Raw genomic sequence first — 72,089 nt, 5'->3', positions numbered from 1 at the left:
CCTTGTTTCTCTTAACAGCTTTAATGTAAAAGTAAGGTTATTAAATATATTGTGTTAAGAACACTCAAAAGCTTAAAAACTAGACACCTTAAAATACTATCTACTTAGAAATACCTTCAATTTCAATCTCTTCCAATGTTTTGCCTTGGAGATTTCCAAGGGTCCCTTTCTCCATGGCAAGTAGTAGTTTTGATATTTTTGCCAGCTGGGTTGTAGCCTCTGGAAGTCTGTAAAATTCTCTGTGGACACGGATATCATGGCCTAGAAAGTCAGCAACTTGGTCAAGCTCGTGATTTTTTAGGTTCAAGACGTGTGACAAAGTTGCAACATGCTTGCGTAGCTGTGTTGACCTAAGGAGTTCAGGACTTTGTGCACCACAGTCATTTGCATAAATCCTGAGACAGTCCTGTCCTCTGTAAGGAGTCAAACAGTTGGGTCTTGCAAAGAGGAAGGGGTTTTCTTCCGGGACTCCACACTCTAGTCTTCTGCTTATGAGCTGCGTTAGGGCTTCAACCATGTCTGGTGATAACAGTACAGCAACCTGCTCATCAACTTCAAAGGAGGACGATGCCATGGGCACAGCAGCTTGAGAACGGTCAGGGTGCTCTGAAACCTTGTGCAAGCAAACACAAAAGTACATTAACATCCATTCAACACAGATATGTTGAGACTATACAATACAGTTATGAAGGTACACTGGTTATTGACATAAATGAGGTAAATGTAATGAAGTAATATTGAGTGAAAATTAATTCTCCAGTGTGAACCAACATGACTCTCGGCAGTATCCACACACAGTCCTCATAATAATGTACCTGAAAGCTTCATACACTGCAGGGTCTCTGTTACACACAGACTTGAGAGCCCATCTTTCAATAGACTTACGCATCCAAAACACACACAGTCCTCATAATGTAGGTATCTTACATTAACCAACACTATAGGACTTGTGTCTAACACCCTCACTATCAACATCCAAACAACTCGGCTGTGTTCTTGTTGCAATAATAACACCACCAGAAAATTAGTCACCTGCTCATCAACTTCAAAGGAGGACGATGCCATGGGCACAGCAGCTTGAGAACGGTCAGGGTGCTCTGAAACCTTGTGCAAGCAAACACAAAAGTACATTAACATCCATTCAACACAGATACGTTGAGACTATACAATACAATTATGAAGGTACACTGGTTATTGACATAAATGAGGTATATGTAATGAAGTAATATTGAGTGAAAATTAATTCTCCAGTGTGAACCAACATGACTCTCGGCAGTATCCACACACAGTCCTCATAATAATGTACCTGAAAGCTTCATACACTGCAGGGTCTCTGTTACACACAGACTTGAGAGCCCATCTTTCAATAGACTTATGCATCCAAAACACACACAGTCCTCATAATGTAGGTATCTTACATTAACCAACACTATAGGACTTGTGTCTAACACCCTCACTATCAACATCCACACAACTCGGCTGTGTTCTTGTTGCAATAATAACAACACCAGAAAATTAGTCACCTGCTCATCAACTTCAAAGGAGGACGATGCCATGGGCACAGCAGCTTGAGAACGGTCAGGGTGCTCTGAAACCTTGTGCAAGCAAACACAAAAGTACATTAACATCCATTCAACACAGATACGTTGAGACTATACAATACAGTTATGAAGGTACACTGGTTATTGACATAAATGAGGTATATGTAATGAAGTAATATTGAGTGAAAATTAATTCTCCAGTGTGAACCAACATGACACTCGGCAGTATCCACACACAGTCCTCATAATGTAGGTATCTTACATTAACCAACACTATAGGACTTGTGTCTAACACCCTCACTATCAACATCCACAAAACTCGGCTGTGTTCTTGTTGCAATAATAACAACACCAGAAAATTAGTCACCTGCTCATCAACTTCAAAGGAGGACGATGCCATGGGCACAGCAGCTTGAGGACGGCCAGGGTGCTCTGAAACCTTGTGCAAGCAAACACAAAAGTACATTAACATCCATTCAACACAGATACGTTGAGACTATACAGTACAGTTATGAAGGTACACTGGTTATTGACATAAATGAGGTAAATGTAATGAATTAATATTGAGTGAAAATTAATTCTCCAGTGTGAACCAACATGACACTCGGCAGTATCCACACACAGTCCTCATAATGTAGGTATCTTACATTAACCAACACTATAGGACTTGTGTCTAACACCCTCACTATCAACATCCAAACAACTCGGCTGTGTTCTTGTTGCAATAATAACAACACCAGAAAATTAGTCACCTGCTCATCAACTTCAAAGGAGGACGATGCCATGGGCACAGCAGCTTGAGAACGGTCAGGGTGCTCTGAAACCTTGTGCAAGCAAACACAAAAGTACATTAACATCCATTCAACACAGATACGTTGAGACTATACAATACAGTTATGAAGGTACACTGGTTATTGACATAAATGAGGTAAATGTAATGAAGTAATATTGAGTGAAAATTAATTCTCCAGTGTGAACCAACATGACTCTCGGCAGTATCCACACACAGTCCTCATAATAATGTACCTGAAAGCTTCATACACTGCAGGGTCTCTGTTACACACAGACTTGAGAGCCCATCTTTCAATAGACTTACGCATCCAAAACACACACAGTCCTCATAATGTAGGTATCTTACATTAACCAACACTATAGGACTTGTGTCTAACACCCTCACTATCAACATCCAAACAACTCGGCTGTGTTCTTGTTGCAATAATAACACCACCAGAAAATTAGTCACCTGCTCATCAACTTCAAAGGAGGACGATGCCATGGGCACAGCAGCTTGAGGACGGCCAGGGTGCTCTGAAACCTTGTGCAAGCAAACACAAAAGTACATTAACATCCATTCAACACAGATACGTTGAGACTATACAGTACAGTTATGAAGGTACACTGGTTATTGACATAAATGAGGTAAATGTAATGAATTAATATTGAGTGAAAATTAATTCTCCAGTGTGAACCAACATGACACTCGGCAGTATCCACACACAGTCCTCATAATGTAGGTATCTTACATTAACCAACACTATAGGACTTGTGTCTAACACCCTCACTATCAACATCCAAACAACTCGGCTGTGTTCTTGTTGCAATAATAACACCACCAGAAAATTAGTCACCTGCTCATCAACTTCAAAGGAGGACGATGCCATGGGCACAGCAGCTTGAGAACGGTCAGGGTGCTCTGAAACCTTGTGCAAGCAAACACAAAAGTACATTAACATCCATTCAACACAGATACGTTGAGACTATACAATACAATTATGAAGGTACACTGGTTATTGACATAAATGAGGTAAATGTAATGAAGTAATATTGAGTGAAAATTAATTCTCCAGTGTGAACCAACATGACTCTCGGCAGTATCCACACACAGTCCTCATAATAATGTACCTGAAAGCTTCATACACTGCAGGGTCTCTGTTACACACAGACTTGAGAGCCCATCTTTCAATAGACTTACGCATCCAAAACACACACAGTCCTCATAATGTAGGTATCTTACATTAACCAACACTATAGGACTTGTGTCTAACACCCTCACTATCAACATCCAAACAACTCGGCTGTGTTCTTGTTGCAATAATAACAACACCAGAAAATTAGTCACCTGCTCATCAACTTCAAAGGAGGACGATGCCATGGGCACAGCAGCTTGAGAACGGTCAGGGTGCTCTGAAACCTTGTGCAAGCAAACACAAAAGTACATTAACATCCATTCAACACAGATACGTTGAGACTATACAATACAGTTATGAAGGTACACTGGTTATTGACATAAATGAGGTAAATGTAATGAAGTTATATTGAGTGAAAATTAATTCTCCAGTGTGAACCAACATGACTCTCGGCAGTATCCACACACAGTCCTCATAATAATGTACCTGAAAGCTTCATACACTGCAGGGTCTCTGTTACACACAGACTTGAGAGCCCATCTTTCAATAGACTTACGCATCCAAAACACACACAGTCCTCATAATGTAGGTATCTTACATTAACCAACACTATAGGACTTGTGTCTAACACCCTCACTATCAACATCCAAACAACTCGGCTGTGTTCTTGTTGCAATAATAACAACACCAGAAAATTAGTCACCTGCTCATCAACTTCAAAGGAGGACGATGCCATGGGCACAGCAGCTTGAGGACGGCCAGGGTGCTCTGAAACCTTGTGCAAGCAAACACAAAAGTACATTAACATCCATTCAACACAGATACGTTGAGACTATACAGTACAGTTATGAAGGTACACTGGTTATTGACATAAATGAGGTAAATGTAATGAATTAATATTGAGTGAAAATTAATTCTCCAGTGTGAACCAACATGACACTCGGCAGTATCCACACACAGTCCTCATAATGTAGGTATCTTACATTAACCAACACTATAGGACTTGTGTCTAACACCCTCACTATCAACATCCAAACAACTCGGCTGTGTTCTTGTTGCAATAATAACACCACCAGAAAATTAGTCACCTGCTCATCAACTTCAAAGGAGGACGATGCCATGGGCACAGCAGCTTGAGAACGGTCAGGGTGCTCTGAAACCTTGTGCAAGCAAACACAAAAGTACATTAACATCCATTCAACACAGATACGTTGAGACTATACAATACAATTATGAAGGTACACTGGTTATTGACATAAATGAGGTAAATGTAATGAAGTAATATTGAGTGAAAATTAATTCTCCAGTGTGAACCAACATGACTCTCGGCAGTATCCACACACAGTCCTCATAATAATGTACCTGAAAGCTTCATACACTGCAGGGTCTCTGTTACACACAGACTTGAGAGCCCATCTTTCAATAGACTTATGCATCCAAAACACACACAGTCCTCATAATGTAGGTATCTTACATTAACCAACACTATAGGACTTGTGTCTAACACCCTCACTATCAACATCCACACAACTCGGCTGTGTTCTTGTTGCAATAATAACAACACCAGAAAATTAGTCACCTGCTCATCAACTTCAAAGGAGGACGATGCCATGGGCACAGCAGCTTGAGGACGGCCAGGGTGCTCTGAAACCTTGTGCAAGCAAACACAAAAGTACATTAACATCCATTCAACACAGATACGTTGAGACTATACAGTACAGTTATGAAGGTACACTGGTTATTGACATAAATGAGGTAAATGTAATGAAGTAATATTGAGTGAAAATTAATTCTCCAGTGTGAACCAACATGACTCTCGGCAGTATCCACACACAGTCCTCATAATAATGTACCTGAAAGCTTCATACACTGCAGGGTCTCTGTTACACACAGACTTGAGAGCCCATCTTTCAATAGACTTACGCATCCAAAACACACACAGTCCTCATAATGTAGGTATCTTACATTAACCAACACTATAGGACTTGTGTCTAACACCCTCACTATCAACATCCAAACAACTCGGCTGTGTTCTTGTTGCAATAATAACACCACCAGAAAATTAGTCACCTGCTCATCAACTTCAAAGGAGGACGATGCCATGGGCACAGCAGCTTGAGAACGGTCAGGGTGCTCTGAAACCTTGTGCAAGCAAACACAAAAGTACATTAACATCCATTCAACACAGATACGTTGAGACTATACAATACAATTATGAAGGTACACTGGTTATTGACATAAATGAGGTAAATGTAATGAAGTAATATTGAGTGAAAATTAATTCTCCAGTGTGAACCAACATGACTCTCGGCAGTATCCACACACAGTCCTCATAATAATGTACCTGAAAGCTTCATACACTGCAGGGTCTCTGTTACACACAGACTTGAGAGCCCATCTTTCAATAGACTTATGCATCCAAAACACACACAGTCCTCATAATGTAGGTATCTTACATTAACCAACACTATAGGACTTGTGTCTAACACCCTCACTATCAACATCCACACAACTCGGCTGTGTTCTTGTTGCAATAATAACAACACCAGAAAATTAGTCACCTGCTCATCAACTTCAAAGGAGGACGATGCCATGGGCACAGCAGCTTGAGGACGGCCAGGGTGCTCTGAAACCTTGTGCAAGCAAACACAAAAGTACATTAACATCCATTCAACACAGATACGTTGAGACTATACAATACAGTTATGAAGGTACACTGGTTATTGACATAAATGAGGTAAATGTAATGAATTAATATTGAGTGAAAATTAATTCTCCAGTGTGAACCAACATGACACTCGGCAGTATCCACACACAGTCCTCATAATGTAGGTATCTTACATTAACCAACACTATAGGACTTGTGTCTAACACCCTCACTATCAACATCCAAACAACTCGGCTGTGTTCTTGTTGCAATAATAACACCACCAGAAAATTAGTCACCTGCTCATCAACTTCAAAGGAGGACGATGCCATGGGCACAGCAGCTTGAGAACGGTCAGGGTGCTCTGAAACCTTGTGCAAGCAAACACAAAAGTACATTAACATCCATTCAACACAGATACGTTGAGACTATACAATACAATTATGAAGGTACACTGGTTATTGACATAAATGAGGTAAATGTAATGAAGTAATATTGAGTGAAAATTAATTCTCCAGTGTGAACCAACATGACTCTCGGCAGTATCCACACACAGTCCTCATAATAATGTACCTGAAAGCTTCATACACTGCAGGGTCTCTGTTACACACAGACTTGAGAGCCCATCTTTCAATAGACTTACGCATCCAAAACACACACAGTCCTCATAATGTAGGTATCTTACATTAACCAACACTATAGGACTTGTGTCTAACACCCTCACTATCAACATCCAAACAACTCGGCTGTGTTCTTGTTGCAATAATAACAACACCAGAAAATTAGTCACCTGCTCATCAACTTCAAAGGAGGACGATGCCATGGGCACAGCAGCTTGAGAACGGTCAGGGTGCTCTGAAACCTTGTGCAAGCAAACACAAAAGTACATTAACATCCATTCAACACAGATACGTTGAGACTATACAATACAGTTATGAAGGTACACTGGTTATTGACATAAATGAGGTAAATGTAATGAAGTTATATTGAGTGAAAATTAATTCTCCAGTGTGAACCAACATGACTCTCGGCAGTATCCACACACAGTCCTCATAATAATGTACCTGAAAGCTTCATACACTGCAGGGTCTCTGTTACACACAGACTTGAGAGCCCATCTTTCAATAGACTTACGCATCCAAAACACACACAGTCCTCATAATGTAGGTATCTTACATTAACCAACACTATAGGACTTGTGTCTAACACCCTCACTATCAACATCCAAACAACTCGGCTGTGTTCTTGTTGCAATAATAACAACACCAGAAAATTAGTCACCTGCTCATCAACTTCAAAGGAGGACGATGCCATGGGCACAGCAGCTTGAGGACGGCCAGGGTGCTCTGAAACCTTGTGCAAGCAAACACAAAAGTACATTAACATCCATTCAACACAGATACGTTGAGACTATACAGTACAGTTATGAAGGTACACTGGTTATTGACATAAATGAGGTAAATGTAATGAATTAATATTGAGTGAAAATTAATTCTCCAGTGTGAACCAACATGACACTCGGCAGTATCCACACACAGTCCTCATAATGTAGGTATCTTACATTAACCAACACTATAGGACTTGTGTCTAACACCCTCACTATCAACATCCAAACAACTCGGCTGTGTTCTTGTTGCAATAATAACACCACCAGAAAATTAGTCACCTGCTCATCAACTTCAAAGGAGGACGATGCCATGGGCACAGCAGCTTGAGAACGGTCAGGGTGCTCTGAAACCTTGTGCAAGCAAACACAAAAGTACATTAACATCCATTCAACACAGATACGTTGAGACTATACAATACAATTATGAAGGTACACTGGTTATTGACATAAATGAGGTAAATGTAATGAAGTAATATTGAGTGAAAATTAATTCTCCAGTGTGAACCAACATGACTCTCGGCAGTATCCACACACAGTCCTCATAATAATGTACCTGAAAGCTTCATACACTGCAGGGTCTCTGTTACACACAGACTTGAGAGCCCATCTTTCAATAGACTTATGCATCCAAAACACACACAGTCCTCATAATGTAGGTATCTTACATTAACCAACACTATAGGACTTGTGTCTAACACCCTCACTATCAACATCCACACAACTCGGCTGTGTTCTTGTTGCAATAATAACAACACCAGAAAATTAGTCACCTGCTCATCAACTTCAAAGGAGGACGATGCCATGGGCACAGCAGCTTGAGGACGGCCAGGGTGCTCTGAAACCTTGTGCAAGCAAACACAAAAGTACATTAACATCCATTCAACACAGATACGTTGAGACTATACAGTACAGTTATGAAGGTACACTGGTTATTGACATAAATGAGGTAAATGTAATGAAGTAATATTGAGTGAAAATTAATTCTCCAGTGTGAACCAACATGACTCTCGGCAGTATCCACACACAGTCCTCATAATAATGTACCTGAAAGCTTCATACACTGCAGGGTCTCTGTTACACACAGACTTGAGAGCCCATCTTTCAATAGACTTACGCATCCAAAACACACACAGTCCTCATAATGTAGGTATCTTACATTAACCAACACTATAGGACTTGTGTCTAACACCCTCACTATCAACATCCAAACAACTCGGCTGTGTTCTTGTTGCAATAATAACACCACCAGAAAATTAGTCACCTGCTCATCAACTTCAAAGGAGGACGATGCCATGGGCACAGCAGCTTGAGAACGGTCAGGGTGCTCCGAAACCTTGTGCAAGCAAACACAAAAGTACATTAACATTCATTCAACACAGATACGTTGAGACTATACAATACAATTATGAAGGTACACTGGTTATTGACATAAATGAGGTAAATGTAATGAATTAATATTGAGTGAAAATTAATTCTCCAGTGTGAACCAACATGACACTCGGCAGTATCCACACACAGTCCTCATAATGTAGGTATCTTACATTAACCAACACTATAGGACTTGTGTCTAACACCCTCACTATCAACATCCAAACAACTCGGCTGTGTTCTTGTTGCAATAATAACAACACCAGAAAATTAGTCACCTGCTCATCAACTTCAAAGGAGGACGATGCCATGGGCACAGCAGCTTGAGGACGGCCAGGGTGCTCTGAAACCTTGTGCAAGCAAACACAAAAGTACATTAACATCCATTCAACACAGATACGTTGAGACTATACAGTACAGTTATGAAGGTACACTGGTTATTGACATAAATGAGGTAAATGTAATGAATTAATATTGAGTGAAAATTAATTCTCCAGTGTGAACCAACATGACACTCGGCAGTATCCACACACAGTCCTCATAATGTAGGTATCTTACATTAACCAACACTATAGGACTTGTGTCTAACACCCTCACTATCAACATCCAAACAACTCGGCTGTGTTCTTGTTGCAATAATAACACCACCAGAAAATTAGTCACCTGCTCATCAACTTCAAAGGAGGACGATGCCATGGGCACAGCAGCTTGAGAACGGTCAGGGTGCTCTGAAACCTTGTGCAAGCAAACACAAAAGTACATTAACATCCATTCAACACAGATACGTTGAGACTATACAATACAATTATGAAGGTACACTGGTTATTGACATAAATGAGGTAAATGTAATGAAGTAATATTGAGTGAAAATTAATTCTCCAGTGTGAACCAACATGACTCTCGGCAGTATCCACACACAGTCCTCATAATAATGTACCTGAAAGCTTCATACACTGCAGGGTCTCTGTTACACACAGACTTGAGAGCCCATCTTTCAATAGACTTATGCATCCAAAACACACACAGTCCTCATAATGTAGGTATCTTACATTAACCAACACTATAGGACTTGTGTCTAACACCCTCACTATCAACATCCACACAACTCGGCTGTGTTCTTGTTGCAATAATAACAACACCAGAAAATTAGTCACCTGCTCATCAACTTCAAAGGAGGACGATGCCATGGGCACAGCAGCTTGAGGACGGCCAGGGTGCTCTGAAACCTTGTGCAAGCAAACACAAAAGTACATTAACATCCATTCAACACAGATACGTTGAGACTATACAATACAGTTATGAAGGTACACTGGTTATTGACATAAATGAGGTAAATGTAATGAATTAATATTGAGTGAAAATTAATTCTCCAGTGTGAACCAACATGACACTCGGCAGTATCCACACACAGTCCTCATAATGTAGGTATCTTACATTAACCAACACTATAGGACTTGTGTCTAACACCCTCACTATCAACATCCAAACAACTCGGCTGTGTTCTTGTTGCAATAATAACAACACCAGAAAATTAGTCACCTGCTCATCAACTTCAAAGGAGGACGATGCCATGGGCACAGCAGCTTGAGAACGGTCAGGGTGCTCCGAAACCTTGTGCAAGCAAACACAAAAGTACATTAACATCCATTCAACACAGATAAGTTGAGACTATACAATACTACACTACACTACGGTAAATGTAAATATAATATGTACCTTTACTCTCCATGGCCAGTCAGAGTCACCGTAGTTGTATGTTATTGCTTCCCCCGGCTTGATGTCTTTTATGGCAAATAAACAGAGATGAGGCTTTCCATTTACTGTGATTGTCCTCATTTTGCTGTTTGGGCTCACGTGATCGTCATTCACCAGTCTGCCCAAGGAGCCATCCTCTCTGGCTGCATCAATGCTGAGATAACAAAAAATGTAACACACAAAATTACACAAGGTTTATAAAAAGGCTGAACAATTTGATTACATTTTTAATTATATGGATTTGTAACAAGCTAGCAGTTTGTCTTAATGTGGTCGACACAACTTTTGCAAAAAGTAGGCTGAAAAATGAATTATTTTAATTTACATACCACAATTGTTGTCCATTGTACCTGAATTCAAAAAGAAAAACCTTTAAGGCGTCATGGTACAATCTTGTTCTGTTTTCATATTCCTTCTTGGTTACAACGTCTCCGCGATATTCCAGAAGGAAGTCTCCTTTGTTATAGTTGCACCTACTAAACACTCCTCGACCTTACAAAGAAAATAGAAAATGTCAACATGGGTCTACTACAATGATTAAACTTATGACTGTGCCAAAAATCCTCAACAAGTATCCTAGTACCTCACCTTTTACTGAATTTATGAATTTCACTTCAAATCCATCTTTGTTCTGCCCCAAAGATGAAAATTTTACTGCTTCATCTTTTGGTTTAATTTTTGCTCTCGGGGGCCTCATTGCAATACACTGTCTCAGAAAAAGAAAAAAAAATAGTACAATTTATTTAATATTTCAGGAAAATAGTTGATAATGAAAACTGATCTTTCACAGGAGGTGTCTTTAACCCTCTGGAGTCAATGGTATAATCGGCTGTTTTTGACTACTTTTGATTTAATTGTTTTATCGGCTCATGTTCATTTATCCACCACAATAGGAAATGAGATTGTTGGGTTTTTCTCTGTATCTATGAAGCGCCTTGAGGCGACTTTTGTTGTGATTTGGCGCTATATAAATAAAATTGAATTGAGAGGCAATAATGTATCTATGTTTTGTTTTTTAAGAAAATACCGTTTTTATATTTTCCTGCACTAAACTTGACGACAGTTTTCAGGAAAAAGCGTAAATTGTGTATCATAACTCTGGTTTTACTTGGCCTATCAACACATTTTTAAAAACTGTTATATACGCATGTTGCTGATACACCGTAAATTGGTCATATAATCTGCACTCCAGAGAGTTAAATGTTAGCTACCTCGGTTATCTGAAATGTCTCATTAATAGCGTGTCACCTATATTTCAGCGTTGCTTAAAATCTGGAGACAGTGGGATGGATGAATAAATAATAACATCTCAGTAATTTCAAATGTTACAGTTTAACTAAAAAGGTGTGTGTTAGACTAGGTATTTAACCTTGACTAATTAAATACACAACTGCGTGTCATCAAAAAAGCTAGCTTTAGCATGAGAATTACATTGAAATACAAAACTCAATCAAGGAATATACACCAAAGAAAAATCTCAACAAAACTAAATCTGACCAGTTGCTGGGCTACAAAGCTGGCAAAATTCGAAAGTTTAAAGTTTAAAGTTACCTGTTGGCTTCTCCACACCAGCGTCGGTGTCGGTACTCCTCAACTCGAAGTCACGAAGTGAGGGAGAGGGGTGAAAAACAGCTCATTGGCTAAAAAGTGGTCAGGTGATGAGAGTTCTGACTTTTTTATGGAATTTCAGTGAAACATTTACAGTGACGAAGGACTGAGTTTTATTGCATTTGTTTGTTTATAGGAAATTCCTCTTTTAAAAAGTATTTAGTTATTTATTTGAGGCAAAGGTACACTACAAGGGAATACATGTTTCATCACACACCACCAGCCGAGGTCCACCACTGAAGCAATGGTTTTACACTTGCATCTGCATATGTTAAACAAATCTGAGATTCAACCAACAACATAGTGTGACATATTTTAGATCCTTATGTTAAACCAGCATGTATCAAGATGTGGCTTTCTTCTGAAAAATGTATTTAATTATTATATTTTTGTTCTGATCTTTTGTTTGAAGATACAGAAGGTGCATCCTGAAACCAATGAATTTATCACTAGCAATTATGGACAGTTTGAGAAACCAAACATTGTTTTGTTTAGCAGTACAGAATAAATGAGATCATATGATATGACTAAAAAAATCTGAAACTAATAAATCCTATGGAAATTATACAGTGTAAAATTGGCTCTGTTTACAATATAGAACAAGCAGAACAAAACCTTAAAGAAACATGCCATTTTCCTGCATTAGTTATTAGTTATAACAACAAACTTGACAGATTAAATGCAAAACATGTATGTTAGGTTGAATAGATATGATAATTTGATAGTAGTTATTGAGTGAGTAGTTGTTTGGCTGTGTGTTATAGACAGGGGTGCACATAACTGGTACGCAGGTACGAATGCGTGACAAAAATTAGGAATGCGTAGTGACACTTTGCGTACTTGACTGTCTCATTTAATCTTACATGTGTTGCTTGTCACCAGCTAAATGTCCAAAAAAACAACAGACATTAAGCAGCTTCTTTGGTGTGCCACCACTAGCTAAGAAACACCAACCAGAGCCAGAGAAAAGACTTTTTTCAGAAAAGTGGCTCCAAGATGTGCCGTGGCTTGAAGCTAACAATCACATCCACATCTAGCAGACAAATCAGGTGTGTTTTTTAAAGGCTCAAAGAATTTTAACCATCCTTTATTTGACAAACATGAAAAAAAGCAAGGTGTCACGGTTCTGGGTCATTTTGACCCAGCATTTTGAGTTCTTGTGTTTTGGTTTAATTTTGGATTGTATTCTGATTCTTGTGCTTTGTTGATTATTAGTAGAATTCTATGTTTTTGTTTATTCTTGTTAAGGGATTAGTTCTTAGGTTTTGTGTCTCATGTTTAGTGTAGATTTGTTCTGGTGCCCTCCTGTAGGTTTAGTTTAGTGTCTAGTCTGCATCTTTGTGTAGTTGTTTCTTGTTTCCTGTTTTATTGTGAAGGTCCGTGTCTTATGTGAGTGTATTCAGTTTAGCTTCCCTTGTCTCGTCTCGTCAATTACTTCCAGTTGTGTTCCCCACCTGTGTGTATTTAAGTCGTGTCTTCTCGTGTGCTGGTCGCTGGTCTGTCTGTGTTTCAACCGTGTTCACCCTGCTGTCCAACTTCAGGTTCAACTGCTCACCTTCCTTCATGTTCGTGTTCATGTTTGCTGTTCAGTAGTTTAGTTTGTCCCAGTATAGATTAGTTTTGTTTCCGTTTTGCCATTTCCACCTTGTGCTTTATTTTTTCAATAAATCTCCTTCGCATCTACGAGTACCTGCGCTTGGATCCTCATTTAATTCCTCCACATGTCTCATCCCGTTCGCTGTGACATTACTGACCAGCCACATTATGGATCCATCGGCATTTGCCCCACCCAAGGAACTTCAGGAGGTCATAATCGACTCTGCTTCCAGGTTGGTCAACCTATGGCTAGAGCATGAGGGAGAGTGAGCTGCTCTGCGCTGTGGAAGCCAGGCTACAGCAGCTCATTTCCGGCCACCCCTGGCTATTGGACTAACTGCACCCGCTCATTCAGGATTTCATTCTCCACAAACTTCATCTTCACCCTCCCCCACTCAGTCTGCAGCCCCGCCTGCAGCTCAAGTCTGCAGCCCCGCTGCCTGCAGCTCGGTCTGCAGCCCTGCTGCCTTTAGCTCAGTTGCCAACTCCACCACCATTATCATCTCAACCATTACTTCAGTCGCCCTCAGTTCAGTCTGCTGCCCAGCTGCCCTGAGTTCAGTCTGCCATTCAGTCTCCTGTGTTGCCGCTAGCTCAGCCAGTAGCACGGCTGGGGGTTCTGGAGAGCCCCGCCAGTGTCACGTCTCGTCAGCTGGGGGTTCAGGAGAGCCTAGTCAGCGTCACGCCTCGTCAGCTGCACGGTCCGAGGAGCCCGTCCGGCATCACGTCTCGTTAGCTGGGGGTCCCGGAGGACCCAGCCAGCATATCCTCGTGTCCGCTGACGGCTCTAGGGAGTCCGTTCAGCCACCACCTGCAACTTACACACCATCGCCTGCAGCGTCACCACCTGCAGCTGCCACGCTGCCGTCTGGTTCCGTGGCTGCCACGCTGCCGTCTGGTCCCTCCTCGTCTGGTCCCTCCTCGTCTGGTCCCTCCTCGTCTGGTGCTGCGATTGCTACACTGCCGTTGGCCTCCGGACCTGCTCTGTTGCCGCCACTGCCTTCCTCCTGACTTGTTTCGCCTGCGTTGCCGCCGCCGCTGCTGTCCACACGGCCGCCCCCCTGAACTGTTCTGGATTTGGCTCATGTGCTGTCGACCCCCCTGAACTTTTTTGTGGACTCATGTTTGATCTGGTTTAGCTTTGTTTTGAATCGTTTTCATGTGTTTCTGGACTTATGCTCCTTGTCTTTTTTTTTTTTTTTTTTTGTTTCTGTCCCTTGTCTCGTCTCGTCAATTACTTCTAGCTATGTTCCCCACCTGTGTGTAATCTCCCGATGTTCTTCTGTGTATATTTAAGTCGTGTCTTCTCGTGTGCTGGTCGCTGGTCTGTCTGCGTTTCAACCATGTTCACCCTGCTGTGTAAGGCCGGGTGGACAATAGATGATAACAAGTAAGACTGGTTTCTGAGTTTCACAGCTGGGGTGGACAATGTTAAGCATCAGGCTTTCAAATGAATTAAAAGTCTGTCTTGGTCTTTCATTAATTAATAGACTGGTGTGAAAAATTGCTGCCACACCGCCCCCTCAACCTGTGCTTCGAGATTTCTGGTAGTTAGAATGACTCGGGGGTGTTGATTCATTTAAATTAACATAATCATCCTGCTGCAATCAGGTTTCTGTAAGGCAGAGTAAATCAATTTGTTGATCAATTATTAAGTCATGTACTAACAGAGACTTGGAGGAGAGAGACCTAATATTTAATAATCCACATTTCACTGTTTTACTCTTTGGTTCAGATGTGGATACTGTATTGTTCTTTCTTTGTAATTGTTTATGTTTAAGTTGTTTGTTGCTGGTTTTTAGTTTGTTTTTTTTCTTTTTGGAAGCAGACACAGTCTTTATGAAGATGGGTTTTTGGGGGGGTAGCAGGAGGAGAGAAGCTGCAGAGAGGCGTGTAAGACTGCAACTCTGCTTCCTGGTCCCAACTCTGGATAGTCATATTTTGAGGGGTTTAATAAATTTGTCCATATTTCTAGAAATGAGAGCTGCTCCATCCAAAGTGGGATGGATGCCGTCTCTCCTAACAAGACCAGGTTTCCTCCAGAAGGTTTGCCAATTATCTATGAAGCCCACATCGTTTCTGGGACACCACTCAGACAGCCAGCAATTTAAGGAGAACATGCGGCTAAATATGTCACTCCTGGTCTGATTGGGGAGGGGACCAGAGAAAACTACAGAGTCCGACATTGTTTTGGCAAAGTTGCACACCGATTCAATATTGATTTTAGTGACCTCCGATTGGCGTAACCGGGTGTCATTACTGCCGACGTGAATTATGATTTTACTGAATTTACGTTTACCCTTAGCCAGCAGTTTTAAATTTCCTTCAATGTCGCCTGCTCTGGCCCCTGGAAGACAATTGACTATGGTTGCCGGTGTCTCTAGCTTCACATGTCTGAGAACAGAATCACCAATTACCAGAGTTTGACCCCCAGCGGGTGTGTCGCAGAGTGGGGAAAAACGGTTAGACACATGAACGGGTTGGTGGTGTACCTGGGGCTTCTGTTTAGGACTATGCTTCCTCCTCACCGTCACCCAGCCGCCCTCTTTCCCCAGCTGCTTGGGATCTGCTGGGGAACAGCTAGCGGGGCCTACGCTATCTTCGGCTGCACCAGCTACAGGGGCCTGGCTAGCTAAGGGTGAATGAAGGGTGCGATGCCGAGTCTCCAATTCAGTAATCCTGGCCTCCAGAGCTGCAAATATGCTACATTTGTTACAGATATCATTACTGCTAAAGGAGGCCGAGGAGTAACTAAACATCTGACACAATGAAAGAAAGTGCAGGAGGGACAGGTGAAGTAGCCATGGTGCTAACGAGTCGGCTACGAGCTAAGCTAAGCTAGCAAAACAGTACAGAGACAGTGAGTGAAAACTTTGGCTATAAATTAGGTAGTGAGTACACAGAAAGTGTGCTTCGGATGAAGCACGTGAAGATTATACTCTGAAAAAAGAATGTATTTAAAAGTTGTTAATTAAACTGCTAAGCAAATAAGCTACTCAGAAACACCACTGTGTTTGAGCAGGAACAGGAAGTGATACTCTACTACAGAGCGAGCGAACACCAAGTGACAGGGTAGGTAGCAGTAGGTTGTTTTCCTGACACCATGTCAGGGCTCTCACCTCTGCTCTGTAAGCAGACTCGTCTCCATCTGAAATGCAACGAATGATGGTAGTGTCACCTGCCCATCCAAAACCTTTATTTTGGTTTCCTTTTGAGGGTTTTTAACCAGTCAAAGGTGGACTTACTGATGTGTTTCAGATCATTGTCCTTTTGTATAACCCAAGTACCCAACTTCATGAGTTCATGTTCAGTTCATGTCCACTTCAGGACATGAACTGATTGCCGGCCATTCTCCTTCAGGATTTTCTGGTAGAGAGCAGAAGTCATGGTTCCATCAATTACAGAAAGGTGTCATGAAGCAAAGCAGTTCCAGACCATCACATAACACCACCATGTGTGACTGTTGCTATATGTTCTTTTTATGAAATGTTGTGTTAGTTTGATAAAAGATGTAACGGGATTCAAAGCTTCCAAAATGTTCATCTTTTGTCTTGTCAGTCAACAGAATATTTTCCCAAAAGTCTTCAGGATCATTAAGATGTTTTTTGGCACATATGAGAGGAGCCCTTGTGTTCTTTTTGGTCAATGGTAGTTTTTTCCTTGGACCTCTCCCATGGATGCCATTTTTGCCCAGACTTTTTCTTATTGTTGAATAATGAACTCTGATCTTAACTGAGACAAGTGAGGTCTGCAGTTATTTAGATGCTGTTCTGGCTGTTCTCTTGTGACCTCCTTGATGAGTCGGCAGTGCGCTCTTAGAGTAATTTTGGTAGGCAGGCTGCTCCTGGGAAGGTTCAGCACTGTTTTAAGTCTTCTCCATTTGTGGATAATGACTCTCTGCAGTGCCAAAGCGATGGAAATGTCTTTGTAACCCTTCCCAGATGGATAGATGTCAATGACTTTGTTTCTCATATTGTTTTTGTAGATTGTGAAGCTCTTTGGCTTTTTGAGATCTTTTAGCCTTCTTCACTTTGTCAGACAGGTTCTCTTTAAGTGATTTCTTCATTCAGCAGGTCTGTAATAATCAGGTATGGGTGTGGCCAGTGAAACTGAACTCAGCTTTACAAAAACTGTTAATTGATGATTTAACAAGAGGGGGCAGTTACTATTTCACACTGGACCGGGTAGGTATGGATAGCTTATTTCCCTTAGTAAATTTTGTATTTACTCATATTATCTTTGTGTAATATGAAAACGTGTTTGATGATCTGAAACATGTGAGTGTGATAAATATGCAAAAAAATTAAATAAAAAAAACTAAGAAATTAGGAAGGGGGCAAATACTTTTTCACACCACTGCATGTGTTTTATGATCCAGGTGGGAGAGGGCAATATGCTGAGCTAATGCTATTGCATCATCTGTGGATCTTTCTGGCCTGTAGGTAAACTGAAACTGGTCGAGCAGGCATTGAAGATGTGATGTGAACTTTGACTATATGCTCAAAGCACTTCATAACAATGGGCGTAAGTGCTCTTGGGTGACAGTCACTGAGTCAGCTCACATTAGGTTTCTTCAGGACGGTGGTCCTCTTGAAGCATGAGGGGACTATAAACAAGAGAAAAGTCATCACTTTACCCAGCTGACTTATCTAATTATAGGCTAATCTCAAACCTTACTTTTACATTCTTTAAAGAGTACCAGAATGCTGAATCTGTTCATCTGGACATACTATTTTTAGTGATTTTTAGAAATGTTTCATCCCCAACTGGTGAATTCTTCAGTCTCAGCCTACTGCAGGTTTCCCCAACCTTATAAACAGTACATTTACATAATGACAGAAACTAGCATCAACAATGGGCTGTGAGGTCAGTTCCATGATCATTAGTATCCAATTTGTCATGACCATTGATCAGTGGCCATGAGAACTGATGAGGCCAGGGTGTATGTTTAAGAACAATTGTTTGGATGATCAATTTGGTCACCTATAACATCTCAACATTTCTGTCTTCTGTCCACAACCCATTTATATGCAGCTCCAAACACCACATCCAGAACCCTTTGGATTTTGTTGAGAAGGTGAGAGATCATATATGGCAGGCATCTTTGCACAGACTGGATCTAGGGTCCTGCCTGGTGTGGTAAACACCAGCCTCTACTGGTCTTGCACTTGGAGCCCTGATTAGTGCTTCATCCTACAAGGGTTTGTCCTTCCATGATGCTTCCTGCTCCACCTCCTCCTCCTGAGGTTTCAGCTGCTTGAACTATTTACTAAGCACCTAATCACTTGTGTTTATCTTCCTGATGCACTGATGATTAGGGATGGGTATCGTTTAGGTTTTATCCGATACCAGTACCAAACCGGTACTTTTGAAACGGTGCCGGTGCTTAAACGGTGCTTGAACCGGTGCTTAAAGAATGGAGAACACACACTTTGTCCAAAAACCTCTCATGTTTAGCTGTTTTTTTGTAAAAAGATAAGAATGTTAGCCGTTTCTGCAGCTATAGGGGATTTATGGCATTACTCTTGGCTGGAAGCAGTGCTTAAACAATGGAAAAAAACACAAACTTTATCCAAAAACCTCTCATGTTTAGCTGTTTCCCTCTTTTTCTTTGGTCATTTTAGCCTTTGGCCAGGGTGAAGGGAGTATCTGCCATCAAACAAGAAGACAGCCGCATGTAAATATGACGGTGTTTGCTAGTTCACCTTACGTGCATTAATTTTATAACGTGGTTAGCGTACTCAACGTAAATTACACACGAACAACAACAAGGCAACGAGTGTTGCCCAGCCATGACAGATGGTGTCATAAAGCAGCTGATTTCATGCAGGATAGGACCCAAACGCAAACTCACTAGGGTGAAATGTGAACTTAAAATACAGCTTTATTACTGAGCACAAAAAAGTCATACAAAACCGAAACTGGGAAAAATAACATGAACTATAATGGGAGCCCTAAATACATGAGGAAGGACACAGGGACACGCACATAGTAAGGAGGGAGGAAGCAACACAGGACTGAGGGAGACACTGACCTAAATACACAGAAGGATAAGAAGGAAGTGAGAACACACAAGGAACACAGTAACACGAATAACCATAACGAGACAGGGGGAGCAAAACTGAACAGAATGAACATGGAAACACAGGACCTTCACAATAAAATAGGAAAACTGCTCTTGACGAAGGCGGTCGCACTTTTCTCCTCTCCTCTATTATAATATATAATAATACATATAATATATATAATATAAAGGATTCCTAGAGCAAAATATGAAAAAAGAAATGCTTAAAAAATTAACCATCACACAGTCAAGAGTTAATAAAGCATAACTACAGTATATATTAAGTGCTAGATTAAGTAGTTTAGTCATCTCAGTATCACTGAAAGTGGAGTTTTAAATTTAACAGAGTTTCAAGGATTTATCTATGGTCATGTTTTGAAACACTATTTTTAATAAAAACTACAACAATGGGTACCTTCCAACTGTCAGCCAGTCAGAATACAGAACTTTGTTATGTAACACACAATCTTTTTAAAAAAAAAAAACGTAATTATAAGGACCTTCTGCCTGCCAGCCAATCAGAACACAGAATTGTTTTATGTAACACACACTATCTGACAAAAACCGTAATTATAGGGACCTTCCGGCTGTTAGCCAATCAGAAGCCTTAAAAAATACACGTTGTGTGAATATTCATGACCAGGTGCAGTACCCAAACCGGTCTACAGGGGAGCTGTGTTGATACACAGATTATACACAAAAGTTGGGTAATTGTGAATAGTAAGGACTTTTTTTCGATTTCGCTGAAATTTTGAATTTAGGCTTTTGACACCTATTTAAGCACCCTCACATCGAGTTTTCATTCCATGAATTGTGAGGACATCGGCCCTGTCCTCATAATTCCAAATGTCCGGACAGTGTGGCGTGTATTCTTGTGAAATGTCCTCATAAACCACCTTTGCGCACACACACACACACACACACACACACACACACACACACACATCAGAAATAATCTTTGTTGATAAAAATGAAGCACACGTTTCCAGAAACAGCCTCTGTGTTATTTGGAGTGTCTTTGCTCACAGCCAGTTTGGTGGACGTCTGCAGCTATTTCAGTCTAGAAATGCTGCTGAATTATTTAATTCTCTTTTTTCAGTGCTTCGAACACTCCAGAGGAAATTCAATCTTCCTTCCTCTCACAGAGGTGGAAACTTCACAGACAAATATCTCATATCCTGAATTGTCCAAACAGCAGCCAGCATGGTTATTATTCTATTACAGCTACATCCACCTGCAACAAGGGCATCTACAGCAGTGATCTGATGTGCTGCTAAGATGCTGTCTGTCCTCAGAGATCACCACATTCACCCACACACATGGTAGCTCCGCCTCCTCCTTTCAGACTGCTCTATTATGACAGTTGGTTTGGAGGAATTCAAAACAAGAATGACTCCAGTCCTCTCAGTAACAAACACACATGCATGTAAGGGTGATAGTGGTGTGCACACACATGCAGCAGCCCCCACCTCCTGTGTTTTCATAACTTGGGATAAAGGTCGCATCCCGCTCTGCTTGTTTAACATGTACACACTCTCAGGCTTCAGCGCTGAAGACGACAAAAACAAAAATTCAGAATGCCTACTTTAACCCCGGCAGGATTAACGAGGGGCTGTGGGTGGATGTATGGGTGAAGGGGGGTGATTGGCCCTCGGGCGGGGGGCATATAGGACCTGGACATAAAGGTTAGAATGTCTGTTCGCTCCTCCACCTCACAGCTGCACCACTGCTCATTCACAGTCAGTCTTTTGTCTTTCTTTAGTGAACATAATTTTAAATAGCCTCACCCACATGTTTCTCTATTCCACACTATAATATATGTAGAGGTGGAGGAGACCCTGGAGAGGTGGAGGGATGCTCTGGAGAGAAGGGGATTGAAAGTCAACAGAAACAAGACAGAATAAGTGTGTGAATGAAAGAGAGGCAAGTGGAGGTAGTAAAGGTGGATGTTTAAATACCTGAGGTCACCCATCCAAAGAGTGGCGGAAAAGAGAATGCAGGCATGGTGGAGTGGGTGGAGGCCGAGCTGAAGATGTTCGTCGGAAGTGAGCAGGATGAACAGGATCAGACATGAGTCCATCACAGGGACATCTCAGAGAGGCTGAGGGCGTCTGAGCATGTGCAGAGGAGTAAGGGTGGAGGATGAAGATAGAGCAACAGGCAGGAGGAGAAGAGGAACAGCTCAGAGGAGGTTCATAGATGTAGTGAAGGAAGACATGCAGAGGGGTGGTGTGACAGAAAAGGATGTTGGGATAGGATGGACCCCTAAAGAGGAGGAAGAAGAGCAATCCACACAGTCATGAGGAAGACTGTACAGTCATGGAGCACAGAACCCAACTGAACCCACAATTTACCCACAAGCTGCAGCAGCAAACACCAAGAGCACGAACACGCCAGCTTTAGCTGCTGTTTCTGTAACGTCGATGAATAAAAATCCAACAGAGCAGAGCCCAAGTGCCCGATAGGAGGCTGCTCTGTATGCTGCTCTGTATGCTGCTGACATTTGTTTGTGGTTTAAGCACCACGTGTGTGTGTGTGTGTATTTGTCTGAATAAGTGGAAGCAAATTTCAGTGTCACTGTGTGAGTTATGTGTGTGAAGGTCACTGTGTGTGTGTGTGTGTGTGTGTGTGTGTGTGTGTGTGTGTCATTGTGCTCATATGATACATTCTGTAAATAGCAGAGGGTCTCAAAACAGAACGGACACCAGCCGCTGCTCCCTGTGGTATGATAGAAATACAACACACACACATGCACACACTATCATTATTCCTCAGCTGTGGATTGGGGGGGGGGGGGGATAGAGTAAAAGGTGAAGAATAAAAGAAAAGAGGGGAAGATGGAGGATGATGGAGACTTTGTGTTCCCCCAGGTGGAGCAGGGTGGAGGATGAGAATATATCTGCTCCTTGAATCATTTATCAGTCATATTAGAGCAAGCGACCTCTGTCAGTTTACAGCAGGCCTGAAACGCCGCACACCCTCAGCAGCTTGGCGTCACTCTCACAGATCTCACCGGTCTGGCTGCTGTGGGCCTCCCTGTGACCGCTGTTCTTACCACACATTTAAGTGGATTCTGCCTCAGCTGTGTCAGTCCGCCCGCTGACATCTAAATGGGCTGCTCTGTCACACATCAGCCTGATTATATGGATGTCGGGAGGATCTCTGAGCTGGCTTTGCACTGCTGGAAACTTTTAGGATATTTCTTGGACTACTTTTGGTGTTTTAAGTGTGTTTGACCAACAGAAGACCCCCCAGTGTCCCCCCCAGAGGAGCAGTTGGATGGATAGATAGGTGGATGGAAGAACAGATAGACGGATGGCCCTCACTGATCTTCAAGACCTTCAAGTACAACACACACACAAGCACCCACTGACAGTAAATTCCTGGTCATGTGCCCACGGCTCTGAACTCTTCTTCTCTGGTTTTGTAAAGGTTGTGTCAGTTTTCTGCACAGTCACGGCGTCAGGTTTTACAGGTTCTTCATCTGAATACAATCCAGCCTTTTTATAACAGCAGTAAGAGTTACCTGTTGCATAGTGGATGGTAAATTGCACCACCGCTCTTTGATGTTTGTCCACTGATGATGTCAGCAAAAACATACAAAATCAGACAGCAGGTGGAGTATGAACCTCCACGGAGGCAGCTCACTCGCTCACCAGCATTTCCTTTTAAGGGAATAGTTTTGTATTTTCTTTATATTCATTTTGTTTTCTTTGTTCTTTTTAAAAAAGTAACAACTATAATAAGTCATTCATATAAACTCACATTATATATTAAATATCTTTTGTACCAATATTATATATAATACAGTATGTTTTACCAATAATATCACCTTGTACATGTTTTCCATTCACTTCACTGTGAGTTTGATTTGTTAACTGTTTAGTGATCTGTGAATACCTTCTCAGTATATTATTATTTAATATTCTATTACAGCCTATTTCTAACAGCTCATTCTCTTACTTTAAAGTTATAATACATGTGGTGTAAACTGGAAAGAAAGGCACATGTGACATGTAAAAGTGAGGTCAGAGGTCAAATGTGACATGATATCTTTATTTGGTACCTTGTATGTGCTGACAGCACAGCACACCTGTAAGAGTCATAGTTCCTTTTTTCCCCCACCTTGATGACGTCGGTGGACAGAAGCCAAATTTTAAATACTGTTAACATGAGTTCATTCAAACGTTTCCAGCTGTCACGTTTGCACACAGAGCGACACGCTAATGCTGCTTGGTGGAGGTAATAATGCAATGCGGTGAAGAGGTTGGAGGGGTTTGGCTGAAGGTGTAGCTCCTCCATCACCCATCCAGACTTCAGCTGCTGGTTTAAATGTGAAAGGAGTAAAAACGCTTTTAGCTGAATTTCCAACAAAAAGATCTTAATGAAAATAAACGAGGGTGCATGATGTCAGACTCCAGCCGCCCACAGGTCATGGAGTGACCTGTGGGCGGCTGATTATAGAGGAGATTTGAAATCAGCAAGGCTGTACTCAGGAGAATCACACACAGCTTCACGGTAACATGCTGCTAAAGTTTGTTCTGTGCAGCAGAGTCAGCGTAGCTGCCATTTATTCCGTTTCTAATGAGTCACTTGTTTACATGTGTCATCATAATCATAGAGTTTAAAAGTGAAACGGAGCGATCGCTCCTGCAAACATAAACAAATGTTTCATTGTTAACGGTGAGCCACGTTTGTGAGTCTGTGTGCATGGTTGATGGAGACAGCTGTGCCCGTGTTACAGCGCACACACACACACACAGACAGTAGAAGATGTGTGTAAGGGGTCAGACCGGATTCACGCTCAAGTAGAAACTGCATCACTTTTGATTTTATTATATTTATTTCTGTTCATTTAAATGGTTTCAGATGCTCTAAAACCTTTTTGTTGTTGTCCCTGCAGCTTTTCCTCGTCCCAGGAGAAAGTATATGTGTGCCAGCTGGGGGCGCAAAGTATGTACGGGCCTGCCGGGCTGATCTGTGGAGGGTAACACTGGTGGCTGTAGCTGCTAACTGTCTGCTAGCTTCACCTGAGCTGGTCCTCTGACATGGGGGGATGTCCAAATTCATGGGCTGCATCCTCCTGAGGCCGCATTTGTAGGCTGATTACGTCACAGCGACGTGACAAATGCATCCTCCTTTTCCCCGAATTTGAAGGATGGGTTTGGGTGTATCCTTCGTGGCCCACCATATCCCAGAATTCATAGCGCGGCCCAGCCAGTTCCAGTTTCCAACAATGGCGGAAGCTACTACGTTTTAATATTACTCTTATTAATCTTTCTGGGTCACAAAATAAACTTTTAATAAACATTCTATTTTTAGGTGAGAATGTAGCTGTGTAAACTTCAAATATCTGCTCGATTATCAAGACATCACATATTTGCAAAAGTGTGCCGACATTTTCAGAGACGTCTGTTACCCACCAGCTCGATAGCTAGCCGTGAGCTCGAGGGTCACGGCACATCATTTTCAGATCTTTCGCTACTCAGGTTAAACGTGATATATAATTCACTTAGACAACCTAAAAATGTTATTGTTTGGCTTTTTCAGAGTCTTATTTGTTGGTGAGTAAATCGGTTTGGCTGAGATTAAAGTTATTAGATTAGATTAGATAAAATAAAACTTTATTAATCCCTCGGGTGGGTTCCTCCTTGGTTTTCACACAGCTCAATGAACGTCAAACAGAAAACTGATTAAACAAAAGTGTGAGATGGTTGAGAATTTACACCAGTGTCCTGTTATATTTTAGACAGCACGGAGCAGATGGCTGAGTTTATTAAACTCCACCAAGACAGCGGTGACGCAAATCTGAAGGCTAGACCGTCCAATTTCACAGCCGCTCACTTCCTACATAGACTGCGAAGGACAGGTCCTCAGGAGGATGCAGCCTATGAATTTGGACACCTCATGTGACCAATAACATGGCTGCTGTGAGGTCACTGTACTAACAGAGCGTCCAGGAAGGCAGAGCTCCAGTTTAAACTTGTAGTTCCAAAAACTATGATGGTCAAGTCGAACATTTAAAAAGGTGATCTTAAATACAAAGGAGGATCTGCCTTAGCGATAAGGTGAGTTTTGCTTTAAAATGTCAGCACATTCTACCTGCCGCTCACACTTACCCCCCTTTTACCTGTTTCTGCTCCCTGGGGCATCTTTTTTATTCTTTTTTTTTTCTTTGTGTCCCGTTTGGATCTTTAGCCATCAGAATTGTTGTCTTAAGGCCAAGAAAGATGCCAAGCGGATTTATTTTACCAAGTGGATCATATTGGCCTTGCCATATTGGTCCATTTGATTGACCTTTATTATTATTATGTATTTATTTTATTTTCGGTTGCTACAAACGGGACAGACATGACTGGGGGATAGGACAGGGAGAAAGAACGAAAGAAAGAGAGGGAGAGAAAGAAAACCAGAGGGGAGAAGAGACGGTGAGAAAGGGGGGAAGAAAGAAAGAAAAACAAACAAAACACCTGGATCACCTGTATGGAGAAAAAAAAAACAGAAGAGAAAGCAAACAAAAAAAGAGCAACATAATAAAAACAGCACCATCACAATAAACTAGCTAGCAGTAGATAACAGTAGATACTAAATATTAAACGATATTGTGCAGCACACAAGATAGACAGCGCACAATGTGCTTTGAGGCAGCAGCCAAGACAGGTGAGGTGTAGTCCACGTCTGTGAATACCCGTGTGTACACCTGTGTGCATACCTGTGTGGATCAGCATGCTTGTATTCCAAAGGTTTCTCCATGTAACCATCTGCTAGGGAGTGTGGGGAGCCATAGCCCCGTCCCCCAGGGTATGAAGCAGGTATGGAGGAGATCCAGGCCACAGATATCCAGAGGCCCCAGAGTACAAGGACCCGAGGAGGACCACCAAAAGGGGGGGAACCGTGCCACCCTCCTGGGAAGAGCTGAGTAGAGCCCCAAACGAGAGGTCACCCAGCAGTTACGGAGCAGAGGCCAGAGGGGGTTGCAGTGGCGTGCCCGCGGGCTCTGCCGGCAGCCAGCTGTGTCAGAGAGGACCGAGCTTCAGGCCCAGAGGCCAGAGGCCTGAGGGCATCCCATCCCCCGGAAGGGGCCCAGCCGGGCCACAGGCGCCAGGCCCCGCCAATCGGCCACCAGGAGTGAGCCGGTACATACATGAGCGACCAGCCCCAGTCGACTTGGACCACCAACACACCAACGTCTGAGGGCATCAGCCACCGGCAGGGAGTGTGGTGAAGGGAGATAGGCCTCCATACTTTGGAGGGCCTGAGATGTACCCAGAGAGGTTGAGTCTAAGACCCAACCTGACATATAGACACAGACGAACAGGCGCACGCGGACACAAACGTGCATTCCCACCCCATAAACAACCAAATACTCGGCACTCACCCAACGTGTAGACAGACACAAATAGACACTGCACAGACAGTTGCACTCCCCAAACATATTCTATATCCCAGGTCCAGGTACCCCCGCCCCCAGAGGGGCAAGCCGCACCTAAACCCAGGAGATGTAACCCTTCTCTCTGGGGTGGAGGCAAGCGGACCACCTCCTTATCTGCAGTAGCAGGGAGGCCCCGCATCTCAGACCCTAATCTGACGGCCAGCACCTCCTCCCAGCCCCCCAGCCCTGACGGCTAACAGAACCGGGGTGAGTGAAGACCCCAAACCTCCCTACGCCCGCTCATATGTAGTGTTGCTGTGTGCTGTTCTAAAGTGCATTTAAAACACAGGAGAGCATGGTTCCTGCTTCCTCTCAGAGAGCAGCACGGCTCCTCCCGAAAACCCTTAGTGTCTATATGCATTAAAAAATTGAGGGTAGGGCACCAGCGCCAGAGGTGGGTTGGAATACACCGACCATCCTCTGGATGCTGTAAAACGTGCCCACCCCCAAGGCCCTATATGTATGTGTTATGTGAGAGTGTGAGTAATGTGGATGTCTAGGTTGCAGAATAAAATTGAGGCACAGGCGGCCAGAAGGGGACAGAGGGGGAGTGCCTCCCCTGCACCCTGGTGACATACCTGCACCCCAAGCCCTGCGTGTGTGGGTGGGTGTGGTAGAGCGGGAATAGGGAGGCAGCTGAGGATGGGGAGGGAAGAAAGGGAGGGGTAAGCGGCCCCTCCCTGGGGCCAGCTCCCCTGCTGACCCCAGTAGGCACCCCCACACTCTGGAACCCACCAGGGCAAGGGGGCCCAGGCCCATCCGGACCGGGGCCCGCAGCAGCAGGACTGCCCAGCCCCACAGAGTCCGGGGCAGCCCACCTGACTCCACCCCAGAGAAAACTGCACCCACCCCATCATCCAATCATCTCCCAAACTACACAAGACAATAGACAGCCAGGTTGAGTTTATTCTCTACCTCTCCTATATCTCTCCCCCACCTGCAGAGTGAGCTCCTGTAGAGAGGAGACCACCTGCAAAGATATAACAATCTCCCCACCAGTCAGAGAGCCCCCTAGTTGGGCCGATGCACCAGAGGTCCCCTGCACTGGGGCTGAGCTCCCCTGCACCCACCCACCCACAGCTCCAGCGACACAACAGCCAGGACCCAAGCCCCCAAGGCCCAGCCAGCACCCCAGACTGGGGGGCGGAGCACCCCCAGACCCCCAAGCCTCCACGCCCGTCCCGGACCCACCCAGGGGCAGCCAGGCTACCAGGCCAGTAACCAACATCCGCCAGCACAGACCCTCCCCCATCTCCGCTGTACGCAGCCACAAGGAAAACACCATCTAAGAGCCCCCAGAGCCCTTAACCAGGTCATGGCCACATCCCCCGGGTTAGGCCCTCCAGGGAAACGTCCCTAGGGACTCCCCAGACGCCCTAAGGCCGTCCCTACCCCCATATCAACCACAATAGCGAAGGCAGGACCAAACCATGACCCCCCACCCCCACTAGGTGATGAAGCCGATCAAAGGAGCCCAAAGGGATTGATCAAATGTGATGACAGAGGCTGTATTAAGACTAATGTGATATATTAGATGGTTTTTATATTGGTTAGAATTAAGATAATTTTTATTTTTCCAGTTAATGAGGACCATTTTCTTGGCAATGCATAGGGCCGTAAAAACAACGTGGGCTGTATTTATTTCTGCAGTGACCACATCCAAGTTGCCCAGCAAGCATAATAAAGGGGAGGCTGGAATGTTACATTTCAGACACTTTGATAAGTCTTCACATATCTCACGCCACAATTTCTGAACTGGTGGACAGAACCAAAGAGTGTGGATGTAATTGTCCGGTGTATTTGCTGTGCAGTGTGAGCAGTTGTTGGAAGGCGTATAGCCCATCTTGAATATCCTATGACCAGTATAGTGCACTCTGTGTAATATTTTGTATTGTATTAATTGCAAACTGGGATTTCTGATCCATTGAAAGGTTTTTAAGCATAGCTGAGACCCCTGGGGCATCTTAACACCTCTGGCTGATCTCCCCTCCTGCACACCTGCACACACACTGCGGATGCTGCACAAAACACAGGTCAGTTAAACACACATTCACATACATATCACACATTGCTCACATACAGCAATAACTCTGTCATTTTCTTTCACACACACACACACACACACACACACACACACACACACACACTAATGCACAATTTTCCCCATAAGAGCATTCCCATCTATTATTGAGCAGTCAGCCATCATTTCAGGGCCTGAAGGTCACTGACATCAATAACTCTGCGGGTAGCCGTGAGACAGTGACACACACACACACACACACACACACACACACACACACACACACACACACACACACACACACACACACACACACACACACACACACACACAGCTGGTCACATGATGGAAAATCCAGCACCAGCAACATCCCCAAAGAGGAATCACAGCTCCAACCTGCAGCTTTTCAGAGTTTCGGCATGGATGGATGGTTTGTGTATGGAAAAAATCCTTTTCCCGTTTTACATGGAAGAATTTCACTGACATGTAGAGCAACTTCACCTCAGCACCAACCACCTTTGACCCAACACACCGTCTTGTTGCCTAACATCCGTAGTGGCTTGTTGCAAAAGCCAATGAAACACACGTGTGTTAAACACCAGGACAATTGACAGACACGGGAATCCACAGTCGACAAAGCGTTGGTTTTCTTCTACACATAATCTACATTTAATTTAGAAAGATTTGAGGTTCATAAAATAATTCCCAAAAGCTACACAGATGTTGGTGACCCTGGTACTCTGAGTACTTGAGGTTTCATGACGATTAACTAACGTGTGGGGAGGGACAGACAACCTACGATGATTCTGTTCCTTTTCTGAGTGGACACATCCCAAGTTCTCTGAGCTCTGCTTCATTTTTGTTTCAATACCCATCCAGGAGCAGACGGAAGGAGGTGCTGAGAGCAGGAGGTGATGACTTGGAAAACAGACAGCGAAATGAGACGAAGGAGACGACAGTAGTTGGTGTGTATTTGTGTGAAAACCAACATTAAACGTGATTTTATCACTGCTCCATCAACGACTGTAAGTCAAGATGTAATTTCACAGTGCTAACTCCACCCCTTTCATGCGAATGCACGGGTCAAGTCCGGGTTAACTCAGCCAGTTAATGACCAGCTTATCACTGATGCATGAAGGTCAGTGCTGACCGTCTCAGCCACACTGATGTGGAAACTGATTCATTTTCAGTGAGAGAAGAATGAAAACTTGCACAGCGCTGACTTTGATGGTCTCCGGTGTCATGTGTGTGCTGGCAGCAGTGCTGAATCATGCTATTTATGTTTCACTTTGGGGGGATCATTAATCTTGTGAACAGTCTTGTGCATGCAGCATGGAGTGTGTGTCTGAGCCCAGTGTGTCACAGTGTGTTGTGTACAGTTGTCTCTGTCAGGTCCAGCGTGCAGTCCACACCATAAGATTGAGGGGGCGTGTCCTCATGTGCAGAAGGCTGTGCTGACAGGGTGAAGATCACCTGATCACCTGCCACTCTTCACTGTGCAGGCTACATCTGTGTTAATGTTCTGTCCAGCTTCAAACGCTGTTTGATGGATGCGTACACCACGTGTTGTGAATGTGATGTCTTTTAATTAAACATGAATTTTAATGATTTCTAAATATTTCCCTCTGTTGTTTTTCACAGAGATCTTTCGGACAGACATGCAGACGGCTGGATGCGCTGCGGCATGCGTACATGTGAAAAACAAGAATGATGTGACGAAATATCAACTCTGATTTTGTGTCTTTCACCTGCATTTACCTGTAAAATGATTTGGAAGGTTTCTCACTTTTACCCATCACTGTGTGATGCCTCGCTGCTTTCAGGCAATCAGCACACACACAGAGAGAGAAAGCTGCTCTTGTACCAGGACAGCAGCACAGGTATGGAAGGGTTCTGATTCTGGAGAACGTGTGACCAGGTTAGAAGCAGTGAGCTGGCCTTTTTGTGTCTGTATGAAACTAAACTTACACTAAAACTTTTGGTCCCGTCTGCTGTTCTGATTGTTACCATAGAGACTGGTAGACGCCCCCCCCCCCGATGTCACTGACACATCTGGAGTTACTGACTCAGGGAGACTTCCTTCATCCTCCTCTTCATCGCTCTCACACCAGCAGAGCGCTGCTGATCTGACATCCTGCCACTCGCCTGTCCACTCGTATCCCCTGCTCGTCCATCATGGCTGCCAGGCTGGAGGCTGCATGCACTCCTGGCCCGAGCTTTCAGACGCCGTCACCTTTGACCTGAACGTGTCACCCATTGTCGAGTTTTTGTGGAGTCTTTTTATCGATGAGTAACACAACAGGACGTGGCTTTCCCACCTTTTCTCCTCTGCTGTCATTTTGTTTCCTGTCTTTAGTCGTGACTTCATCAGCTTTGTCCTCACTGCTCTTTCCGTCAGTGGGTGATCCTCCTTCTCTCATACTCACGTGCTCTGCTTGTTGTGGGTCTGCTTGCTGCTGCGTCTGAACACTGAGGTGCATCACAGATAGAATGAATTGACTGGCATATATGCAGCACTGTTACTGATGCCTGAACGCTCTCTAACACACTCACACCCTGGTGGATGCATCAGCAGCAGCTTGGAGTTTAGCGTCTTACAACAGGACTGCAGGGGTCAGGGAGCAGGGGGGTGAGGCTGTAGTCTGACATGGTGCTTCAGTTAGTCTTGTTAGCTGAGAATGATCTTGGGTGTGACAGAAAAAGTCAGAGAACACACTCATCACCACTAATGCTCCTCTTAGGTTGACTTGTGAAGGGTTGCAGGAAGACGTGCATCACCCCCACAGCGCCACCTACAGGAGTACGAGGGAGGAAACAGGATCCAGCTTTACTGGATTTAAACATGAGGCTGAGGATTTACTCTCCTCTCAGAGCTGTTTGACGTTGAGCTTTAAACCTGCAGCAGCAGCAGATGAAACTGCAGCCACAGTGACATCAGCAAACTGATGTCAGCACTGCAGCACTGATGTCACAGAGATCATCACTTCCTCATTAAAGCAGTGTTTCTATGGCAACTCTCTCTCACCTGTCAGGATGTGACAGGTGAGACTAAGCCGACACACCACAACATGAAAACCATCATTTATCTGCACAACGCAAAGACACACACACATAAGATGGAGTCATACATAGATCCATGCATACTGAACCACAGGTCACCACGCTGTCAGTCCAGTTTCCACCGCATCAGAGGCACATCAGACAGCATGTTTCTCACTCAGAGCAGGTATGATACATGTATGATAAACTGATAAAAATAATAAAAATCTTTTCGTGATGTTTTCATTCCCCCCACTCGGATCCTCTGATCGCCTCCTGGTTCAGATGTTTCTCTGGAAAAGCTGCTTTCACTGATTTTTCTGCTAGTATCAAGTAGTTTGAGTCTGCTGATGTGTTCAGGTAAATGAAGTCTGCCGCACCTGGAAAAGCGGGCCGATGTGTTGTGTGGAGCAGATAAAGCTCATGTGACTGCAGAGCAAACAGGGAGCAGTGAGCAGCTCTCCTCCTCGGAGGTGGGGAGTGAAATCTGTGTCTGAAAATAATTTTTCACTCCTCTGAACTCAGAATCACCTCATCACCAAACGCAGCATGCCAGACGGACGCCGACCTCCACGTTTATGACCGACACAGATGCTAATATTCGACCACAGCAAAGTAGAAGCAGCGAGGATGTGAGAAGGTGGTGCTGACAATGAGTGTCTCAAAATATTTACAGGATTAATGAGTCAGCAGCAGACTGAGGCCTGATGATCCCAGGATCTGCACGCAGCCTCTTCCTGTTCCACAGAAACACAAATCATCTCCACTGCTACGACTCTGTGAGCCGGGCATGCTCAATTTCTCTTCTGAACTTTCCATTGTTGTTTTGGTGTATTGTTAAATTGCAGCTGTTCTGCAAAGGAACCAGAGCACAGGAGAGTGCAGAGCTCTTCAGTGAAAGTGATGGATCTAGAATAAAGTCAAAGGATGAAGACGGTAAATCCACTCATCTGAGCTCAAACATGACTCTTTGACCATAAACTGAAACAAACGACTTCAGCGACTGAACACAGCTGACAGTTGCATCCCACTACCTGCTTACCGCTGAGACAGCAGCCTGACCCGAGGCCAAGCCTCCAAGTGTCGATGGCGCAGCCACAAATATCTGGATTATATCCAGTTGGAGACTTCCTATTCTGCAGGCTGTCGTCATTTACAGTTTGACTGAGTTCACATTCACACGTACATCCAGTGGGAGGTAGCTGTTATGAAGGGTTTGGTCTGCAGAGACCAAACCAGTTTGGTCTGTATCAGGCTGTAAACATGTTTATTTTAACATGGAAGTCTATGGGGCCTGACTCACTGCTGCCTCTGCTGGACACCAGAGAAGCTGCAGGGTCAGAGGTTCCTCTGGAACACCAGCCTCAGTTTCTTCAGTGTGGGAAGCTGAAATTCACGGAAACCACTGAATCACGTGGTATTTGAGGTGTGTCGAATGCTTCGTGATGTGAATGCATGCCCTGAGCAACATGCAAGAAAATATTCCGAAATCGTAAATATTCATAAACCAGGAAGTTACTGTCTCACCTGTTCACTAACCTTAACCTGGTGTGAGGAAGACGTGGAGGCTGATAATGTCAAACTGCTCCCGCCTGTTGGGCTCAGAATATAAATCAGAGGGCCGACCCGCTGATGGACCACATGATGCATCATCAGCTGGAAAACATCTGTTTGTTTCTCCCAACCAGAGATGGGCAGTAACGCGTTACTGTAATCCGATTATTTTTTTCAAGTAACGAGTAAAGTAAGGGATTACTACTGCAAAAATGGTAATTAGATTACCGTTACTTTCCCGTAGGAACGCTGCGTTACTGCGTTACTGCGTTACTAAAAACGTGATTTTTTTGCGAGAATGTCTCATGACAGTGACGTAAGCGAGTGCGACGTTGGTGACAACAGCTGTGTGCAGATCAACAATGGATAATATATTGAGTGCGGAGAGAGTATGAGCGTGCAGCGTTTAAAGTGTGGAAGTACTGACCTTACTTTGAGTTTGATTCCATAAAAAGTGACAAAAACATTAGTGTCCGTTGTGCGTGGGAAGAAAACTTCTTTTTACAGCGAAGAAAACCCCTAAACATCCAAGCAAGCACCGAGTGCGCAACGACGTAATGGGAAACTCACAGAGAAACTCGCGGATTCTTCCACTGACCGCTGCGCACACCTGCACCAGGGTAAACCTCCGCCCACCCACTCCTGCTTTACAGGTGAAAATAGAGCAAAAGGACCGCTAGTCTTTGATGTTATTTATTTTCTGCTGTGTTTTACTTGCATCTATTTGAAAGAGTGAGTGTAAACACAAAACATATTTTATTTTATGTGCTGGAATGTGCAGAAAATAGGTTTAAATGTTAAACAAATTTCTTCCAGTCAGAGAATGTTGCATATAATTAAATTTTTGCTTGATGCATAAAGTTAAAAGATTTAAACTAATAAAACAAGTTTTAAAAAGAGACTTTTCCATTTGATTACATTTTGTATTATGGATTATGTAGAAAAAGTAGAATTGGGCTGAAGATCTATCGCTTTATCACCTATTCAGGTTGTAAATCGTGTTGTTAAAAAGTAACTAAGTAACTAAGTAATTAATTACTTTCAAAAATAAGTAATCAGTAAAGTAACGGGATTACTTTTTTGGGGAAGTAATCAGTAATTAGTTACTGATTACTTTTTTTCAAGTAACTTGACCAACACTGCTCCCAACACACCTCCAGTGACCTCTGACCTCAGCAGCACACTCTTCATCCTCACAGCTTCCTAAAATTCCATCTGTGTTCTGTGTGTGTGTGTGTGTGTGTGAGTGACACTGAGTCAACCTGCTGAGGATGCCTTCTCAACTACCCTGGTGGGGAGGGCCAAGCACAGCAGCTGGTGTAAAAACAAACACATGATGTCCCCCATGTCATCACAGCCCGACCTATGTGGGGGCACACACACACACACACACACACACACACACACACACACGTCTTGTGCACTTTTCTGTTGCACTGTTGTGTCTGTATTGTTCTGTTCTGTCTTTGTTTTGTTTTCTTGCTCTTAATGCAAAAAAAAAGTGTGTTGATTGTGTGTCACATGCAGCACCATGGTCTTGGAGGAACGCTGTGTTGTTTGTTTCACTGTGTACTGTACCGCTGGACATGGTTGGAATGACTATATAGCCACTTGACTTGAACATTCCAGATTCCTGATCAGGAATGCTGACCTTCTGGTTTCTTGCTTTAGGACAAAATCAAATTTTGGAAAATAAGCGTACCTGTAAGATTTCAGGTGCGTGAGCGATGCCGTCATGGTTCAGCTATGATGGTGCATAGCTGCTGCAATCAGCCTGTTTACTGCACCAAATACCAGCTTATTAATAATAATAATAGTCCTAACTATTGGTTATGCTCACGTATAATGACTCTTGTGCAACACGTCAGGCCAGCTAACAGCTACACCCTCTAAGGTGGTGGAACTCGCTGCTTGGCAGGTAGGCTAGCTTCTGTATGCTAATAAATGTAATCGTGATTTAAACTTGGGGTGGCTGTAGCTCAGGTAGTAGGGCAGGTCACCTACTCACCAGAAGGTTGGTGGTTCGATCCCAGGCTCCTCCAGTTTACATGCCAAATAACCTTGGGCAAGATACTAACCCCATGTTGCCGTCTGATGCATCCATCCGAGTGAATGTTAGATAGAAACACTAAAAACTTTAGATAAAGTGAATGGATATGATTGGGTGAATGCACAAGCTGTATAAAACGCTTTGAGTGCTCAGTGAGAGTAGAAAAGCGTTATATAAGAATCAGTCCAATTGGTATTTACTCACATGATCTTGGACTAAGAAACATTTGTTTGATGACCTCCAACATGCCAGTGCCACGTTTGGTGCTTTCTACTTACAGCAGAGCGGCAGATAGGTGTCTGCTCACGACAGGTGAGAGCATATCCAAATATGCGTTTTATACTTACATGTAAAGGTCCTGCAGAAATCCAGAGAAAAACCAAAAATGATTGCCTAAGAGCAGCACCTGGAAACAGTGGCAAGAAAGAACTCCCTTTTAACAGGTAGGGACCGTGACTGGTTGGGGGTAGGGGTTAAAGAGAAGAGAGCAGAGGGTAAAAAGAAAAGGAAGTAGGTCAGGACCCAGAAATCAAACACAGAAATTGTACCTCCGAGCTAGCAGCATGTTCATGAGCTAGCTATAACTTCTTCAGGTTTTCCTGTAAAACAGCAGGAACGCCGTTAAGTATGAGCGGGCTGTCAGTTCAGGTTAGCCGACACAGAAGATGTGGGCCCGCCAGGTCGGTCTGTTCTGCGTGAACAAAACTGAGTAAAAGCACTTATATTGGTGTGCACAAACATCCAGATCTGACTGATAAATGTAAAAAAAATGAGATGGACAGAAATCTATCACAGCGTCAGCTAGGCCCCGCCTCTTTCTCTTTTACAGACGTGTGATTAGCAGGTGGAGAATTCTTGATGGAAGGCTGCAGCTGCAGGTGTGGTGAAGCACACAGGTATGCAACCAATTAAACAATTCCCTCGTTGTTCTTGAAACACACGTGTAATATGAAGCGTGGCCACGCTGCAGGTGCAGCATCACATGCTCGATCTTTCCTCTCGCTGAACATCGCTGCTTCCCATGGCTCTGATTAGATGGCATCTCCACCACAGGCTCAGCTCTGTTTGGGTTCCACTGGGAAAGCTTTCTGCTGGCTGCTTACACTGAAACACTCGGCTGTTTAGGGACAGAGCCGAGTCAGCGGCGCCGTTGACATGTAATCCTTGTCATAACAGACTGAAGAATGCGTGTCATCACGTCCACGGGAAGGTGAACGCACTCCAAGGAATGAGGTGGCACTGGGGGCATGTCAGCTGACTTCCTGCGTTAGTTTGAATGACAGCTTTAACGTGCGGCAGCTGCATGTTTTATACTCGGACTCTACCCTGATTTGTTCTTTATCAACTTTATCAAGCCCTAACCCTAACCCACCTCCAACTGGAGGCGGGGCCCAAACCTTCATCCTAACCCTAACCCATTGGGAGACTCTCCAAATACTACAATAATAGGACGACACCCCCTAGCGGTGCTATGCCATAATAAAGGTTGTTACACACTGCAGCTACAAGCAGCACTGTCATGGAAAAGAAAACCTCTCGTTCAGGTCTCAGAGTCTGTCTCACATCTGCTGTATCTGTATGAAGGAGACGACACAGGGGCTGCTGACTGACAGGTGGACTCACAGGACCAATAGTCACAAAGGAAGCAAGACTGCATCCCATTGCAAGTTTCGTAGAGGGGATGGATTTTGTAGTTTTACAGCTTTTCCTGCCGATAGTAGAAAGTACATACGAGACAGCAGCTCTTGTTTCTAATACTCTGATATCTTGGAGATTAAATGAACAGTTAAACTTCTTTCGCCGGTCTGTCCCACTCGATATTAAACCATGCTGTACATCAGGTGTGTCTGTATTACTGCTCTGAGTTGTTTCAATCGGCCATATTTGTGTTGTTTCTGCTCCGCACACACTCGGGTCAGAGTGGATCTGCGTCTGAGCTTCAGACTGAGTGTGTGTGATCCTGCAGGCGTGTTGAAGCTGCTGCTCACATTTTCCTCAGGCCTGGCTTTGTCTGCTCTCTGCTTAAGAATAAAGTTTTATGATTGTGCGCTGGAACATTACAGCGGGCTCTTTACAGCCGGGCTGGAGACTTCACGTGACGTTCAAGGGCACCTCGACAATACGTTATGAGGCAGTAAGGAAGTGCTGCTGACCTTGGTATTTGAGCCAACAATCTTACAGTCAGAGAGCGTTCCCATGAAGACGAGCCTGCTGCTGTTTGCTGATAAAGAACGATATCTCAGAGTGCTGCGGCGTGTCAGCAGATCTCTGCGGCTCCATGATGAGGACGTTTGTTATCAGGTCACCGGGACGCACAGAGGCAGCATAAACACCACACCGGGAGAAGCCTTAACCCCAGCGGGGGGGGGGGGGGTCAGTCAGTTTCTGGCAGATCTGTAAACACAACAGCAGAGAAAAGCACAGCCTGTGTGCTGTGACACACTCATCTTTACAGGTGTGTGAGGAAAGCCTGTGCCTGGCTGCAGCATGTGACTGAGCCCACCTACACAAATGTCAGCCTGATGTCTGCAGCTGGACAGATGTGGTAGTATAAGTACTCAGATAGGGGGAGGGGAGGTTTGTGATGGCTCAGTGCATTAATCCAGCATGCTGCAGACTGTCTGCGTCATCACACACATGCACACACACTTTAACCTTCACTCACAAGCCTCCGAGTACTGAACACACACAAATCAGTCATCGCGATAAAACCTCCTGCTCACCCGTCCTGGGGGTCGAGGGTGTGGCCTCTGTGATTCACGCTGAGGTCCTGCACATGCTCAGTCACACCGGGAGTTAAAAGGTCTGGTCATGCCTCTTATCAACACCTGCAACCTGTGTCAGCTTTTTATGTTCAGCTCCATTGCTGTAACCAGTACCCAAACAGGAAGCAACAAAAACACAGTGAAATCAGTGAGGGCGGGACAATCACAAAGGTGGGGAAGAAAAGCAGGAAGTAAAATGCATGACAAGAACAACCTTCAAAGTAAAACAGGAAGTAACCAAAATAGAAAAAAATGGACTCATGAAGAATAAGCTTACTGACGGAAACAGAAAGAAGAAAACACTAACAACGTTGAGAAGTAATGTGAGTAATTAAGGCCAGAGCATTACTACGATCTGCTTTATTGCCACTATAACATCTCACATGTGCAGCCAAACAGTTCAGCAGTGATCAGGGTGAGGAGGATGCTATATGATATGATCAGCATTCCTGAGGTACAGTAGGGAGGGAGCATCCAGTAACTCTCTGGGCTGTGCTGATGACCCTCCACACACAGGAGTAATATGTTAAAATGGAGTAGTGGTAGGAGGACACCAACACCATCTCTGGGTGGTGTTGTTCTCCGTGATGAGACAGTTTCAGCTGTACCTTCTTGTGTACCTGACTGTGCTGGATGTAATGTGTATACAGTGGTCCCTCGTTTATCGTGGAAGTTACGTTCTAAAAATAACCCACGATAGGTGAAATCCGCAAAGTAGCCAACTTTATTTTTTACAATTCTTATAGATATTTTAAGGCTGTAAAACCCTCACTACACACTTTATACACGTTTCTTAGACAGGCAAGAAGATTTTCACACTTTTGTCTCTTGTTTAAACACCCTCAAAGTTCAAACCTTTGTAGAAAAAATAAGTCCAGCATTATATTATAATCTGAAAAATCTTCCTTTAGCATGTCCAGAAGTCCAACTTTTTGTGCGATGGTTAGCATCTTCCTCTGCCTTTTGGGTGCTACCGCAGGTGCCTCTGACAGTGTGAAACGTTTTGTCGACATTGTTGTGTTTGTTGAGGAGAAAACAGAGTCACACTGCTAGCGATCGAAGATGTATGTAAATTTGATAAACTGAACGCATTCTGTACTGTACAGGAGACACGGCACGGAAGAGATTGTTTGACGATGGTCTACAGCCACAGAACACAATGCGCTGTAATAAATAAAAAGCATGCAAAATTGCCCAAAATATCAGCGAAAGGTGAACCATCTTATAGCGAGGGACCACTGTAGTCACATTCCATTACTGCCTTACGTTTATGTGGTCAATGTGATACGGAGGCCCTTCAGTAATCTGCATGAATAGAAATGGGAAAAAAAAAAAAAAAACTGATTATTTTTTTCTTCCTACAGTCAGTTTAGTTCAGTCTGTGTGCGCGAGGGAATGATGGAGCAGTGTGCGGCTAGAGAAGCGCAGATATGAAGATGACTTTTTATCCATTTTAAAGGACAAAAACTCCAGAAACGTCTGCACAGATGGCATGCTAACCAATCTGCACAGATAGCATGCTAACCAATCTGCACAGACTACATGCTAACACATCCGCACAGACGGCATGCTAACCAATCTGCACAGACTACATGCTAACACATCCGCACAGAGGGCATGCTAACCAATCTGCACAGACTACATGCTAACACATCCGCACAGAGGGCATGCTAACACATCTGCACAGACAGCATGCTAACACATCAGGTAACAGCAGCAGTGCTGAGCAGGCAGGGTTGAAGCTCCATGTCTCTGCAGTAGCATCAGGGAGCTTCATCTTTATATCAGCAGGGTTTTTACGGATTTAGTGATCAATGTGAGCTGTTCTTCTTGTTCTTCTCCTTTGTGGTCTTCTCTCCAGCTTCTGCCTCTATTCCCGCACAATTTCTGTCTTCCAGTCCTTTCTATATAGACCTTAAGCTCCCGCCTCCTAATAAAACACAAACTAACAGAACAATGTCGAGCTGTAGGCTCTAAGACCAACGAGCACACGACCACGAGGGAGGATGGCTGAACTCGACCAAGAAAAACAGACAAAGGAAGTAAAAATAAATACAAAGCACAAAAGACTACCAAAATAAAACAGGAAGTAACAGAAAAGGGGAACAGTAATGCAGACATTACGCAGAGAGCAGAGGAAACCGAACTCCAAGAGGCAGAACTGAAACTGAGAATAAAATCATGCAGAGAAATAAACTAAAGTACTAGAGCTCAGAACATGCTGGTCAGAAAAGGCGAAAACCAAAAACAAAGTGAACACTCCGATGACCTCGACGGGGCCCCGGCACCAGACGGAGGCTGTGTGCAGCTCCAGCATCGTCCTGTAGGTGGCAGAGTGAGCTGAGGATCTATTTTAAGCTCAGCTGAGCTGAAGGAAAAGATATTTATAGCTCCTGATCTGTTTACTGTTAGCTGCTGAGGCTTTCACACACAGAGCTAAATATAGCCAGCATCCACCCTCTGCAGCGTGCCCTCCTTCCATGCGTCTCCACACAGAGGAAGTGCCCCACACACACACACACACACACACAGAGCTGGGCTTACGTGATGCTCTTACAGACAGAAACATGATTCTGATGGAGTTTCTTAATAAAGGCAGAGATCATAAAGAAATGCATCTGTATATATATATTTGTCAGACATGTAGTGAAGCAGCTCTCTTCATCTTTATCATTTCACCTCCTCCTCGGAGCTCTCTGGTTGAAGCAGCCATCATCAGCTCGGGTAAAACTCCTTTGATGATGTTGGTGAAGCAGGCTGAACGCTGCAGCAGCTCGCCGCCTCGTTTCTGCTGAACGCCTGACTCACAGAGTTCATCGGGATACAGAGTGTGTTACAGTGAGCTGCACTGATGTCTCACATCAAAAGCAGCGTGGAAAGGCTCACCCTGTCGGCGAAACATGTGACCCCCTGCTGTTTTTATTCAGTTCATCTGAAGTCTTTGGTGTCAGATAAGAAAGAAAAGCACTGCACTCCTTTTATATCACCGCTCTTTACTTTAGCTGCTGAACCTGGAAACGATGCTCTGCATCAGCTCATACTCAGCGTGAAAGCAGGAAGTCCCCGACGGAGAGCTGCCGACGCTCCGGGGCGTCCACATGATGATTGTTTCACTCTCACTGGCTGATTTCAGTTCAACTGTCAGAAAATAAACAACAACACAATAAACTCAACACTGAGACAGAAAGAGGCACACACACACACACACAAATATATACAATAATACACACACACACACACACACACAAATATATACAATAATACACACACACACACACACACACACACACACACACAGTGGTGTGAGATGAATACTTTACTTGTAAACAGGCAGGGTGCACAGGCAAGTACACACATTCTTAACTAGCAGTACACAGACTTGTGTTAGTTGAAGTACTGATTCAAGTAACAGTCAAAGTACAGGTAGTGCAAAGCTAACTGAAACTCCTGCTAAAGTAATATTACAACATGGGAGTTTTTTCTTTTGCTTTGCCTCCACCATAAACAGAAATCAGCTGTTACAGCACGGTGTAAGAAGGTGGAGGAGCTCTCAGTGGCTGTAGTGGCACAGTGTGAAGCCGCGACCAGCTGACCTGTTCAACAACACAGAGTTACAATCAGCACGGTCCTTATGTTTAAATCCAACTTTCTTTTTCCTCCCTGTGCTCCTTCTTCCCTCTCTCTCCATCTCTGAGTGAGCTTTTCTCATGCTGTGATCCAGCAGCTGGACCTTCAGGTCACACACACTGAGACAAACACACACACCAACAGTTTGTGATAGAAACTACTCCCTTTATGTTTGCTCCTTTTCTGTAGCGATAGTTAGATCCTGAATTACCGCGAACACAACTTTATTAACATCAGGACCATGAACGCCATCAACCCCTGAGTAAAGCGTTTCAAATGATGTATAAATTACAGCTTTCATCGCTATGTGGCACACCTGAAGTATAAGTACCTGGGTGTTCACCGTCTTTACAGGAAGGCTGAGAGCAGACTCAACCTGCTGAGGAGACAGAGATCTTTTGAGTGCAGGAGGTGCTTCTGAAGGTGGCGTCGGCCATATTGTCTGTCGGAACAACAGCCTATCAGTTGCATAAGCTCATCAGGAAGGCCGGCTCTGTCCCAGTGCAGGGAGTCATGTTCTTTGGAGACTGAAGTGACTCCGAGGGTGTGCTAAGGTATCAGCTGCACCACCTAATCAGTAACATCCAATCAAAATCCTAGAATTTTCCCCTGCACCAAATCTGGAGCTCACCCTTCCTGCACAGTCTGTTAGTAGTGACCTCACAGCAGCCATGCTCCTGGTCACATGATGTCATTAAAATGCTCCAAAAGGCTCCAACAGCACAAACAAGGTCCAGAGGTCCAGTTCAGGTGTAGCTAGCTGACAGCTAGCAGCTACAGCCACCTGTCTCACCATCCTTCTGTCAGTCAGAGAGACCACGCCCCTAATAATGCAAACCTTTAGCCTTAATATAATTTAAACAGGTGAGTTACAGACACATCCTCCCCTGAACAGTTGTTACAGTGGGGCAAAAAAGTATTTAGTCAGCCACCGATTGTGCAAGTTCCCCCACTTAAAATGATGACAGAGGTCAGTAATTTGCACCAGAGGTACACTTCAACTGTGAGAGACAGAATGTGAAAAAAAAATCCATGAATTCACATGGTAGGATTTGTAAAGAATTTATTCGTAAATCAGGGTGGAAAATAAGTATTTGGTCACCTCAAACAAGGAAAATCCCTGGCTCTCACAGACCTGTAACGTCTTCTGTAAGAAGCTTTTCTGTCCCCCACTCGTTACCTGTATGAATGGCACCTGTTTGACCTCATCATCTGTATAAAAGACACCTGTCCACAGCCTCAACCAATCAGACTCCAAACTCCGCCATGGCCAAGACCAAAGAGCTTTCGAAGGACACCAGGAAAAGAATTGTAGACCTGCACCAGACTGGGAAGAGTGAATCTACAATAGGCAAGCAGCTTGGTGTGAAAAAATCAACTGTGGGAGCAATCATCAGAAAATGGAAGACATACAAGACCACTGATAATCTCCCTCGATCTGGGGCTCCACGCAAGATCTCATCCCGTGGGGTCAAAATGATCATGAGAACGGTGAGCAAAGATCCCAGAACCACACGGGGGGACCTGGTGAATGACCTGCAGAGAGCTGGGACCAAAGTAACAAAGGTCACCATCAGTAACACACTACAACGGCAGGGAATCAAATCCCGCAGTGCCAGACGTGTTCCGCTGCTGAAGCCAGTGCATGTCCAGGCCCGTCTGAAGTTTGCCAGAGAGCACATGGATGATACAGCAGAGGATTGGGAGAATGTCATGTGGTCAGATGAAACCAAAGTAGAACTTTTTGGTATAAACTCAACTCGTCGTGTTTGGAGGAAGAAGAATACTGAGTTGCATCCCAAGAACACCATACCTACTGTGAAGCATGGGGGTGGAAACATCATGCTATGGGGCTGTTTTTCTGCCAAGGGGACAGGACGACTGATCCGTGTTAAGGACAGAATGAATGGGGCCAAGTATCGTGAGATTTTGAGCCAAAACCTCCTTCCATCAGTGAGAACTTTGAAGATGAAACGAGGCTGGGTCTTCCAACATGACAATGATCCAAAACACACCGCCCGGGCAACAAAGGAGTGGCTCCGTAAGAAGCATTTGAAAGTCCTGGAGTGGCCTAGCCAGTCTCCAGACCTCAACCCCATAGAAAATCTGTGGCGGGAGTTGAAAGTCCGTGTTGCTCGGCGACAGCCCCAAAACATCACTGCTCTTGAGAAGATCTGCATGGAGGAATGGGCCAAAATACCAGCTACTGTGTGTGCAAACCTGGTAAAGACCTATAGTAAACATTTGACCTCTGTTATTGCCAACAAAGGTTATGTTACAAAGTATTGAGTTGTATTTTTGTTATTGACCAAATACTTATTTTCCACCCTGATTTACGAATAAATTCTTTACAAATCCTACCATGTGAATTCATGGATTTTTTTTTTTTTTTCACATTCTGTCTTTCACAGTTGAAGTGTACCTCTGGTGCAAATTACTGACCTCTGTCATCATTTTAAGTGGGGGAACTTGCACAATCGGTGGCTGACTAAATACTTTTTTGCCCCACTGTATATTTCTCTCTGAATTCAGTGTTTCTGTTTCAGGCTGTAAATGTGTTTATTTTAACACTGGAGTGTATGGGGACTGACTCACTGCTGCCTCTGCTGGATGCAAGAGGAGCTGCAGCTTCATGTTTTAGCTTGTTATTCAGTAGAAGGTGAAAACATGTGCACACTGATGATGATGCATGAAGAAGAACAACAGTGTCTCCAGATGTTGAACTGTAAAAGAGGCTGAGTTGGTGTGGGCCTCAGCTTTGTAACTCATCACAAATATTCAGGTGCTTCTTCTCACGACTAACATCTGATTATGAAATGATGCAATGCTACAAAAAAGGTTTGAGTTTAGTTTTATTGAAGCCACACTGCTGCCGCTGCTGCTCAGATCTCCCACCTGCTGTGTGAAGACTGAGTTCAACATCACAACTCTGGCTGCGCTTCATGCTCGGCTGAGGTCACGCAGCCCTGCAGCATCGAGGAAAACATCAGAATGACTCAGCAGGACCGGCTGAGCAGCAGTTTCATGAAACCACATAGAAACAAAACAGGAAGTACAAACTGTGGCCTTGATTACCAAACACACACACACACACACAGTTAATCTGATCATGCAAACATGCTCCAAGTCTCTGCCTCCCTCTGGTGGTGAAAATGCAAACAGCATGCGAGGAAGATGTTGACCTGTTTTCTGATCAGACAGAAAAAGCCAGAAATGTTCACTCTGTGGTTTCTGTGTGTGTATGGGTTCAAATATCTACTTCATCCACAAGAAGAAACGCTGCAGCTTCATCTGCATGTCTGTTTGGATTACAACTTCCCAAAAGAACTGAGGCTGCATTTAAGGAATGAACCGCTCCCCTCATCCTAAACCGGCCTTTGAGGAGGGGAAATCAGGTAAATGTTATCAGGCTGAGATTTCTGAGTCCATCTGACTAACCCTGAGGACATATGGTATTTTAGGAGAGAAGCATCCCCCTTCCCCTCCTCCTCCTCCTGACATTCAGCCTGATGGGAACAGCTGAGCAGCTCAGACTCCCGGCCTCCCTCCCTCTGCTCCATGCTCACAGCAGCTGAGGCTGCTCAACCTCACAGAAGGAGGCCAGGACAGAGTATGTGGTGCTCAAAGGTTAAAACCGCTGTTATCTGCAAAACTACTGGAGCTCAGGTTCATTTTATGTCCAGAGAGCCAATCAGCATGCACTCAGAGATGCTTTCCAATGATTCTGAGCCAAAAATGTTTGGTGCTGGAATCAAGAAATGCTGCTGCAGCTGAGCAAACTCCACAGACGTGGCCTGCACTGCCTGAGCCGTATCCATAGCAACAAGCATCGTCGGGTGAATGTGACTGCAAGAGGACCTTATTCTTTTCTGACTGACCCATTTCACTCTTCCTACGTAAAATTCGGGAATCAAAGTGCAACAAAATTTAAATCAGCTCGTAGGTAGGGCGGGAAACTGGCGCTCCCCTTCACCCCTCTCCCTGTTCCTCCTCCTCCTCCTGCTGAGTCTTGTTCTTCCTCGGCCCCGGAGACCTTTCACATTTACATCACATTACACAGTCTGAGATGATGAGAGCGCCATGTACCTGTCAGCTCTGCTCCAGGTGAGGACACACACACACACACACACACACACACACACACACACACACACACACACACACGTTACAGTTAACTTGATAGCACTCAGACCCTGTAATGAGAACATGCAGCATGCCTTTGAGGATCATGGGAAATGAGCGCTTCATCGTACAGCAGCCATGAAAATCGTCCTTCATCTTAAAACCGCTAATCAAACATCATCTACACGTTCAGAGCTTCATGACGTTACAGACGCCATCTTTGAAAAGTGTTCTTGGAATATTATGCATTTATGTTTGTGCACAGATCACTGCAGACCAGTAGGAAGGAAACATCACAAGAAGAAACTTTACACTTCCAGTCGTAAACAGGTTACAGTGGAAGGATTAACACTGAGACTGTAAGCAACCGATCCCGGGAGGCTCTTCCATCCATCCTCTCATCTGCACCAGCTGCAGTTTCCACCCCCTAAATGAAGAAGCCAGTGCCCGAGGGCAGCCCCGCTGCCACGGGCATGATTGCCAGGTTGTTGGAGGGCATGTAGCCTCTCTGACCTCCTCTGACCTCCATCAGGCTCCACTTGGGGCTCCCTCGTTTGTTGTGAGGCTCCAGGACATGAACGGGTTCTCTGGCCCAGAAGGAAACTTTGTGTTTGGATCTGGCTGTGAAGTTGTTGTCAAGGGTTGCTGAGTGGAGGCGAGGAAGTGACCCAAACGCAGGACTCGTGGATAGTGATTCAGTGAACAAACAGAACAGAGGTGTCGTCTGCAGACGACACAGCTTCAGCACGAGGACGAGCAGTGCACGCCTCTACAGCACACACCAGAGATGCTGAGGAGTTGAAGGCACAGACTGCTTCTGCAGTACAGACTACAGCTCAGCTCTTATTCTGCACTGAATTAAGCTCAGAGAAGTTCAATGCATCAACACGAAGTCAAGAAGAACTACTCCAAGCACACATGTCGTCACGTATGAGACAAGAGTAGGAAAAAACACGTCTTCTTCTACCGTTTAAGAAACAGTCAGCTGATGATGGTATAAAAACTAGGTTTGAGAGGCTGGTGTGGACTGTCTCTCTGAGGTACTGAAGGACAGTGTATGAGGACAGGCAGACACAGGCCTTCTGCTGCTGCACGTGACCGAGTCAGAGCCACATGAAGGCTGTTACAGGGTGGTCTAAACACTGTAAACACTGACAGCTTAAACAGTATCCAGCATCAACAACAAGCTGAGAGTACATCCTGTCGGTCTTTAAATCACCTGCTCCGGCAGAGCCGCTCCATTTCACATTACTGTTCAGGAGAAGGCCATTGGTGCTCCATCAAGCAGTGTATCAACGGTTACGAGGATGTGACAACGTCACAGCTGGTGTGCACAACAACAAATTCAGTCTTACTGTTGTGGCCAGGGCCATCCTCTGTGCTGTTGCATGCTGGGATGGCCAGTAACGGACAGAGCTGAACTCTGTTAAGCTGGAGAGGTGGATGTTGTCCAGGATAAGGACAACACCTCCCACCCACGCCACGACGTGCTGGCCAGTCACAGAAGCACACTTAGTCAGAGACTGAGATTACCCACAATACACCACTGAACGACACAGGAAGTCATTTCTGTTCGTGGACATCTCTGTGCGATTCCATATCAGAGCGAACTTTGTAAATGTTGTATTATTTAATAGGTTCACTCTGTTCTTATTGTCTTGGAGCGACTGTCAGCACATAATGTCCTCAGGGATTTAAGAAAGAGTAGTCTGTTAGTAGCTGGATAATCGTTAGTGAACACCTGCAGTCCTGCTCTGGTGGACAGCACGCAGTCTCCTTCTCCTGGACAGTCTAATCGAGAGGAATTCAATTACCTGGAAGCAGCTCATGGGCAATGGGGCATGGCCTGCTGGGCTGTAGGAGTGTCTTTTGCCTGCGGTCACACCTTCTGTCAGGGTCAGGTGTGGTGAAGTGGGCGGGTCTTCTGTTGGCTCGTGATAGTGAATGAGTTTCGAGGCAGCGTCATAGCCTCGCTTCCCTGCGTGAAGAATATAACATTTAAATAATTTAACATTCATTTGTTCACAGTGTCAGACCAGCCCGGTACTCCCTCACAGAGCGATCCCATTGGCTGCTCGTCTGTTTCCGTTTCAATAACAGTGGCTCGCCAGCAGATGGCACCATAGTTCTTCCTCTCAGTGTTTCAGTGTAGACTTGATAAAACCTTAGTCTCACCTCCTGCTTCGACCAGCCACCTCCTTCTGTTTCCATGGCTGTCGCCTGGAAGATCATCACCTGGAAGATGACGGAAGATGACATGCTTATCCGTTAGCTGCTTCAGACAGCGCTGAGAGGACAGGCTAAGAGGCTGAAACACATGAGCAGATGTCAGATCTCCGAGAAGGCAGAACACAATGAAACAACTGCTAACTAGGGCCCGGGCTGCTGAATTACTCACACACGGTCAAATTTACCTGGAAGGTGTTCAGAAATGAAAACAAGGACTCAGAAAGGGCCACTTCTGGTTCTGCAGCTGCAGAGTATATAATGGGACCCGAACACCTACACAGCAAATCCAGCATGTCCAAATTAACACTGTCAGATTTGATTTCAACACTATTAAAGTGTCTATATGGGTCCACACCAGAGAGTGTTAATTTAACTCTTTTTGGAGAGTTGGTATGTTAACTCTGATTTAGTGTTAAACACCAAATCTGTCTGGAGTTGATAATTTAACATTTACTAATGCTAACTAGGTGTTAAGAGTTTATATATTAACTCTCAAAGAGTATTTTAGTTTAACTACGTAAGAGTTATCTTCTAATTAATTCTAAAAAGCGGGAATTTTCCTGTTCTGAACTTCTAGAAATTTCTTTTGGAAATAAACATTTACTAAAAAGACGCAATGGTTTTTGAAAAACATTTATTCTGAACTGTGCACCACAATTTCAAAACATTTTCTAAAGATGTAACAGTGTACATGTTCTCACTTTCATTAGAATTTCGTTTATCAAAAGGTCTGACATAGGTGAGCTGGTAAATGCAAATAACAGCATTCTCATCACTTATTTCTTCAATACAATATACATGTCCTTCATTCATCACTTTGTGGAACTGCAACGCACTTCTGCTCTCCCCCATATTCCATCTTCACAAGCATATCCTATGTGGAGATTGAATAAAAATTAGTTGACACTAATTAATGGCACAAATCAATTGCAGCACAGTAAAAAAAAAAGGAATCCTTTATGAGCCATTACTTGTGTAAGGTATTTTCCCAAAAGTGAAGGACACAGACAACAGGTAATTCTGAACTAAATGTAAAACCTCAACCTTTTTCATTTTTACCTAAACCGTGTGCACCAAACTGGAGGGATCTAAGTGCTAACGTAGAACTCAGTCGGGACGTCTGCTACTGCTGATTGCTCGTTTTTTATGGGAGATCGTTTTCAGGCTTCAAGTAGCACCATTATACCAACATTTCACATTCTAGACATTGTTTTAGGTGTATTTAACCAAAAAATTTGACTGAAAATTCACATGCAAGCTTTTTTTCAACGCTGTGGTATTTGCCCGCAAACAATACCTTTCAGCTAGCTAAAACAGAATATTATGCTATCACCGAGCAACATGGCTAATGCCTTTCACACAGATTGCTTTGTCTCAACTCCAAAGAGCCACAGAAGTAAAAGCTAATAATAATAATTGAAACAATCTTTGAAAAAATGACTTACCAAGCATGGCAAACAACTCAAATATGTAGAGCAAAATGTTCTGAAACGGCTTCACTTCAGCTTCGATTGGAGCCTATGGTGCTGGAGGGGGAGTCTGTGATTTTACTCTATTGGTGTCATAGCCCCTGTAGGAGAGTTCAGAGTTAAGAGGTCAAGAGTTAATGTTTCCATTGTAACACCTCCAGATTTGAAATAGAAACACTCATTTTTAACACTCGATTTTAACTACTATCATTTTACACCTCAGAGTTACATTAAAAATATGTGACTCTACTTAGAGTAAAATTAACTCTAAGACTACTAACACCAAAACATCTAACACTTTTGAATTTGCTGTGTACAATCTCAGGAAACTGAAGCTCAGACTGGGGGAGTCGATGTGACATCATCGGCATCTGTGTTGTTTGATATTCAGAGAAAGATGTTTGCTGGATAATATAATCACTGTTATATTTATTATTCTGACCTCAGTCACCTCAAAGCAAAGATGTCTGAGGTTAGCCGAGTTGTCCTCACGATGTTGTTAATTTACAGTCTTTTGGTTGGGGTCTTCAGTTTTATGCCTTACAACAGCGGTCCCCAACCCCCGGGCCACGGACCGGTACCGCTTTGTGAGTCGTTTGGTACCGAGCCGCGAGAGTTGAGGCTCAGGTGTGAAATCTATGGTTATTTTTTGAAAATCATTTTTATCATTAACTCAGTTTCCCTGGGTCTTTTCCTGTGTGTTATGAATAAATGTTCTTTTTTTTGGTACCGGTACTAGTTTTATTTTGTTGTATTTGTCCACGACATCTTAAATGCCGGTCCGTGAAAATATTGTCGGACATAAACCGGTCCATGGTGCAAAAAATGTTGGGGACCGCTGCCTTGTAGTACTGTATCACCCAATTAGAGCGCTTTGCTCTCACACTGCAGACTTACTTGTTATTCCTAGAGTATTTAAAAGTAGAATGGGAGGCAGAGCCTTCAGTTTTCCGGCCACTTCTCTGCGGGGCCTGAAGCCTCCAGTTTGGATTCAGGAGACAGACACTATCTCTACTTTTAAGATTAGGCTTCAAACTTTCCTTTTTGCTAAAGCATATAGTTAGGGCTGGACCAGGTGACCCTGAATCCTCCCTTAGTTATGCTGCAATAGGTGTAGGCTGCTGGGGCATTCCCATGATGCACTGGGTGTTTCTTCTTTACTCACTATATATTAATAGACCTCTCTGCACCGAATCATTAGTTGATAATCTCTGACTCTCTCCCACAGCCTGTTTTTGTCCTGTCTTCCTCACCTCCAACATGTCGCAGGAGTTGGCTGCCCCTCCCTGAGCCTCGAGGTTTCTTCCTGTTCAAAGGGAGTTTTTCCTTTCCACTGTCGCCAAGTACTTGCCCATAGTGGTCTGTAGCTTACAGTAAAAAGCGCCCTGAGGTGATTCAGTAAATCACATAAATTCTCTCAGCCTTCTTGCTCCTTCCAGCACTGAAGACTCTGCCCACTCCCAGAATGCACCAGGAGAGAGGCTGCTGTGAGGAAGCTGCAGGGAGACATGTGGAAGATGAGCACAGATAGTCAACATGTTTTTGTTCATTAGCCTGTCTGTAAGGACGTCACCTGCTGAACGAAGCTGTGAAACAGCTGCTCCATGTCTGCGGCGAGATCTCTGTGCAGACAGCTGAACGACCCGAACATGCTCCTGATCTGCAGAGCCAGCCCATTAAACTGAGGGAACTCTTTCAGGAGCAGCGTGTTCAACATCCTGTCAGGAGGAGAGGGGGAGTAAAGGAGGTCACACCAGTCACAGCTCCAACCATCAGAAACCAGCTCCCACCTGTACGCATTGGCCACAGCCTGCTCCTTGTAGCTCAGGTTGGGTTTCCCATTGATCACTTTGTAGTCGAGAAGCTTGTCAAGTCTCTTTCTGATCAGATTCCTCGGGCCCATCCAGAGGTCCCAGAGAGCGCAGGGCAGCTGGTGGATCACCTCATCCTCTTCTTCTGTAAGAAGGAATAAAGAACAGACCAACATCAGCAGACCGTCGTCCAGTGCATCATCCTTTCACGGGGGGCAAAATATGCATGTCCACCTCTACACTCGCTCAGAGACGTGGCAGCCTGTTTCTGACCTATGATAATGTTCTGAGCGTGTGAAGAGGAGATTGGAGGCGGGATGGAGGATGCAGACCATCTGCTAATCAGAAGCTGTTTGCAAAGACAGAAGTCTGTGATGTAATCTTTAAATCTCCTGCCACACACAGGTGATACAGAGAGAGTTTAGCTAGTGCTGTTTCTGTGAGCGCTGCTCATCCTTTTCCTCTTAACTGGACACGAGCCGACAGGATGCAGCACTTCCTGCACCTGTAAAGACCACAGCACTGCTCTCAGAGTTAATCAGAGTACCGTAGTGATCTCCTTGTAGCAGATCGGTGCCTTTTCTCCGTCCAGTCCAAGTCAAAGTCCTCCGTGCGGCAGACAGGAAGCCCCGCAGACCAACCACACACAAACACATGTGTTTGTGTGTGGTGGAGGCGGCTTCGGTCAGAGCAGGTGGAGGGAAGACAATCAAAAAAAATTAGGGTTTTACACCTGATATCAGATGTTTCTTTAACCGCAAAGTCTGAGGGTTCTCCTGGTTCCCCATTAAAACCCATATGCTCCCATTATAAACTATGTACTCCCATTATAACAAATTGTTTTCATTTATTTTGAGTATATAAAAACATCAGAGTGGGAGGAATGCTGAAAAAGTGATAGTGATGTGCTGCAGCAGCATCAGAGCATGGTTGACTTCTGACCTCTGATTATAAAGGTGGATCTGCGCACGTGCTGAATGACTGAGCAGTGGTTGCGCTGGCTGCTGGGAGGCTGAACAATGCACAATCCAGCAGCTCATTGGCCTCACAGAGCCACCATTCACCCATGCCTTCACCCTGCTCCTCCTCCTCCTCCCCGTGTCGTGTTTCACCTCCACTTTTGCATGCTCTACATTCATCTCTTATGGAACACAGTTCATATCTCTCCTGCTCCCTCGTTGTGGTTCCACAGCTCAGCTCTGCTTGCCCATAAAGCCTGATTTCATTATGTTTTATGAGCCCTCATTTCATTAGGACAGTGACAAGACGCCGTTATTTAGCAGTCCTAAGCAACAGAACAGGCATAATGAAAAGCAGGTGATAAGAAGCCACTGAGAGGGTGCAGGATGCTAAAACACTTACAGTACCTGCTGCAGCTTTACGTTCAGCCTTTTTCTTTTTGCTTCTTTGTGTTGTCACTTTAAATCAAAGATTTATCACTGTGACTGTATACACCTCTCTGCATTTATTCACTGCTTATCATTATTATTATTATTATTATTTTTTTTTTTTGCCTGTCCCATTTGGCTCTTTTGCCATCAGAATTATTGTCTAAAGGTGAAGAAAGATGCCCAACGGATTTACTTTACCAAATGGACCATCCCAGCCTTGCCGTAATGGTCTATTTGATTCACCTTTTATTGTTTATATTATTTTATTTTCACTTGCTAAATACGGGACAGACTTGACTGGGGAAAAGAAAGGGGAGAAAGAAAGAGGGAAAGAAAAACAGCGGGGAAGAGGGACGGGTATAAAGGGCAACCCCCCCCCCCCCCCCAAAAAAAAAAACAAAAAAACAAAAACAAAAACAAAAAAACAACAAAATAAGCAGACAAAAAGTACATATATCAATTACCTGGATCACCTGGTGAGAAAGAAAAAAGAAAAAACAAGCAGAAGAAAAAAAAGAGCAATTTAATAAACAACATCACGATCATCTATGGGAATATAACAGTAAATACCAAATATTAAACATTATTGTGCAGCACGTAAGATCAACAGCGCACAGTGTGCTTTGAGGTAGCAGACAAAAAGGGTGTAGTTTGTGTGTGTGAGCACCCGTGTGTACACCTGTGAGCACAGAATAGAATAGAATACAATTCAACTTTATTGTCATTGCACATGTCACAGGTACAGGGAAACAAAATGCAGTTTACATCCATCCAGAAGTGCTTTAGCCATGATATAGATATATTACAAAATATATATTAGCAATAATATAGACATGTAAGTATATTACAGAAATGGGTCTATTATGGTATGTAATATGTACATGGTATGAAGTATGTTATGACTATGCTATAACTATAAGTATGTACAGGCTGTAGTGAGTACAAGCTATGTACAGGCTATGAACAGGATATAAATATGGGCTATACAGAACTATACAGAATATGAAATAAAGAACTATACAGAAATATGAGATATACAGCTATACAGAAATGGGAACTATGCAAGTTGTAAACAGTTGTAGAATTAAAAATTATCGTATGATTATTTACACAGAACTATACAGTAGTGCAGTTAAGAGCCTATATAAAGTGCTAGTGGTTGTGAGTGGTGGTTCAGTCCATGTTATTATTGTGTGTTTGAGGGCACAGTTGTCCATTGTGTGTGTGTGTAGGTGGTTGTGGGTGTGTGTATGTCCAGTCCATGTGTTAACGTGGGTCAGATGTCAGAAGACAGAGTTCAGGAGTCTGACAGCTGTGGGGAAGAAGCGTGTGTGAATGTGTGTGTGAATGGGTGGATGACTGGATGTGTAAAGTGCTTTGGGGTCCTTAGGGACTAGTAAAAGCGCTATACAAATACAGGCCATTACCATTACTTGGACGCCCATTCCCGGACACAAAGAACCACCAACGCACCGATGTCTGAGGGCGTCTGCCACTGGCAGGGGAAGTGGTGGGGGGAGATAGGCCTCCATACCATGGAGGGCCTGAGATGACCCTAGAGAGGTGGCGTCTGATACCCAACCTGACATATAGACACAGACAAACAGGCACACACAGATACAAACATCCATTCCAACCCTCATGCTCTCATATGCAATTACTCAACACTCACTCAACGTGGAGACAGACATAAAGAGACACTGTACACACAATCACACTCCCCAAGCGTACTCTAAGTCCCAGGTCTAGGTACCATTGCCCCTGGAGGAGGAAACTGCACCCAGACCCAGGTAGTGTTACCCTTTTCCCTGGGGTGGAGAGATGCAGACCGCCCCGACTCCACAGCAGCAGGGAGGCCCGACATTCCAGACCCCAATCGGATGGCTAACTCCTCCTCCCAGCCCCCTCGCCCCAACAGGCAACAGAGATCGGGGGTGTGAGAAGACTCCAAACCTCCCTCCGCCCGCTCATATGTAGTGTTGATGCATGTGCGTTCTAAGGTGCATTTAAAACCCAGGAGGGCATGGAGCTACCTGCTAGAGAGCAGCAGGTAAGCGCATAGCCCCTCCAGATAGCTCTCAATGTATACGTGTATTTAAAATTGAGAGGTGGGCAACGACGCTAGGGGTGAGGTTGTACACCCTGATGGTCTTTTGGATTCCGTGTAGCATGCCTACCCCCAAGGTCCTATATGAATGTGTTATGAGAGTGTGAGTAATGTGAATGTCTAAGTTGTGGGATAAAATTGAGGCACAGGCAGCCAGAAGGGGACAGGGGCGGGGATGCCTCCCCTGCACCCTGGTGACACACCTTTACCCCAAGGCCCTGCATGTGTGGGTGATTGTGGTGGAGCGGAAAGAGGGAGGCAGCTGGAGATGGGGAGGGAAGGAAGGGAGGGGCAAGTGACCCCTTCCCGGGGCCAGCTCCCCCACTGACCCCAGTAGGCACCCCCATACTCCGCAACCCACCAGGGAAAGGGGGCCCAGGCCCATCCGGACCGGAGCAAAGTTCAGCAGAGCCGCCCGGCCCCACCACAGAGAAAACTGCACCCACCCCGTCATCCACGCATCTTCCAAACTACACAAGACAATAGACGCCCAGGCTGAGATCTTCCTCCACCTCTCCTATATCTCCCCCTCCTGCAGAGTGAGTTCCTGAAGAGAGGAGACCTCCTGCAAGATGTAACAGCCTCCCCCAGCAGTTGAAGAGCCCCCCAGGTGGCTTGATGCAATGGCTGCACCCTGTGCCAGGGCTGGGCCCCCATACACCCACCCGCCCACAACCCCGGCGACACACCAACCAGGACCCAAGCCCTCAAGGCCCAGCCAGGGCCCCAGCCCGGAGACGGAGCACCCAGGGGCAGCCAGGCTACCAGGTCAGTAACCCATGTCCGTCAGCACAGACCCTCCCCTAGCCCCGCTGCACGCAGCAACGAGGAAACCCTCACCTAAGAGCCAACAGAGCCCTTAATAGGCCATGACCGCAACCCTGGGTTGAGCCCTCCAAGGAAGATGCTACTGGGGAATCCTCCGACGCCCCAAGCCTGTCCCTACCCCTACACTGCTTATTATTAATGTCTGGCTCTCGGCCCAGCGTGTCTCTGTCCCCTCCCCGCCCCTTCCTCAGCCCTTCTTCCTGTTAAAAGGGAGTTTTTCCTTCTCTACTTCCTTCACAGTTGGATGACCTCTATGAACAAGTGCTTGTTCATAGAGGTTTTTTCTGTAATATTGTGGGGTCTTTAGCTTACAATGCTTACAATGCTGAGTTGCAGCAGGCGCAGCTAGCTCTTCTCAGACTCCATGAATTTCTGGATGGCCACGTGATAACCATGCTCTCCCCTGGGAAACTGTCCTGAGACAAGAGTCTCTGAGCAGTTTTTCTATCTTCAGGCGGCGCCTCCCCCACTACACTCAACCCCGACTCAGGGGTCTCCTCCTCTGACCTGAACATTCCGTTTATCTCCGTCTCCCGCTCCATATGGGAAATATCAGCGAAGGATAAAGACTCACACAGACATCTGCACCAGCATCGCCTTACTGGACTTTAGTGACTAACAACCAGGGGATTTGCTCAAATTTAAAACCTGAGGTGGATCATCAGTCTAAACAGCCCCAAATCACTATGAACCAAAATGCTGCCTCTGATGCCTCCTTCATCCCTCAGCAGAAAACCGATGATTAGCAAATAACCCAGATTACCTAAAACCCGCAGACCGGGTCTGAATTGGGTCAGAGCCATTTTTATGCTGACAGGGACAAACTGAGAGAAGCATGCACTCACCTTTAACCCCAAAACGCTGCAATCCCCTCAGCTCCGATCCTCGCCAATTGCGTCCTCGCTCACTCCTCTTCCCGCTGCACTGAATCAAAATCTGCCGCAAGGACAACACACACACAGAGTTTAATTTTCTCCACTGACTCACACACACTGGCAGGCGTGTGTGAGGAAGGGGGATGGGAGGGAGGGCTCACACATGAAAACACACACACACTCGTGCTGCTGAATAAGCTGAGTGACTGAAGCAGCTGGTGGGGGGAGGAAGTGGTGCTCACCCAGACAGAAACTGACTGGGTGACAGATCTTCAGACTGAAGTGAAGGACCAATCAGAGGATATGTTGATGAAATGCGGTGAGGTCCATGCAGCAGATCCTCAGGCAGCAGAGGCTGAAGTTTCCCTCTCACAGGAGACAAAGCGCTGTGGGTCCTCCTCGTAAACAGGATTTACAGATTTAGGTCCTCGCTGACTTTCGACCCTCAAAGGAAGTGAATGCCCACCCCAAACATAAAGACTTTATCCTGTATTAAGGGGGGAGTGCACCAGCATCTGCCCTGAACTGCACGTCCAGACTCTAAATGAGCAGCTTTGCATGACTCACAGTTCAGAATAATCCCTCTGTATCTGATACTGCTTCACATCCCCTGTGTGAAAGAAAGTATCCAGTCAACTGCTGCTGGCTTTATGGTCCAAAAAATACGGTACATATCATGTTTCTTTACTTGTGGATTATGTAAAGACATGGCCAGTGTTAACACTCCTGCTTCTGTGACTGCTCCTGAGCTTCTCTCTCCTCCTCCCGTTCCTGGGCCCAGGGTGGCTCGGGTCCAGCCCTCCCCTGCACCTGTTACAGTTCCTCTGGTGAGGGTGGCTGAGGCCCAGCTGGTCCCTGCTTCAGTCCCCAGGCTGGTGGAGGCTCAGTTCATCCCTGCCTCCCTTTTGATTTATGGTGCTGATGGTGCTCAGGATGCAGACATCTTTCCGCTTTCTATTCGATACAAGTATTGCCCAGCAGCTCTGCATCACATTTGTATTTTGAGTCTGGTGTTCTAATATGTAGAAAAAAGCTGTCATTGTAACATTTCTCCACAGCTCCATCAATTTCAGGAACATACTTACTAGATTGGGATATCTACACTTTGTCTCCAAATCAAAACCAAGCCACCACACATATACCATGATATCACACATCAAGCAAACAAAATTTATCTAGGCTGCACATAGTGTATGCAGTTAGGCCAGCTTTTCTAAATGAAAAAAACAAAACAAAAAAACAAACAAAATTCTTGACATTGAATTCAATAGCTTATACTGTATCTTGGATGGCCAGAAGATGAAAAACCATTGCTTAGTGCTTCTACCTCCTAAGCCACATCCACCCCATGATAATTAGCCAGAGTTAGCTGTGAGACAGTTCTGTTCGTGTTAGATTTATGCTAGAACAGGCTCAGGCAACACATACCATCCAAACTGTACGGTGTACGTGTCAGGAGCGGATTTAGAGAAATTGTCTTAGGGTGGCATGGAAATCAAATGAGGTGGCAAAATCAAAGCCTTTAAAAAAAAAAAAACACCCATTCAGGTTTTGCATATAGTTAAAATGATTCAAATGCAGTAAGTATACACAGTTTTCATATAAATATAGTCTGTAACTTAATTATTTTCTGTAGCCCACATTGTTAAACTTTCAGTTACATAAAACACGTGAATTTTGATATTATGTACTGTACAGCCTGTATAATAAATAAATATGTAGACCAATAAGTATAAAATCCAGAAAGCAACACAATATGGGGCAGTTCATTTACAAACACGAGTTGAACTTAAGTTTAGCTTTTTTGTTAGAAAAAATTTACACAAATTTACACTGTCATGAACAAATATTTAAACCCAATGATGGGTTATACTTGTTGGGTTAACCCCTGAGGTCCAAAATACAATTTTTGACTACTTTTGATTTTACATTTGTATTTCACCTTTATAATATTAATATTAATATTAATATTAATATTAATATTAATATTAATATTAATATTAATATTAATATTAATTATTTATTATTATTAATTAATATTTACCTTGCCTTGCTTGGTATCATTCTTTTCAGCACAACCTCACGTGTCTGAATTTACAGTTATTTTTTCATTAACATACTGTATTAACACAACTGATCTGAAATCAAACAAAAAACATAAAATCCTAGGTGTAGTTTTCTTTTAACTGTAAAAACCACAAACATGTTGTGTTAATTTTTTTCACAACTTCAAATATAAATATAAATTGTAAATTTTGGAAAACCTATGCATACATTTTGTAAACAATAAAGTTATACACAACTATCAGCCAACTATACAGCCTGGTGCAGGTACAGGTATTTGTCAAGGGTTAACATGGAAATAGTTGGTGTCCCAACTACATAAAAAGTTACACACAAGGTGCAAAAGGGAATTTGCATTTTGTTGATTATTTCTTTGTAATACCTCTTAGCAATAACTCTTATACAGTTGCAAACCCTGTTTATTTGCCCTTAAATTGTGCCAAATATGTAAGGAAAATGCATTTGTAGGTTGAGCAGCAGAGCTCAAAATGTGGACCTAATTAAACCATGTCTAAATTTAGTGTCTTTTAAGATCTCTTTTAAGTTAAAGTTGTTTTTTTGTAACCTAAAGTCATCTCAAGTGGATATATTTGTTAAAAGCTAAATGACAAAATTAAAGTAATTCAGTTAATTAAGCACAATGAAAACATGCAACATGAAAAAAATAATTACTGGGACCTATTTCCCCAGTACTAAACATAGTAACATACTCAGAGATGTACTTTTTATTTACCATAAAGCGAATAAACTTCTTCACACTCTTAGCTGATATTGGTTAGCACAAATCTCCACTAAATGTATTTGACATTTTATTATGCCATCTGTGTTACTTTCCTAAAAGTAGCCTGAAAATTAACGATCTTGAGCCTGCAATGTGTTGTAATGTGGTTTATCCTGGCAAGCAAATTGTATGTGCAGTCTGAGGCAGAATATTATCTGTAGCTAAAGCCCACAAAGACCACGGCAGTCTGTCAAACGGAAAGACGAGAGAGAGAGTGCCATGGAAAATGTAGGGACAAAGATGAAAGCTTCAAACATTAGGAAAAGAAAGCGATGGCAGATTAATACTTACTGGAGCTGTGACATTCTGCAAAGTGCAACAGCCACTCCTCCTGTACAGCCTCAACACCCTCACCCACGCATTCCATCTCGAATGACACTTTTCTGTCTAAGATTTGACATTCAAGCGCTCCATTCCTTAACACCTCTCCTTCCTACTTTTCCCCTTGAACTTTTACCCCCTTTTTTACTCATGTCCTGATGAGAATTCATCCTGAATCACTGTCTGGATGTGATCAAAAGTGATGCAAAGTCCATCTATCCCTTCTACCTTCCTTAGTTCCCATGAGAAAACACTGTTTGTTATTCATGTGTCAGGGTTGCGATCATATCTATGCATGACCATTTTAAGCCACCATATGCATATGGTGGCTTAAAAGATAGAGGGCAAAAGGGCCAAGGTGAGAGGCGACAGTGTGAAACAGAGAGAATATGGTAATGGAAGGATATGGAGAATGAAAAGGAGAGTGGGGCAGGATTTAGGATTCAGGAGATGATGGACAACCTGGGTGACGAGTGGTGGGGTATTACATCTTGCTCACTCTTGCTGAAGTGTGCTTTAGTGTTTTAGCAGTAGTGCAGCAGTGCCATCATGTGTCTCAAGTGGTATATCAAGAATATCTCTGAAACTGAAGCTTGCTTCTACTGTCAAAAGCCCTCATGTTAGGTATCCCAGGTTTTGCTGGATTTTTTTTTAAGCATGCTTTTAATTATATATGTCATAACATTTAAAAAGTAAAGAAAATGTCACTTAATACTTTCTTCATACATTCAGGAATTTCTTATAGACATTAAGACCCGGATGACCTTTATTTCCTGGTTCTAAATTCAGATAAAACTGAGGTTAGCTGTATTTGACCAGGATATGTCCATCAGTTCTCATGTTTTTTTTTTTTTTTTTTTTTTTTTTTTTTTTTTTTTTCCGCCTGTCCCATTTGGTTCTTTAGCCGTCAGAATTGTTGTCTGAAGACCAACAAGGATACCCAATGGATTTATTTTGCCAAATGGATCATCATGGCATTGCCGTATTGGTCCATTTGATCGACCTTTGTTTTTATTATTTATTCTATTTTCAGTTGTTACAGACGGGACAGACATGAGTGAGGGATAGGAAAGGGAGAAAGAAAGAGGAAGGAAAAGAAAAACAGAAGGGGAGAGGGACAGTGAGAAAGGGGGGAAGAAAAAATATCTCCGGGATCACCTGTTGAGAGAAAAAGAATAGAAAACAAGCAAAAAAAAAAACAAAACAATGCAACATACTATACACAACACCATCGCATTAATCTAGCTAAGTGAAAACAGCAGTAAATACTAAATATTGAATGTTGTTGTGCAGCACGCAGGACAGACAGCGCACAATGTGCTTTGAAGTAGCAGCCAAGAAAGGTGTGATTTAAGTCTACGAATAGTGAACACCCATGTGCACACCTGTGTGGATCGGCGCGCTTGTATTCAAATGGTTTCCCCATGTAATGGTCTGCTAGAGGATGTAGAGAGCCATAGCCCCGTCCCCCAGGGCATGAAGCAGGCATGGAGGAGATCCAGGCCCCAGACATCCAGAGGCCCCAGAGTGCAAGAGCCCAAGGAGGACCACCGGAGGGGCATCCGTGCCACCTTCATGGGAAGGGCTGAGGATCCCCAGATGAGGGGTCACCCAGTAGCCACCGGGCAGAAGCTAGAGGGGGCTGCACCGGCGTGCCCGCCGGCTCTGCCGGCAGCCAGCTGTGCCAGAGTGAACCGAGCCACAGGCACAGAGGCCGGAGGCCCGAGGGCCCCCCGCGCCCCGGAAGAGGCCTGACCGAGCAGCAGGCGCCAGGCCCCGCCAAGTAGTCACCGGGAGTGAGCTGGTACATACCTGAGCGCCCAGCCCCGGACACCAAGAACCACCAACGCACCGACCCCTGAGGGCATCAGTCACCGGCAGGGAGTGTGGTGAGGGGAGATAGGCCTCCACACTTTGGAGGGCCTTGGAGTTCCCAGAGAGGTGAAGTCTAAGACCCGACCTGACATATAGACACAGACAAACAGGCACACACAGACACAGACATGCATTCCCACCCTCATGCACACATATACAAACACTCAGCACTCACCCAACGCAGGAATAAACGTAAATGGACATGTACACACAATCACACTCCCCAAACATACTCTATATCCCGGGTCCAGGTATCCTCACCCCCAGAGATGGAAACGGCACCCAGACCCAAGAGATGTTACCCTTCCCTCCGGGGTGGAGGCAAGCAGACCGCCCCAGGCTCCGCAGCAGCAGGGAGGCCAATCGGACAGCCAGCATCTCTTCCCAGCCCCCCCGCCCCGATGGCTAGCAGAGAACAGGGGTGTGTTAAGACCCCATACCTCCCTCCTCCCGCTCAAGTGTAGTGTTGCTGCGTGTTGCTCTAAAGTGTATTTAAAACAAGGGAGAGCATGGTGCTGCTGCCAGAGAGCAGCAGGTGATAGCACGGCCCCTCCCGAGAACCCTCAATGTCTACATGGATTTAAAATTGAGAGGTGGGCACCGGCGCCAGAGGCAGGTTTGAATACACAGACCGTCTACTGGACGCCGTTAACGTGCCCACCCTCAAGGCCCTATATATATATATATATGTGTGTGTTATGAGAGTGTAAGTAATGTGGATGTCTAAGTTGTGAGATAAAATTGAGGCACAGGTGGCCAGAAGAGGACAGAGGGGGGGGGAATGTCTCCCCTGCACCCTGGTGACACACCCGCACCCCAAAGCCCTACCTGTGTGGGTGGGTGTGGTGGAGCGTGAAGAGGGAGGCAGACGGGGATGGGGAGGAAAAGAAGGGAGGGGAGGGTGTCCCTCCCTAGGGCCAGCTCCCCCGCTGACCCCAATATGCACCCCCGTCCTCTGGTATCCACCAAGGCAAGGGAGCCCAGGCCCATCCAGACCGGGGCCTACGGCAGCAACACCGCCAAGCCCCACAGGACCCGGGGCAGCCCACTCTACCCCACCGCAGAGGAAACTGTACCCACCCCAACATTCAATCATCTCCCAGACTACACAAGACACAGACACCCAGGTTAAGTTTATTCTCCACCTCTCCTATGTCTCTCCCCCACCTGCAGAGTGGACTCCTGCAAAGATGGAACAACCTCCCTGCCAGTTCAAGAGCCCCCCGGTTAGGCCGATGCACAAGAGGCCCCCTGCGCCAGGGCTGAGCCCCCGTGCACCCACCCGCCCACAACCTCGGCGACACACCGACGAGGACCGAAGCCCCCAAGGCCCAGCCAGAGCCCCAGCACGGAGGCGAAGCACCCCCGAACCCCAAACCCCCACGCCCGCCCCGGATCCACTCAGGGGCAGCCAGGCCACCAGGCCAGTAACCTACGTCCGCCAGCACAGACCATCCTCCAGCCCCGCTGCACGCGGCCACGAGGAGAACAACCTCTGAGAGCGACCAGAGCCACTAACCAGGTTATGAACACAACCCCCGGGTTAAGCCCTCCAGGGATAACGTCTCTAGGGGTCCTCCAGGTGCCCTAAGCCCATCCCAACCTCCACATCAACCACAATAGCCAAGGCGGGACCAAACCACGACCCCCCACCCCCGCTAGGTGATGGAGCCGATCAAAGGAGCCCAGAGGGATTGATCTAATGTGGTGGCAGAGGCTATATCGAGACTAATGTGATCTATTAGATAGTTTCTGTATTGGCTAGAATTAAGATTATTTTTATTTTTCCAGTTCATGAGGACCGTTTTCTTGGCGATGCATAGGGCAATAAAAACCATGTGGACTGTATTAATTTCTGTAGTGACATCATCCAAATTTCCCAACAAGCATACTAAAGGGGAGGTTGGAATTTTACATTTCAGACACTTTGATAAGTCCTCACATATCTCGTGCCAAAACTTCTGCACTGGTGGACAGAACCAAAGAGCGTGGATGTAACTGTCTGGTGTATTGCCTTGACAGTGTGAGCAGTTGTTGGCGGATGTAAAGCCCATCTTAAACATTCGATGACCTGTATAGTGCACTCTATGCAGTATTTTGTATTGTATTAATTGCAGATTGGGATTTTTAATAGATTTAAAGGTTTTTAAGCAAATCTGAGACCAGACGTTTTGGTCTAAGCTGACTGATAAATCTGCTTCCCACTTTGCAATAGGAAGGGATATTGATTCATCTATTTTAGAAAGTGTTCTGTATATTTTAGATAATAGTTTGGGGGATTTAAGAGTAAGAAATTGAACCACACTTGGTGGTGTTTGTAATTCAACTTGACTGAGGTTAAATTTCTTTTTTACTATGGATTTAATTTGTTGATATTCTAAAAATCTTTTCTTGTTGATCCCATATTGTGTAACTAGTCTGTCAAATGGAATAAATTCTGTTCCCTCTAATATATGTTCTAAGTATTTAATTCCTTTACAACTCCATTCTGGGAAATTAATCATATTTTTGTTTTGTAATATGTCAGGGTTATTCCAGATAGGTGTACGTTTGCATGGGATTAATGAAGACTCCGTTATTTTTAGAAACTCCCACCATGCTGACAGAGAAAAGCTGATGTTGATGCTTTTAAAGCATTCATGTCTTTTGATGTTTGAGCTAATAAATGGTAGGTCTGAAATCTCTAGATCATTGCATAGTGCCTGTTCAACATCTAGCCAGGGCTCATCTAAGAGGGTACATTTTAACCATTCTGAGATGAACTGAAGCCTGTTGGCTAAGAAGTATTGGTGAAAATTAGGCAGATCTAGTCCTCCTCTATCCTTGGTTCTTTGTAGCGTTTTTAAGCTGATGCGCGGGGGTTTATCTTTCCAAAGGAATTTAGAAATATGTGAATCCAGAGATCTGAACCAATCTTGTGATGGTTTGTTAGGGATCATTAAAAATAAGTAATTTATTTTTGGCAAGATCATCATTTTTATAGTGGCGACCCTTCCCATGAGTGATATGGGTAGAGATTTCCATCTAGTCAGATCGCCTTCTACTTTCTTTAGAAGTGGGATGTGGTTTAATTTAATTAAGTCTGAAAGCTTAGGAGAAACAATAATACCTAAATATTTAATATTTCCAGATTGTAGTGGGGCAGAAGATGAATTGTGGAAGGAGCAGTTAATGGGAAGAACTGTAGATTTTGGCCAGTTAATTGAATAGTCTGAAACTCTTGAAAACCAGTTTATTAGAGTAATTACCTCAGAGAGGTTGATTTGTGAGTTTTGCAGAAAAAGCAACACATCATCTGCATAGAGACTGATTTTATGTTCTACGTTATTACATTTTATGCCCTTAATTGTTGTAGCCTGTCTAAGTGCTGCTGCTAGAGGTTCGATAAAAATTGCAAAAAGTGAAGGGGAGAGTGGGCATCCCTGTCTGGTGCCCCTCAGGAGACAAAAGCTGGAGGATGTCTGGTCATTTGTTCTGATACGAGCTGTTGGGGAATTGTATAATATTCTTATCCAATTTATGAAAGAGTTTCCAAAACCAAATTTGTGTAAAGTTGCAAATAAAAATTTCCAGTTAACTCTGTCAAATGCTTTTTCTGCATCTAGAGATAATATTATGGTTTCAATGTTTTTATTGTATGAGTAGTCTATTAAATTAAGAAATCTACGAGTATTTGTTGAGGAGTGCCGACCTTTTATGAAACCAGTTTGGTCAGGATGAATTAAGAGGGGGGTTATTTTCTCTAATCTCTTTGAGAGAGCTTTGCAGATTATTTTAAGGTCTACATTTATAAGGGATATTGGACGATAACTTGAGGGAAATAAAGGGTCTTTTCCTGGTTTTAGCAGGAGACTAATGTTAGCAGAATTCATATTTGGTGGTAGTCTGCCATTTTTCTTGATTTCCTGCAACATTCCATGGAATACTGGTGCCAAAATTGTCCAGAATTCTTTGTAGAATTCTGCAGGAAAGCCGTCTGGACCTGGAGCTTTATTAATGGGCATACTTATCAGGGCTTCCTGGAGTTCACCTGGCGTCAGTGGCGAATCCAGTGCCATTGCTTGACTGTCTAGTAATTTTGGAAGAGTTACGTTGTCAAGAAACAAATCAATTTCATTTTTAGACGGGTTTATTTGTGGTGAATATAAAGTTTCATAGAAATCCCTAAAAATCTTGTTTATTCTTCCAGGGTCATATATTGTGTTCCCTGATAAATCTTTAGTGGCACATATAGTTGTTTTTTCTTTATTTATTTTTAACTGGTTTGCTAGAAATCGACCTGGTTTGTTACTGTGTTCAAAATTCTGCAAGCGAAGTCTTTGTACAAGGAATTGTGTTTTTCTATTAATAATTTCATTTAATTCTAGTTTTGTTTTTGTTTTTGTTTGTTTTAGGGCACTATACAAATAAAATTGAATTGAATTAAATACATTCACATCTAATACTGTTAAGATTCGTAACTGGACTGCCCTGCAGTGCAAATAAAATGGAGGAAGAGATGAGAAAATGAGCAAAGAAAAAATAAATGAAAGGTACAAGGATGAGGATAAAACAGAATAAGTAAGAGAGATCAAAAGAGCAAGATAGATGATCCTCCTTGTGTGTTTGCTACACCTTGTGTGATTGTATTCTTTGTTCATATTTTGACCTATCTGTGCTGCAATTCTATCGCCACCACCGTGTTCCACAGATTGCATAAGATTGTTACCCTAGAAAGCAGCATTTTGCTGTCCTATAATGCTTCCCATATAAATCCGACCCGCATGTATTTGCATACATTATAGAGGCCACCAGTGCTGACCAAGCTGCCATCTTTCTCTCTTCCCGTCTTTCAATGGCTGCTTCAGTTTCAGCTTGACCTTCTAAACCGCAGGTAAGTAATCATTTTTTGTCATCTTTCCTTGCTGTCCCACTGGACTGGACATTAGTTTAGTTTTTTTTAGCTACATCTGGTGAAGTTGTGGTAAAATGCTGGTATTAGCCTATTTGTCGTAGCAAGCTAGCCTGAAGCTAATATTTGCTAAATTTACGGATACCCGTGTCACTGTAGGAGTTGGAGGCCGGTGTTTTAGGAGTGGCACAAGATCTCATCAACAGGCAGTGTTGGGGAGTAACGTAATACATGCATTACATATGTAAAATACTAAATATGAGTAAATGTATCCGTTACAGTTACTGTTTAATAAGTGATATTGAGAATACAGTTACTTTGTTGAAATAAATGGATTACATGGCGATATTTTCCTGTTTCATATGTTAGGCTATGGTCTCTCTATTTTTGGCAATTCCATGCAGGTGGAAACCCAAACAAAACACACAATAAAATGCTCTAAAAATTATTATACAAAAATGATTTAATATGAAGGCAATAGCAGAGTGTTACAGGCATCGCCCTAAACAACGTAGCCTCATGGGCAGTGTAGTCCGTGCTGTAGGGAGAATGCAAAGGTAATAATGATGAGTATGAGTAGCAGTAAAATATTTTCCTTATTCAACAGTATCCTTCAGTAATAGTAATAAATCATACAGCAATCGTACATTCATGTAGTTGTAAAGTATTCAGAATACATTACTTCTATAATCTTTGGTGGAATACATTTTAAAATTAACATTCCCAACACTGTCAACAGGTTAGCACCTCATACCACGGTGCACCAAAAGCAGTCTCATGAGCGCTGGGAAGGACAAGCCCAGAGCCCAAAACAGACAGTGCAGGAGATGACAAGGTTAGTAATTGTATGGTGAAAATTATACTTTCAGTTATCTTGATTGGCAAAATAAAAGTAAATATAAAATCTGCTTCTCACATATAGGGCATTTCCAAGATCTCTTTTTTTCAAAACTTCAATTTATTTCATTACAGCTGTCCTGTGCCAGATGTTCTGTTGACCCACAGTGAGAGGCATAATTTCACAAACACCAGGAAGACTGAAACTCATCGCCGGGATCAAGCAGGGCTCATGCTCTTCACCAGCAGCTCCCTCACAAGAAGGATAAACCCAGCATTTCATGAACACTGATGGAGACCTTTTCTTTTTGTAATGTTAGAAGTACTCAGATAATCCTCAGAGGCTCTGGACTTTTACATAATATAATATCTTTAAGTCCTGTAGAAAGTTAAATATATGTTGTGCTGTCTGGTTACTCTGGTATGAATGACTCTGAATTACTTTATGATAAATAACACACTATTGACAAAAAAAAGTGAAAGAATTCCAGATCACAAGTTTTTAGTTTAAAATACAAGTAACAACCTTTGACTTTAATCAGGTTTTTTTTTTATTGTGTCAGAGAAAACATAATGTGCTCTTCATGTAGCTTAGTACATTCAGTGTTTAAAACAGAAGTTGTGCAGGTCTGAGATCAGCGGTTTTCTGAAACACCAAACTGAGGTACTGTTAATGCTGATGTATAGTGACACAGTTACATGGATGATTAATCCTTTTGACTTAAAGTCTTTAAATTTATCAATAAAACAGCTGCAGCTTTCACTGACAGCACATGTGGTACTTTAACATTTGTACTGTTTTCATCAGTTAATTTTGGAGTTACTACAAAGATTGAAGATATAAGATGATCTGTCTGCTGTCACTGGGTGGTGCTGAGGTCTGAATCTGAGGACAGCTCCTGTAATCACAAACAGAACAGAATCATCACAAACTGAAATATAAAGTTTATCTCTCAAATCTGAAATAAAGCTGATCCTTCTCTGTCCTCACACACTCAGGATCTGAAGTTGTTCAGTCCTACAGTTCTGCCGACACCTGACATATGAGCTGTTTATTTTTTATTTGTTTTAAAGGCCTTATATACTAACACATTTTCTAATATCATGTTTACCTTTGAGTTGTTGATGCTTTATAAATGGACATCTGCAAAGATGAGATGATGGAGCAGGTTTCAGTCGAGGTTCAGTCTGCTGCTGCATCCTGGTCACAACATACGGAGGTGTTATCAGCTCAGTATTGAACAAGAAATATTAATACTTATGTACTGAAGTAGTTGGTTTCAGTACATAAGTATCGGGCTTTGCTATTTATAATCCGTAGCTATTGACTAATGAGGGGTTACTGAAGTGCCAAGTTTTTAAAAGTTGGCATTAATGTCGTTCCACATGTGGAAAGCGACAGAAAACATGCTGCTGTTTGCACATATTTAATAATCAGCTCTGCACAGGAGCAGAGTCCAGCCTGTTGCTCTTACAGTATAATACTCATAATAAAAGTACAGTAACCGTGGTTAGTCACTGAGCAGCCCGGTGCGTTTCTCTTGATTTCTTTAGTCAGGGTAAATTCATTCACCTTTACGGGTTAGCTAAACGAACTTTACAAAACAAGTTTCCCCTACAGCCGAGTGCTCAGTCCTTAGCTAGGTAGCTAGCTAAGGCTAGCTAGCTCGGTCTTCGAGTCTTACCTCACTCGAAGTTTATATTTAGTTGCTGTTTAGTTATTAGATACCTATAGCCATTACAGAGAATATGTAAACCCATGTGTAGGGAGACCGGGGATAGTAGCTAGCTAGGTAGCTAGCTAAGGACCTAAATTACGGATTAGTTTACAAACACTTTTAACTTACCAAAAATAATGCGGTGAGGCCTCAGGTCCTCCTGTCCGGTAGTCCAATTTACTGAAGAACACCTCAGGCTGTCACTTTGAAATAGTCGGAAATGTAAACGCTGGACCTCTCAGCATCTGCCATTCCCGAACAAACACATGCGAGTTGGTCCGCGTCGTCAATGTTTTCTACAGTCATTGGTCAGCATTATAATATATGCAAATACATGCGGGTCGAAATCCCCGCCCCCAGCGCGCCCCCGGACGCCAAAACAGTGGCAGCAGAGTGAAACTGAAAAATGGATTGAAACTGAAAAATGGATTGAAACCGAAAGAAAATGGTTGGAAACGGAAAAAAAAAAATTGTAAGCGAAAACAAAAAAAATTACAGTTTCAATTAATTGTTTTTCACTATCAATTTTTTTTTTCAGTTTCAATACAAGATTTTTCAGTACATTTATTTCAGTTACAATATTTTTTTTTTCGGTTTCATTTCAAGGTGGCATCGTTCTGATCCCATACTGCCTTAGCCCAGACTACACCACTCCTCTGTCCTTTGTACATGTGCACCCACTATGCTAAAAACCTACTAGCAAGCAGAATAGGATCACAATGTATGTTACCCTGTTAAGTGACACATTATAAATAAGTGTTCTTTGTGAAACAGAAAACTCTAAAAAATAAACCCGATCTAAACCAGGTCCCACATCTACTTTGAGGTAGAAGTAAACAAGGTACAGAAAACACCACTACCTCACTCGAAGTTTATATTTAGTTGCTGTTTAGTTATTAGATACCTATAGCCATTACAGAGAATATGTAAACCCATGTGTAGGGAGACCGGGGATAGTTGTAACGTGGGTCAGTTGTAACACTTCCAATTTCTCCAGTCAGGGCTAAGTTTCAAATGATGTGACTCATCCTGTGCATGCCCAATTCATTTCTGCTATCACATGTGAAAAATCAGCACATTTTGTCAAACACAGACAATTTAACATGAAAAAAGTAATTTGTATGCCAAAAAGTAAGTTTTTCTACTTTATTTCATTTTCTAATAGCATTCACTGCTTTGCAGTTAAACTCATCAAATTATGTTATTTGTATGTCTATGGGGATATATTCTGTGTAGGTCTTTAGTGCTAATGTTTTAGCCGTTGGCTGTAATGTTAGCTAGTTCATGGCTATAGGAGTCTGGTTCACTTGTAACAGCAACAGTCTGGGTTAGTTGTAACAATAATGCAGATGTTACAACTTACCACACTATTACTTTAACTTATATTAAACAAGTTGGGGCAACGACATCAGCAGAGAGAGGTTCACTGGTCGCTTTTGTATATGCGGTTAATGCCATTGGCAACACAATTCCTCCACTGTTTGTGTTCCCACACATACATGATGCAGACCAGTGTGTCAGAGATGGACCAGTAGGAAGTACTGGTAGTGGAAATAAATCAGGATGGGTGCAAGAAACAGATTTCCTCATCTTTCTGAAGCACTTTGCAAACCACACCAAGGTGAGCCATGAAAAAAAAGTAATGGAATTGCGATGCTGGTGAACAACTACATTTTTCAGCTTCATTGTTATGTTCAAAATTGGTGCAAGAGTTGTAGGTTATAATGCCCACTGAGCCAATGAGGCCAAACTCAAGGAAGACCAACCAAAATTAATGAAATATTCAGTTGCAGAAAATTCCATAATTTGTCTTTTTTGGGGGGTTGACATATGTTCAAAAGCTAGATTTCTGCATTCTGTCACACAAACACATAGTTACATAAATGGCTCTAAGTGCATTCATGTGTTGAATAAACAAAGATTACATGTTAATGTTATGTTAGTACCCTTATTTCATTGTGTTACATTTCACCCCAGGATATGTTACAACTAACCCAGACAATGGGGTTAATTGTAACATTTCACTCTTTGTGTTTGAGACCATACCATGCAATGGGTAATTGTGCTGCAGAGAAAATAGCTGCACTATTTAATAGCAGAGACATGTAAATACTTTGCATTACATTTTGAATCCAATACCTTAAAAGAGCTCCAATTTACAGACAGAAATGTCAAAAATGCTACAACTATCCCCGGTCTCCTGTACAGCAGTTAATTTAAAACATGCTTCAGTCTACATGAAGCTGCATCAATTATTCAAATATTCTGATGCTTCTGGATATATTCTAGGCAGAGGGTTTCAACCAGCCTCATTTCATTAGTTTCATTCAAGTTATAGTTAAGTAAATTTTTACAATCTTTTTTGTTAGCTAGCTCTGCCTACTAATAACTCGGCTGATACTCTGTTTAA

General features: G+C 43.7%; 3 protein-coding genes and 1 long non-coding RNA gene across 13 annotated transcripts in view; all 4 read right to left on the bottom strand.

Moving 5' to 3' along the window:
* Positions 1 to 1,026, bottom strand: part of LOC146523823 (uncharacterized) — a 12,405-nt gene extending 11,379 nt beyond the window's left edge. For 3 of the 7 annotated variants that reach the window (XM_085181913.1, XM_085181940.1, XM_085181922.1), the window contains exon 1: positions 115 to 1,025. In XM_085181913.1, coding sequence (XP_085038039.1) covers positions 115 to 646 — 532 coding nt within the window. In that variant the 5' untranslated portion in view covers positions 647 to 1,025. Of the gene's footprint in view, positions 1 to 114 lie in introns of all 7 variants that reach the window. The other 4 variants (XM_085181905.1, XM_085181931.1, XM_085181948.1 and 1 more) reach the window with 4 other exon arrangements.
* Positions 1,027 to 9,550: 8,524 nt separating this feature from the next.
* On the bottom strand, positions 9,551 to 21,411 carry LOC146523822 (N-lysine methyltransferase KMT5A-B-like). 3 transcript variants are annotated; one of them, XM_085180648.1, is made up of 6 exons: positions 12,157 to 21,411; positions 11,194 to 11,311; positions 10,935 to 11,097; positions 10,567 to 10,759; positions 10,390 to 10,461; positions 9,719 to 10,076 (listed from the first exon to the last, which is right to left on the bottom strand). In XM_085180648.1, exons 2-6 carry the CDS (start codon positions 11,300 to 11,302, stop codon positions 9,774 to 9,776), a joined length of 840 nt encoding a protein of 279 aa, XP_085036774.1. In that variant the 5' UTR covers positions 11,303 to 11,311; positions 12,157 to 21,411; the 3' UTR covers positions 9,719 to 9,773. The 3 variants fall into 3 exon arrangements, 2 of the variants coding, with proteins under 2 accessions (XP_085036774.1, XP_085036766.1); XM_085180640.1 differs by having other exon boundaries at positions 9,720 to 10,076; positions 11,194 to 21,410; XR_014877252.1 differs by lacking the exons at positions 9,719 to 10,076; positions 10,390 to 10,461 and adding an exon at positions 9,551 to 9,585 and having other exon boundaries at positions 11,194 to 20,843.
* Positions 21,412 to 29,421: 8,010 nt separating this feature from the next.
* Positions 29,422 to 59,112, bottom strand: arhgef37 (Rho guanine nucleotide exchange factor (GEF) 37). Of its 2 annotated transcripts, XM_085180666.1 has the most exons (5): positions 51,971 to 59,112; positions 51,754 to 51,898; positions 45,126 to 51,676; positions 35,330 to 43,157; positions 29,422 to 35,140 (listed from the first exon to the last, which is right to left on the bottom strand). In XM_085180666.1, exons 1-3 carry the CDS (start codon positions 52,165 to 52,167, stop codon positions 51,584 to 51,586), a joined length of 435 nt encoding a protein of 144 aa, XP_085036792.1. In that variant the 5' UTR covers positions 52,168 to 59,112; the 3' UTR covers positions 29,422 to 35,140; positions 35,330 to 43,157; positions 45,126 to 51,583. The 2 variants fall into 2 exon arrangements, 1 of the variants encoding a protein (XP_085036792.1); XR_014877253.1 differs by having other exon boundaries at positions 45,126 to 48,460; positions 48,658 to 59,112.
* A 7,929-nt stretch (positions 59,113 to 67,041) lies between these two features.
* LOC146523820 (uncharacterized) lies at positions 67,042 to 69,612 on the bottom strand. The gene is made up of 2 exons (XR_014876503.1): positions 69,074 to 69,612; positions 67,042 to 68,860 (listed from the first exon to the last, which is right to left on the bottom strand). It is a non-coding gene; the product is annotated as an uncharacterized LOC146523820 (long non-coding RNA).
* Positions 69,613 to 72,089: the final 2,477 nt, after the last annotated feature.

Source organism: Neolamprologus multifasciatus, chromosome 2 (assembly GCF_963576455.1).
Source record: "Neolamprologus multifasciatus chromosome 2, fNeoMul1.2, whole genome shotgun sequence".
In the NCBI taxonomy this organism is placed as follows: Eukaryota; Metazoa; Chordata; class Actinopteri; order Cichliformes; family Cichlidae; genus Neolamprologus; species Neolamprologus multifasciatus.
This window is presented reverse-complemented; position numbering and strand designations above follow the sequence as displayed.

Coding starts and splice junctions, on each gene's coding strand:
- LOC146523822 (XM_085180648.1), bottom strand. CDS start 11,302: ATGAGGCCCCCGAGAGCAAAAATTAAACCAAAAGATGAAGCAGTAAAA. Junction 10,760..10,934: donor TACAATGGACAACAATTGTG/GTATGTAAATTA, acceptor TTGTTATCTCAG/CATTGATGCAGCCAGAGAGG. Junction 10,077..10,389: donor CCTTTGAAGTTGATGAGCAG/GTGACTAATTTT, acceptor TGCTTGCACAAG/GTTTCAGAGCACCCTGGCCG.
- arhgef37 (XM_085180666.1), bottom strand. CDS start 52,167: ATGTTGGTCTGTTCTTTATTCCTTCTTACAGAAGAAGAGGATGAGGTG. Junction 51,899..51,970: donor GCTGTGGCCAATGCGTACAG/GTGGGAGCTGGT, acceptor TCCTCCTGACAG/GATGTTGAACACGCTGCTCC. Junction 51,677..51,753: donor TTCACAGCTTCGTTCAGCAG/GTGACGTCCTTA, acceptor GTCTCCCTGCAG/CTTCCTCACAGCAGCCTCTC.